The sequence below is a fragment of the Columba livia genome (genome assembly GCF_036013475.1).
Source record: "Columba livia isolate bColLiv1 breed racing homer chromosome W unlocalized genomic scaffold, bColLiv1.pat.W.v2 SUPER_W_unloc_4, whole genome shotgun sequence".
NCBI lineage: Eukaryota > Metazoa > Chordata > Aves > Columbiformes > Columbidae > Columba > Columba livia.
In genome coordinates, this window is record NW_027042999.1 from 1,371,473 (window position 1) to 1,443,561 (window position 72,089).

Consider the following 72,089-nt stretch of genomic DNA (forward strand, 5'->3'; position numbering starts at 1 on the left):
CTTCTGTTTGTTTTTCTGTTTGTTTTTCAAGGTTCGTCAAAAGGTCTGCATTTAGCTTCACCAATGCAAGAACTGATTGGTACAGCTAAATCTTATGTAGGTTGGTCAATTATTTTAGTTACAAAACATGTTTCTATTAAAATTCATTAGAAATATTTAATTTATTGAAAACACAGAGGCACTGTTTATCTGGCAAACAATGCAGCAATGAAAACCTGTGGGACCCAGCCACATCACTGATGTATTTGCTGTAGGGATACAAACTCCTCATGAGCATTCACATACTTGAAATAAAATGTTGAAAGCAGATATTTGTTGAGAACGGGTTTTTATTTAGAACATATATTTTGTCAGAACACAGAATATAACTGTCAAATTCACTGTTTTATTGAACAATCCACTCTGTGAGCTATGTAGAAAATTTAACATAGCAGGCATATAACAAGTCATAGCACCTAATACTGCATTTCAATCATCCAGCCCAGCTTAGAATTTTTCATGTAGTGTCAATACCCTTATAAAGCACAAACAGGCAGGAATCCAGCAAAAAGAGCTTGATTCTCATCTTACGACTAATATGTTAAGAATCAAAGCTTATTAGCAGATAACAAGAAAATACTGATCACACTGTTAGAACAAACACTACTAACTACAAAATTTAAACTTTGCCATAGAACGGAACCCTGATTCCCTGCAATACCTGATGAAGCCAAAGGACTAAGCGCCCTGTCAGAAGGGATGAACCAGTCCTGAAGACTTACATTACAGGTAAGCATAAAACAGGACTAACTGCATGACACGTACATAAAATACATCCATGATTCTTGGAAGAAGAAAGAAAAACAAAACAAACCCAAACTTTATAAAGCAAAGTTTTTTCTGTAGCAGTCCATGAATGCTCCTTGGTGGGTTTCAACCAGGAAGTCACCCAAGCGATTGCTGGGATTTGTCATCTTTACCCACAGTGTAGCTTAGTTTTCTAGATACCCTATAGAAAAGAATGGTTAAGATTATAAAGTAAATTACACAAAAATACTATGCCTGCCAAAACCCTGATGAACAGAATGAAATTGAAACAAATCATCAAAGCAAGATATCTGAACATCTTGACTGTAAACAGCAGCAGGACTCCTTGTCCACATTCCTATGTGCTCTCAGCTAGAGAGAAAACTTTTCATCCTATGTCATTTTAATGTCTCCGTAATGCTACTCTCTTAACCTAAATTATATAAGTATCTCTTAAACTTCCCGATGTAAGCTCGGAATGTATTCACCAATAGCTAAAAAGGAAAGATACAAGTGAGAATGTAATTATTTCCTTGCATATTACTTAAGAAATGGCATATTTTGAACCATTTTGGTTTACATCTGACAATTCAGTATAGCACTATAGCTGTACAACAGCAGTCACACAGAGCTCAAGAAAAGTTTTAGTTATGAACATTTCTTTTTCTGAAATAAGTCTTTCATAATCACCTTCTCCAGAAAGGCTATCAAGTTTGAGACAGGAAGACAATACAGGTTTCTTTCCACCACCATTCATTACAAATGCAGCATTTTGCCATGTGGCTTAAGCATAAAACTTCTGAGGGCTCTGTAGCCATTAAACAAGAGCTTCACTCCTTGGAACCATATACAAGAACGACACACTACAGGCCCAAGGAAGCTTGTCAGCTGACAGTCCATCTGAGTTATATCTAAAATAATAAATGCGTCTACAAGGAACAGAAAGAAGGACTAGAGTAGCTATTCAGTCAAGCCATCTTACTACCTTAAGTTCACTGGCCAGCCATGCTGAAGTCTGGCTAGTTTTGTCCAGACACTTACCTCCCAGTGTTTGAGTCTGCAGGTCTGATTAGCTTGGGCTTTCCCAAGCATCCGATCTGATTTTCATTCTAGAAGGACACATGTAAGCAACAGCCTCCACACCTTTAATATAGATGTGAAGCACCAAGAATTTCTTTTGGATTTTCTTTTTGAGGAAGAACTTACCTTTTGTGACAGTACTGTGCATTTCTGGGACTGCTGTAATTCTTCACTGCACTAGGCCAACCAGAGTTGGTACCTGCAATCCCAGATTCTGGTGGTAGAAAACAGTAGTATGAAAAGGGTAAGAACAATGCTGAGTAGCATGGACACTACTGTATGTTGTTAAAATGTTAGCCTGTTAAGACATGGGTAATACTTCACTGGCATACTTCAATGAGCAAGTTTCCTTACAAAAATATTCTAATGCAAAAGGTGCTGGCAAAACTTAATTTCCAATACATTTTGCACACTGTACTTAAGTATAAGCTATATTTCTTCAAAAATGCTTATGCCATTAGAAAAACGTAGAAGGAACTGCTGATACCAGAAAAAAAAAAAAAACATAATACATAAAGTATTAGTTAAAATTTGAGGAAGGCAAAATAAACAGATGTCCACCTCAAATAAACAAATGATTTACAATTAACCATCAATGAAAATGCAACAAGGCAAGAAACATGCAAAGAAGTACATTTCTTTTGCTATTTTCTTCTTGTATACCAGTTGACAATATTTCAAGGCATCTTCTTCAGTATTTTCCTTTACATGTTAGTTGTTATCTTGATGACAAGGTTCATAAAAATAAAACAAACATTTTACTTAGTAGGAAAAAAAGTTCATGTCATGTTACAGACATGCTTTAAACCAAAATTAGATTTTAAAAAGAAAATCAGAAGATTAGCATTTTTGAATCTTAAACTAAGCTAGTTTTGGTGGTGTGTTTTTAAAATTCTAAAATTCTACTGTCCTGAATTAGCAAAAGCCTTTTTATCCAGGCTAACAATCTAATTCACCTAAGCAAGTGACAGTAGCATGCAACAACTCAATTGCAAGTTTTTGTAAAGATGAAGAATCCAAACAAAAGCATGTGGTTACTCAAGTGTAGGATTAATAAAGTATGCATTTCCTGCTGAACAGGTAGATATGTAAAGTAAAAGCAACAGCAAATTTTAAATAAAATAGAAAAAAGGAAGGGAGAAAACCAATGGGTATAAGCAACACTTTAGTAGGAAAAGTCCCAGTTAACCTAAGGAAAAGCTTCTTAAATTGCTGTTTACATGTGATTCAGAAAACCCTTTTCTGTATAGATTCCTTAAAGGAACACTTGAACATACCCAACTGTTACTGAGGAAGAAGAGCTGTCACCTAGACAGCGGTCTATTGAGATTTGTAGATCTACCCTTGAAGAAGTGCTTGTGATTGCTAAAGCAGTAATTCATAAAGTCTCTGAAACTAACCTTGCAAGGAAGTACCAGGAACACCAAGAAAAGTTTTATCTGACGCAGCATGCAATCCAGAGCCCTGAGAATAAAGCATTAACAGATTACATCGATGGAAAAACTCATGTATTATGTCACAGCTTGCCTCAGAAGAAATGACTGGGAACCTGGAAATAAGGGCTGGATTTAATATTTAAATCCACAAGTCTAATGATTTCAGTAGAACCCGGTAAAGTTTAATTGGTTCGCCTCAATTCGTTCACCTACAAAGTGTTATCATTTCAGAAGGACACCACCTTAATTAACAGGCTCACTGTCTGAGATTATTTAAACCAGTGACACAGTCCATTAAAACACAATCTATTATTGAGCATTGTATAACCACTTTCAAGGTTATTAAATATAGTGAACTTCCTCACATGATCCAGGAGACCTGATACGACTTATATTTTAGCAAATTAAAATCCCCCAAACCCCAAAGTTGTAAAACAACTCTACTGACCAAATAGCACAAGAAGTAAGCTGCCACTTGTTTAAAAAGCTTCCAGCTCTAATCTATTTTTAAGCCCTTTTCCAAATATCAAAGACTGCACAATATTATAGTTTTACAAGGTCCTTTAGTACCTGACTCTGGCAGTTGTGACTGTCAAAAATGCTGGAGTTACTGACAATGTATGGGTTCAAAAACCTCATGCCGTCGGTCTGAAGTTCAGCGTTTCTTCTGTGAGCAATCTGTTCACATTTTGTTGAAGATAGATAACGTTCCAGTATACCTCTCAGTCGCTTTACTGGTAAACAAAGAGGATCGTTTTGGAAATTCCCCAGTCTTTTAACTCTGGGAGATACAGATAAAGTTTGAACAGGCGAGTTAACCAGAGCATTTACAGTTTCAGACATCTGTACTCCTCCATACTTCTTTAAATTTGAAGCTCTCTGAAACCCAGGAAGTTTTGGAACACCCCCACTACACAATTGCTCATAGATCCTGTCAAATTCTCTATCACACTGTGTATGGGACCTCACAGAATGACTTAAATTACTCTTCACTAATCTTCCTTTATCTTCAAGGTTCTGTGAATTTGCAAGAGATCTTGTCAATGTCAAAGGCTTTTGGATTTCTTGGGGACACAGCTTGTAGTAGAGCTTTTCAAATGCATCATTGTATTTCTGGGGCATCTTTGAAGGACTCTGCTTTGTAGACAACAAGGAAAATAAGTGCTTGTGCTCGAAAGGAATTTGTCTTTCAGAGGTTATTTTTTCAGGATTTATGAGTAAAGTATTTGATGCTCTTGCAAGAGAACAGTTTGCAGCAGGTGTAAAAGCATGACTATTGCCATAGGAACTGCAAGTAGATGAACACAACTCTGAGGTATCACCACAAGAAAAGTAATTTTTTTGAGTTTTACTCTCTTTTACCGGATGAAGTCCTGTTGACCCTGAACTGGCAGCAGACGTTACAAAACAATATTCTGAAGGACACTCGTAAGCAAATTTTTCACTTTCTTTGCATTTTGGATTAAGTAAGACAGTAGTCTGTAACTCATCTTCAACTAGAAACGTCTCTCCCATTGTAGTTATAACATCAGGAAAAACAGTCCGTTTGGAGAATTTTGGGCCTTCTCTAGGTACTAAACTTGAGTCAGAGCAGTCCATTTTGATTTCATTTGTATCAATGTAAGAATAAGGTACCACACCAGACAACTTATTAATGGACCTCTTGTCATCACGAAGTTCTCTATTCTCATTTCCAAAAGTTTGATTCTGGATGTCTTCATGTCTACTGCTGCATATGCTAGGCTGTGCTCGCTTCAATTTAGGAGGTCTGAACCCTCTTATTTTGACTAAGGTGACATTGAGCTTTGGTCTTCCAGAAGGGTGTCTTCTGTGCCTTAATTGTCCAAACATGTATTTTGACTCTTTTCTCCAAGTCTGCTTTGTCATGAGCCTTGTAAGTAACTCTAACATCCCTGGATACAAGTCTGCAAGAGTTACATTGCTCCAGGAGCATCCCTCATCTGCAGACTGGTATTCTTCCAAGATACTATCACACCAAGTTTTATTCAGTTCTGGGGAAGTCTGATGCCTGGGTATGGTGACTGTCTTTGTTGATATGGGAACATCAGAAAATCCTAACTGTGGAGGTCTGGATGAAGAACATTCATTTGACAATTCTACTTTCCTTCTGCAAACAGCAGCTTGGTTGCCTATTAAAAAAACCCAACCAAATTAATGACAAAACAAAACAAGAAGAAGAAAAAAAGCCCCAAATCTATTAGGGCACTTCCACTAATGTATATGACTTAGAAACAAGCCTTACTGTAATAGCATATTTCATTAAGCTTTTTTGCCAGGCTAAATGGATTATTAACATACAATCTATTAGGAAGAAAAAAATAAAAGGTTTTTCCTAACCATATTGATTTCACAGACTACAGAAGACAGAAAAAAAGAGATGTGTTGGAGCCCCTCCCCCCATCTTAAAATAGCTTGATAGATAGACAGACAGAGATCTAAAATGTTTTCATTGTAGAGGAAGACTGCTTTGCTCTTCGTGATTTCTGATCAGAAGGAACAGCCTTATCCAACAGGTTTTGTTACTCTATTTTTATATTACTTTAAAGCATTGTAGTTGGCTAGTACCAGCGCAGCTTTGCTTGCCATAAAGCATGATGAACATAATGCTTTTTGTAGTTGTTAGGCTTGAAGTATTTACACCTAAATTCTATTTTAGGTTTGCATCAAGTCTGGAGAACTTCTGAAAAAAGGAAGTTTACTAGTAAAGTACCACTTTGAGTACCAGTTACCAGCCAACCCAAAGCCATTCATGACATTCCAGAAACAAAAAACTACGCTTTCATTTAATGGAGCGTAATGCTTCTGAATTTTGTAACTATGCATTTTCTTTTTTCCTGGGGCTATTTAAGAAAAGCTGCTTTTATGTATACAAGTTATTTATTTTCTATTTTTTCAAACACATTTTGCCATAAGCAAAATCATGTCTGTCTTCTCTTCAAGAATCCAGTCCGTTGAACTGTACTGTTGGATAAACAGTGCCTCTGTGTTTTCAATACATTAAATATTTCTAATAAATTTTAATAGAAACATGTTTTTTAACTAAAATATTTGACCAACCTCCAAAAGATTTAGCTGTACCAATCAGTTCTTGCACTGGTGAAGCTAAATGCAGACCTTTTGACGAACCTTGACATTCTCACTGAAAAACAAACAGAAGACACAATCTAATATCCTCAATTTTTTGCACATTAGAAGTAACAACCAAACCTTATGTGTGACTTCTCCTACTCTCTCCTTACTATAATAGGTCCTGTATAGTTATGGTCCTAAGGGCCTTCGTAAGTTTCAGACAAGGAAGAAAATGTCTAGTCAGACTTCAGTAACAATTTTTAAGAGTTAGCAGTTTAATCTTGGAAAGGCTATTTATTTTATCAACTTCTACGTTATGTGTCATAGTTTAATCCCTTTCCCAAATATGAGAATCCATACATGGAGATATATACATATATGTATATATACACCTGGATAATTTATACATCCCTGGCAACTTGAGTAGGAAACAGAAGCCATACCATGTAACAGAATCCTTCGTGCCCCTAATCTCCCTTATCCCCAAACCCAAAATAAAGCTAAAACTCTCTTTTTCTCTACAACCTTCAAATTTAGGCTTTTCAGAAAACTTACTGAAGTGAGGATCAACTCACACCTCAGGCTTCAAAGAACAAAGTAGAAAAAAAAGAAAAAAAAATGGATATAGTCTGCACTGTTTCTTACAAGTCATTGCTGTCAGAGACCTGAGATGCTGTGATATTTATGTAAGTAGCAAGCATGAGAGGAACAATGATAGAACAGCAGAGAAGTTGTATTAGAATTCATGGTGCTGCACAGTTAGAGAGCTCTTACTTTATTCTACTTAGCTAATAACTTAGAACAGGTGAAATATGTTACCATAACCCATCCGGGAATTTTTCTAACATTGTCTTGAACTATCACATCCACTTTTACTTTCTCTTGTATTTTCCCATCACGTACATACAGATTCTTAGTGGGGGAGGAGAAAAAACAAAAAAGTTAAATTCAAAACACAGAAGATACTGACACTGACAAACCCAAACAACATTACTTAGATTTGTTTCAAACTACTATTATTCAGATGAGGATACCCAACCTGCATAAACTTATTTTTAATGAAGACATTTTATGCTAAAAATATCCCAAGAGGGAACCGTATGTGAAGACATATGAAAAAAAAAAAGAGATAAATAGCTAGTTTCTTGATGCAGCAAAAAGCACACACTGCCTCAGAAGACCTACCGATAAATACAAACCCCCAAAACCCCAAACAACAAAGAAAAAAAAAAGAGTCCTAGTGTTAGGTTACAAATCACTGGTAATTACAGCTGCAAATCTTTATGTATATATTATTAATATTCCCTGAGTTCATATACAAATTAAGGCCTACTCTGTAATTCACCTCTATGTAAAATCTAAAAGCATTTGGTGATAAACGGCAAATGTTTTCCATTAGTGAAACTCTTGCTTTCTGAAGTGGTTTGTATTAGTTGTTGTCAGAGACATGACAATGCCTAGCACTATGCTGAACAAGCAAGGACAGTAAATTCAGTTTTCGTAATTGGTATTTGAGCAAGCAGAACACAGGATTAGTATGGCTGCACACACACAATGTGTACTGTACTTTTCCGCATCAGTGTAACTACTCTGGGTAGCCCATAGTCTAGTTTGGGAAACAACAGCAGGATATTCCAGTCTGCTTTTGTTATGGTAGCCATTATCTCAGGTTTATTTATTTATTTTTAAAACAAAACACCATGTTACCTGTTTATGTTAGGCTCTCAGGTGAATGACCATATTTTTATAAGTTTTTTCATTTTGTGATTCATCTGGTTATTCTTTTTCCATACCTATCGTAGCCTTTCTCAGAGTTGCCTGTTCTATGCAATACATTGTATTGCGTTCTCTGGTATACTAATAATACCAAGACAAAATATTACTTCATATTGGCCTTCATGACATTATTTATTGAACCTCTCTCTTGTTATACTTGCTGAAAATACGCATTAAAATGCAGGCTACATGGAGTCTTCTGCTGACTGCATCAACACCACAGGCATATGTAAGCTATTCAAATAATTCAATCATGTCTATTGAACATAAAATTATTCCGTTGCGTTAGACATCAGAAATTTTTACCTGTAAGTGAATGTCTTGAAATTTTCTTCTTACTGAAACTGTATCGGTATCACTTTCTTCACCTACAATTTGAAAAGAAATACTAAATAAAACCTAGTTGAACTCAAAACCAAACCAGAAATGCTTTTAAACACACCCTGTATGACTCATTTGCTAACAGGTTTCATTTTAGAAAACTCTTTTCTACACTAAAACTGTTTATCTGTATTACCTTTCCATTTCAAGTCAATTTTAAAAGCATGGCTTACAGAGTCCTAAGTGGTATGAGTGGAACAAAGAGTGGAGATAACTTGTTTGCAACCAGTTCTTCAAGATTTACGCTAACAATTTCAGATGGGAAATATTTTCTAAGTACTGAACTGCAAGATTCACTATTAATTAAGGTATCGTTCCCACTTATTTCCTACTACATTCCTAAATTTCCCAACAAAGACAGTGAGGACCTTCTACTATGCTTCCTTTTCCTAGTTGCTTCTTGTCAAGACTGCCTTAGAACTGCCAAGGCAAGAAATAAGACAGACTTAATAATATTAAAAAGCAAGTCCAAATCTTCCAACTTAATTTTTAGGTATTCTATGTGGTATGTTTGTGAATGAAACACAATAAAGCATTTCTTTGCTAGGTGTATCAGACCTTCCAATTCATCACTAGCTAAAGCCTTAGTCTTTCATGATCAGAAAACATGTAGCTGCATTCTAAGTTCTCATTTCTGAAATTCCCTGGCTGTTATATCGTTATCCCATGATCGTGTTCATCACAGGGAGGGAAAGAGGAAAGGAGAATACCCCTGAAAATGGAAAAAAAGAGTGAAAGATCTGGTTATGATACCTACGACATCGCTGCCTCTTGACACTATCCCTAAATTATTAAAAAGCGAATGAAAATATATTCCAACTTATCCCATCTTCCGTTTTTGTCCCCTGTCACTGCAGTTGTCACCTAAAGCTTTGTGGACACCTGCTGCCATAGAGCTAAAATAAAGACACATATGAAAGAAACTGTATCTTTGTGGGAAACAACACAATTTCACATCATCTGGTGAAAATGTTGAGCAAACGGAGGGTCGTCTTTGACAGTTTACCTGACCCCAGCAGAATTGTTTTATTAGAACTGAAACCCATACTTGTCAGATTATCAAAGTTTCTTCCCACATGACTAAAAGAAAAAAAAGTTATCACTTTATCCACAGGAAACCAGTTACCAAGCATCAATAGTGGAGGAAGCAGTGAAAATGTTAATGTTATCATCTGGAAAAGTTTCAGCCTCCGATTGCTGCTCTAACAGCTGATACTCGCTTTCTGCCATTCAGTATTCTTTATCCAGTAGAACTGGGCACACATCTGGCACACTGCTCCCTAAACGGTCAGAAATTACTAGACTGCTATAGAAATGAGAGGTTCTTGTATAAAGGTAACTCAAGTGTCCAAGAATGGTTGACTCCATCATGTCAATTACAAGTTCTTAGAAATAGGTTGTATCATACAACAAGTTGATCTGCATACAAACTGAATATCCTTCTAGGTGTGAAACATCACAAAAGTGTAATTTTAAATATGTTTTCAATGTATTGTCAATCATACTTCAAATCACTAGAACGTTATTAGCAGAGGATCACGGCACGGCACAAAACAGAAAAAAAAATCAAGTATCTGCTCCAGGGATCCCTGAAGTGTTTTTAAGGGCCAAAAGGGAAATTCAGGAACACCTTTGTTGCTCAAGTGCAGGAGAGAGAGAAAAAATGAAAACTTCCACCTTTCTCTCTGAAAAATTTGACCAATAATACAGGAAGTTATTTCACTGGAAATGCACTCAATACAATGTTATCTAAAAGAGATATCACTACCTAAAAGAGATATCTTACAGAAGAGTTGAACATATTAGTAGGGAGGTAACTGTAATTATTAAGTTTTGACTTTGATACAATCTTCTGAACTTAAATACACTTAGATAAATATACAACGCAGATTGAACTTTCCCCTTTCTCTCCAAATTAATTATTCTGTGATACTACTCTAACAGATACAGGGAATTGTTCAGATATCACTATAATTTGCTGTGCTACTTCCTGTGAAACCAAAGGAGGTAGACCTAATAATTTTCCCAATTAAGGGAAGACCAATACTTTCATGTACAGGTGAGAGCTGTTTGGTTTATTTGTACCTGCTGTTGATAGGCTTTGCATACTTTCAGAACAAAAGTACTGTATAAAACCTGGAAGAAACACTGCCTTCGCTAAGAAGTGTCTCTGAATGAATACTAAAGAAGGAAAAAACCTGCTAAAACTAAAATTTTAGCTAAAGCAGCTAGAAATACTCCTTTTTCTTAAGAGTTGGCATGTCCTATTGCTAACCTTTTGTATATTAAAAAAACCCAAACACACACACACAAAAATAAATCCTCTCCAGTCTCTTCATAGAACATTTACAAGAGGAGGAGGAGGAGGAGGAGTGGATAATCATATTATCGCACACTGCTATGAAGCTACCAGAGTCTGAACTGCATCACTCATTTATCCCATGAGTGCAAAAGACGCAAAGGACACTTAAAGAAGCTAAGCTACAGACGCCTCTGAAATTCGTTTCCTGTATTTCACTACATGGGTTGAGAAAACACAAGGTTACATTTTCTAACTTTGCAGAAATTATTTTATCATTCAAATACATATTTGAAATTACACTCTCAAATGACAGGAGGACAAATTTCAGATGATTGCTATTTTCTGTTTTCCCTCAAGAAGGAAGCAATCATCTGCCTTGGTGACAGCTATGCGTGTGAAGCACCTAATATATACCAGAGTATGAGTATACCAGATCATGAGTAATAAAAGTTTCAAAAAGCAAAAAAAAATATCTAAAAAGTAAATGAAAACACCCACCTGTATCAGATGTATTCACACCAGAGGTCTCAGGAGATTCCTTAAAAGAACATTAAAGGAATTTTAAGACCTGGTAGCATAAGCTATATTAACCAGTCTGTTGTATTCAGCGCTGGTGAGGCCCCACCTTGAATACTGTGCTCAGTTTTGGGCCCCTCACTACAAGAAAAACATTGAGGTGCTAGAGAGAGTGCAGAGGAGGGTGACGAAGCTGGCGAGGGGTCTGGAGCACAAGTCTGATGAGGAGCGGCTGAGGGAACTGGGGCTGTTTAGCCTGGAGAAAAGGAGGCTGAGGGGAGACCTTATCGCTCTCTACAACCCTGAAAGGAGGCTGTTGCATGGAGTGTGTTGGTCTCTTCTCCCAGGTAACAAGTGATAGGACAAGAGGAAATGGCCTCAAGTTGTCCCAGGGGAGGTTTAGGTTGGATATTAGGAAAAAATTCTTCACAGAAAGGGTTGTCAGGCTGCCCAGGGAAGTGGTGGAGTCACCATTCCCGGAAGCATTCAAAAGATGTGTAGATGAACTTCTTAAGGACATGGTTTAGTGACAGAGTTAGGTTAATGGTTGGACACAATGATCTCGAGGGCCTTTTCCAACCAAAATGATTCTATGATTCTGCGCACCTAGCAAGTAAAGACACATTTTTCCTAAAATAATGCAACTACATGCGGGGAACTACAAAACAATTGTTTAATAAGGTATCTAAAAATTTGAAGAGCTGCAGTGGAACTGCAGCAAAATACTTTAAGGCCTCATTTTTTTTATTTTTTTTTTTCAGAAGTTCTTACTTAAGGAGAACAAAGTGATTCAATTTAGCAATGAGTAGGCCTTTAAAAATCTGTAGGTATAGTACAGGATCACCTGTTCATGATTATTTTCTCAACTTTTGAGTACATAAATACTTTTCCTAAAGAGGCTTTGTAACAGTAGACGGAATGTGGTGCCCATACCTGATGTCCCGTTGAATGTCTATCCTCAAAATCACTGTTATGTTGCTTTGACATTTCTTAGCATGCACAGGAGGAACAAAATAATTCTATTTCAATTTGATAAGTCACAGACCAATATTATACCCGAACTCATTAATTGATCATTTGTATATACTCTTACTTGGAAAAATATTTAACATTGACATTTTGCAAATGGAGAACTTACATAGGACTGATACAAAAAGCAGATAAGTGACAGAACAATGTTCTAGTCAAATACAGCATGATTGAATGCATGTGACTTAAATAATAAAAATAGTACATGTGCTTAAGCAGCTATGTTTACGCCTTTAATATTCAGTTAAATATATCTTCCCTAGCATAACTTAAAACATAACTAAATAATAAAGACTTTGCTCAAATTATATTCAAAGTTGGAAAAAATAAGACAGACATCAGGTTTTTTTGCTTTTCTACCTTATTTGTGATGCAGTACATTTAAAATTAATTAGATCAAGTCTTCATAGCATTAAATAAACTCCAAGTCAATTCCTTCAATAAGAACTTCTAAGGTGTTCAGACCTTAGGTCAACACACAAAGATTCACAAAAACTTACTTCTGAAAGACTTCCAACACTGTATCTTTTAAAAAACCTAACTGCTGGATGCTTAATTTCCGAGTTTTACCACAGATTGTAACCAGTCATTTTTTGTAGTTTTCAGACCCTTCGGCATATATTTTCAAAAAGCTGGAGGCAAAGGTCTGGACCATCAGAATCTTTTTATATCAGACCCTTCCCAGCTCAACGTTTTAATTATACGCTGATTCAAAGTATACCTGAAGCCTGTGTGGAAAACCTTTTTGGTAGGATTATAGAGAGACAGAGACACTAGATTGTGTTTTGTCCTCAGATGTTCAGCTAAGGGTTTCTTAGATGAATGTCATGAAATAAGCAACACCAAAAAAAAGAAAAAAAAAGACTGCAAAGCCTTAAGAAAATAAAGCCCAACATATCTGTGCTGTACTACACGTTAGCTTTCCCCCCCAATCATTTATTCCAGTAAAAACTTGTATTTTATTGGAACATACAGGACCTTTTCAGAACAATGAGAAAATCTTCATATGGCATACATCACCCTAAGTAGTATCAGAATTACACTTAGTCAGGAAATAGTAAAAGAAGTAACTGCTTGTTTAATGTAAGTACTCAGAATAAAAAAATACAGATCACACAACATTAATGGCTTTAGTCTGGCAAAGACAGCAAGTGCTGAGACTGCAAAGATACTTTAATTACTGTAGCATTATTTTGCAGGGAAAAAAAACAAAAAAATCTAATGATGAAACCAGTAAAACCTCTGGAATTGAAGAGCTGATTACCTGAACCAAGATAAATTGATTCAATACTTGTTAACTTCAATGACAATGTTCTGATGAGATCCAAAAGTACACATTCCCATCAGCCAGGAGGTAAAAAAAAAAAAAAACATATTTATTTTTTCCAGGTTTACTAGTGGTGCTTAGCACTGGTAAATGGTCATCTATTTTAGTCTGTCTCATCTGACAGTCTTAACCATTTTATCCTAAACCCCTGTTTTAAGGCAGATGTTGAATTAATTGATTAATACCTCTTGCAAATATAATATGGCACAGCAAGATTTGAATTTATTCCTATAGATATTATATATGAAGGAAAAAGAAACATTACTACAAACTGCATAGTAGGACTACATTAATAGCTACCTCAACTACTTCCTCCTGCCATTTTCTAAGGTCCTCGGTTGACACATCCTCCCATGATTTTGGTCCTAGAAATAACAAGAGACATCAGTATAAACACAGCTTTTCTTATAGCACTATATATACCCAGTATCATTCTAACAAACATAAACATTTAGGAAGAACATATTACATAGTAACAACACATTATCAAATCTGAACACCCTCCAAAAAAATTGTAGAAGCAAAAACTCGCAGGTAAACAAGCCAAGAGAAAATTGTAATTCTAAGTTAATTGAGAAGTCAGGCAAAACAAAACAACAACAAAATCACATGCTAAGTCTAACAACACTAAGCTAAAATCCAAGGAGCATTACAGCCGCACATGCCATGAAGAGGGGAAAAAAAAGCAAAATATTTTACGCTTATAATTTTATTGAATGCATGCTGACTACATGGTTTCTGACATTAGTTAAAGCCATAGTTAAGGCTTGACAGGACTGAGATCCATATTAATTCCATACTGAATAGAGGTTAGTAAACCAAAAGTATAAGCCAGCCTTTACAAATCAATGGTTGTGAATTACAGTGCTGCTGTATGCCACCCTCTCCTTCTCTTGATGGACAACGTATACAAAATGCTATAAAATGCAAGTTTCCCAGTCTATAAAAGCCTTTAAAAGGTAAATCATATTTGGTGCAATGATTAGATAAGGCTTGGTACTGTGGTAGTACATCACGTGTAGGTGTGGTAAGTTCTGCTTTACAAGAATTGATAAAGTGACTTACGAAACATAATTATCACTTCAGTGATAACAAAAACTGGTAGAACATTTCATTTCCCTGTAAAGCCACCAAGACGCTAAGTCATAAGTCCTACTAAAACCCCAAGCAAAGTATTTTAGAACAACAGGGTTTTTTTTTTCCCCAATAAACTCTCCATAAGCCTTGTCAACTCTATAACGGATCAACGTTTATAATGAAACACTGGAAAAATATGACATAGCACAATGTGGTACAGATTTATGCTAACCACTGAAACATTCAATGAAAAGTGAAAGAGACTATCCACCCAGTTCCCCCTGGCATTTGACATAAGAGAAACTTATCAGAGCAGCTTTCAGAATACTAAGCGGAAAGGAAATTACACAGTCCATTCATGTGTATCAACTTCCTGCCAATACCTCCATTCACAGAATCACAGAATATTAGGGATTGGAAAGAACCTCAAAAGATCATCTAGTCCAATCCCCCTGCCGGAGCAGGAACACCTAGATGAGGTTACACAGGAAGGTGTCATTCCTTTGTTTCCTCTCAGTCTTCCTCACTTTGATTCTTCTTCTTACAAGTATCTAAATATTAACCATTGTTATCCTGAACTTCCCTAATAACTCTTTTCTGTTGTCTAAAACAGAGCACGCAATAGACCAAAATGGTGCATATAAAGAAAATCTCCAGGTATTACATGCATGCCTCAAAGTTTACATATGAAAGGCCACACCAAAGTGTACAAAATTCAGCATCTTCTGCCATCAAATGTTATATAACTTCCACCAGTTGCATGCTTGACTAAGTATAAATACACAGCACGTAAATATTGAAGCTTTACGAAGTTCTTACCGTCAGGCGTACTGTAAGTGAGAGTTTCCATGGAGATAAGTAAATCATCTTCAAAAGGATGATTATACTAAATAAAAAGGACCATTAAAGATTAGAATAAATGCTTGCAGTGATGTTTTTAACATGCATTTTAAGTATTGTTTTTACACAATTTTGTTTTGACCAAAACATGAAATTATCCACATGCTGCTCCATTGGCTGAAGTTAGCAATCTCAAGACTTTAATTCCTAGAAAAAACACACATATTTTAAGCATATGTATGAGTTGTTTAATCTCAAGGCATAAGCCAGCTGCTGACAAAATGAGGCTTCAGCAAGTTTTCAAAAATGGTTAAGTTACTTAATTACAGAGCTTCTAAACTCCCTCTGTCGTAACTGGAAGCAGCCACTTACCAGAGACCTACAGGTGATGACATATGAAAATGTCATCCAGTCTAATGCGAGATGAGGAAAACATTCTAGAAACAGAGTCTTGTGGCTTTTTTTTAAGTTGTTGGAAACCATTGCTGAGGTACTAACAGGCTAACTCCTGTTCTTACCTCTGCTGTCAGAGTGGTTCCAAAGAATGTTTATTGATATGGTAATAGGTGCTTTGTATATAAATATGGCCTTATATATAAATATATATATATATAGCCTTATGCCAGCACCTAGACATTAACACAAACCATTTATCTGAACTGCAAAGCTGACATCCCTGAATAAATACGTGCATCTCTGGATGGAGGTGTATGGTTCTCACATCTTTAGCAGAAAATAGCTCTGAAGTAAGGAGGATTTGTGGAGGGAGTTTCACTTCTGTCTGTAATTTTTTTGAAAATACCTCATCTAATGCTAGCTAAAATGGATTAAGGGCACTACAAAGACAACTCGGACTTCTAAGTTCAAAAATAAAAACTGGCAATCCCTGATCTAAGTGTTACTCACGCCAAAGCTCAGCACAAACTGCGAAGCTGCGTGAGGCCCCGGGTGACTGCTGCTTTCAGCAGCCAGGAAAAACGGGAGCTTGTGACACCAGAAGTAACTAATTGACAAAGAGAGTTCAGTGCCAGTTACTGCAAATCAGCACACGGAAAGAAAAATGAACGTGTCGGCACTAATAGAACAGGACTTAAGAGGTGGCCAGGGAGGATCGGAGTGGAGAGCCCGGCCACCGCGCCAGGTGAGGCGGGCAGGGAGGGCCGCGCTGCCCGGCAGCCTGCCAGAGGCGGACAGAGGGACGCACAAGGGCGGCCAGGCCCCGCCGCACACCATTTCGGCAAAAGGGACCATAAAAGCGCACGGCGCTCCTCAGACAGGCAGGGGCGAGGCCGGGCGGCAGCAGCCTGAAGGTCGCGCCGCTGACAGAGTGTCCCCGCCAAGCCCGCCTCAGGACGGCGACGGAAACAAAAAGCCGCTGCCAACGGCTCCCGCCATCCAACGTCTGCGGCGTCGCGCGCGGCCCTCACCCTCTCCAAGATGCTGTTGATGGTGGCCATGAAGCGGGCGTTGCTCCGACGCAGGGACTCCTCCAGGGACATGGCACATGGGCTGGGCTCCTCCGCGGCGCTGCGGGAATGACAGCGGCCGCTCCGCACATGCACCCAGCCGTGCGCGTTTGCTCACCTCGACCCCAACCCGACTTCCACCGCCGTCAGACACTCCCACCCCGCCCCACGCCAATTAAAATTGCGCACCGACTCGCCCCCTCCGCCTCTACCCCACCTCTGACTGGGTCTCGCACAGGCGCCGCAGCCCATCCGAGTACGCGGCCAGGAGCGCTTCTTATTCTGATTGGCTGCTAGAGCTCCTATTGGCCGCGGGGTCAGGCGCAGGCGCAGCTCGCCGAACTCTGTGCTTGGGTTGGGGGGCGGTGGCGGCCCCGGCCTTGTGGCTGTTTCCCGACTGCTGGCTCCTCCTGTCGGGTGGGTCCTGGAGCCGTGGCCCGCCTGCGGGCTGTAGCCGCTGCTTAGTGGTCGTGGGCCATGTGGGGTTGGGTGCTCTGAGGAGAGCTCTGCCAGCGGGAACGCTGCTGGGGTGAACGTGGCGGCCCAGGGGCCCCGCGGGTGGCCGCTGTGAAAGCGTGAAAGAGTGCCGAGACCAGGAAATTCTGCTTTGCCTGCAAGGTGGTGCCCTGCCATTGGCAAAAGGCCAATATTTAAAAAAGAAGACCATGAGCCACTTCATGTAAAACTGTTTGTTTGTTTGTTTGTTTGTTTGTTTGTTTGTTTGTTTTGAGTTTGTTTTGTTTTTTGTTTGTTTGTTTTAAGCAAGGCTTAGCCGGGGCTCCCTGGATCTGCAGGCTGTGCTGCCCCCCAGCTGGGGAGCAGTATGGACCGGGCAATCACAGAATCACAGAATGTCCTGTGATCCACAAGGATCATAGAGTGCAATTCCTATTGAAATAAATAACTTACGCTTTTTCTATGGATAAAAAAAACCCATTTAATCCAATTCCTTGTATTCCTTAAACACGTGTTCATTAGAGCATAAGCAAAACAGCGCTGGGTGCACGGGGGATTCGCTCCGCCCAACACGCACACCTTTAAACAATAAGAAGTGTGCTTAAATACAGTAAGGTATTACATATTCATAATGACCCCAGGAACGCCTATACATATTCATAACCTTTCCCTGCTTCTGATTAAAATGAGTCTCAGATAACCATTTTCATAGACCCTCCCCTGTTGCGCCTGCGCAGTACCACTTGGTGAATTTGAGGAGGGGTCTTTGGGGGTCTTTGGATGAAGGCTCCTTCAGCTTCATCACAGTGAACTTTTTACCTTTGGCTCATTATGTTAAATTGACTGGGACCCAAGCTGCCAAGTTGAATGAAACCAGACTGGCGCCCCCTTTTGCTGTAAATCTTCGTTATCTTGTCTCCTCAAGTTTACAGCTAGGTGCAGTAAAACTTCTTGGCATTCGATGGGGTTCTGTTCTTCTTAACATAAAGCTCTAAACTAAGCATTTATTGTGTGACTAAGCCTTAAAGTGTTAGCTCGTTAGTAGGCACCCATTATAAGTTTAGTTAACCCTTCAAATGTTAGTTCCCTCTGTCAATATAACTTCATAAGCAAGTTTCATAACTTTTTACATAGAACTTAACCACCTTTTTCCAGGTTCAGAGCCCGTGCCTCATTTGGTTATATCTGTAAATATTAAACATCTTAGCATGAATCACAACTGCATTTTTCACACTGTCCCTGCATATGACGACCCCACAGTTCACACCATGTGTCTGAGGGCCTTGCCCAGTCTCTTCTTGAACACTGTCAGGCTTGGGGCCATGACACCTCCCTGGGGAGCCTGTTCCAGTGCTCCACCACCCTCTGGGGGAAGAACATTTTCCTAATGTCCAACTTAAACCTCCCCTGGCACATCTTCCTGCCATTCCCTCGGGTTCTGTCATTGGTCACCAGAGAGAAGAGATCAGCGCCTGCCCCTCCTCTTCCCCTTGTGAGGAAGCTGTAGCCCCATGAGGTCTCCTCTCAGTCTCCTCCAGGCTGAACAAACCAAGTGACTTTAGCCACTCCTCATACAGCTTCCCCTCCAAACCCTTCACAACCTTGCAGCCCTCTTCTGGACAGTCTCTAGTGGCTTAATATCAATTCTATAAATAAAGATTTAATTTTTAAAAGTTGCTATCAGTACATCAAGTTGCCTGGGACCTCCCATTCCAAAAACCTTTGCTATTTCACCAATATAAAGGCTTAGATGCATCTTTTCAGAATGGCATCTTCATAATGGCATCTTGTCTAAAGCTGACTTTTACTTATCTACTTACTTTTTATGTGTTCAGTTGTAATAAATGTTATTTTTTAAAATTACACAACTAAAGAAAAATACTTTTTTTCATCCATTTTTAAGCATTCTTACTATTATGTGGTTGTGAAATTTCCACAGTGTCGAGGTTTTGATTGCGGGGTGACAATAAAACTCCCCCCACTTCCCCCTTCAGCCCCTCCCTCTCCCCCTTCCCACTGAGGCCTCAGTTCCCAGGGACAACTAGCAAGGTCCTCTCCTAATGTCAGCCATAAGGAAAAAGGGACGAGATCCTTGTGATCTCCCACTTTTATATGAAGTATTCACGTGAATGGGATGTTATACTCTGTTGGTCAGTTTCTGGTCACCTGTTTCTCGTTGCCCCTCTTGTGAGATGTACATCCATCCATCCTCATCCATGACCTCACATTCCATTGCTGTGTCTACCAAAACATGTATCTGGCTTTTTGGGAAAGCAGCTAATATGAAAGCTTTAGCTGACAGGCAAATTCACTAAAAGAGAAACTTGTTTTTTAACAAAATCAAGAGACACAGTTGACAAGTTTTGCATTAAGGCCTCACCCTGTTTTTAGCAGGTCTTACCCTTTTTCTGGTTCTGCATTAAGGACTTACTGTTTTTCAAGGTACGATTTTTCTGCCACCACTGCATGGGCCCCTGTGGTCAGTGGTTAAATCACATTTGCGAGAGTAGCAAAGTGTTGATTTCAGCTAGCAGGATGAGAAAAGACGAGTGTGGTAATTCAAATCTTGATGAACTAGATCACACTCCTGCATTTGTCACTCTTCTCCCACTGGGATGAATGCAAGACAAATAATCTAAAAACCAGAACATCACTGAGGATCACCTAACTGCATGTTTTTTATTTTCTTGATATCGACCTGGGAGGAGATTTGCAGAAGCTCTCAGCACTTTCTCTTGCTATTCACTTTAATGGAAGATAGACTTTGAATATATAAAAGCATATATAAACTTTCTATGGCAAAAAAAAAAAATTCTAAATGCCCTGAATAAATCAGATTCTGTGCAGCTCAGATTGACTTGACAAAATTAGTGTGCATGTAGTAGTTTGAATCAAGTCCCTGTAATCTTTCCCATGGGCAAAAGAGGGATACTACTACTACTACTTTTACTCCCCTGAATACTGGAAAAATAAATTCTGTGATACTTTCAACATGGTCAAATATTGGGATAGGTCAGAATAGTAGTAGGAAGTTTATTAGTAAACAAGTAATTCTGTACCTGTTCAGGGCAAAGTTTACATGATCTGTAATAAATAAAACTTGAGGTGCCATACTTAAAGAAGTGTAAAAAGAAGTATTGGATAATGAACTATGCAGTTCTTTCAACAAAGTGCTATTCCCATGGGAAAAAATGTATCATAAAGTCACTTGTGGGGGAAAAAAAAAAAAAAAAAAGCATAATAAAGTCTCTGTCGTTTTGACTCTAGAGTTTAGGGTCATCATGGCGTTTGTTATAGTGGTTTGTGATCGCCTTTCAGTGCTTTGGTAATTAAATATCAAAATACAGTGCACACACAGGATGAGATTAATTACTTTCTTTTGACATTCCCTAGCTTAGGAGTCACTCAGTTTACAACCATCTTCTAATTTCTTAATATGTAATTTTAAACTAGATATAGAAGTAGCCTCAGACATTTTGTATTTGAGGTAATCACTAACCTGGGAAAATAAGGGTGTGTTCCTGTTATTTCAGTTTCATCGGGAGATGATCAGTCTTTCAGCCAGTCTACCCAGTAGTTACTTTTGGCTGTTTGGAATTCCTGCAACACTTCACTAGACTGACAGGAGCCCTCAATTGCAAATAATTTCTTACACCACCCCTGTGAGAAAATGAGTGGCATTCAGCAGCTGCACATGAAAACTATCCTATAGCAGCAGTAACTGGTATATTTGATAGGGTATAACCAAAAATTTCAAACTCCATGACCTTAGGAATCACAAAGTCAATGAACGTTAGCTAATGCTTTTGCCCAGAGTATGCATTTATGCAGACTGCAAAGCAAGATAGTGCATCAAACTGTAAACAAGCAAAAGAAATGAAACAAGGAAAAACTATAATGTTAAAATGTTGATGTTAAGGAAACAGCAGCTGTCATTTGTCTTGTGTGACCTGAGACTGGCCTGTCTTTTCTGAGTGCTGCTCTGTACTTCTTTTTGCATCTGCTGCTTGCCATCCCTTGCTTACTTGAGTTGTAAATTAACAGGGACTACCCATTTGTCTTGTCTTTATGTAGCACCTAGTGTAACAAAGTCACACAGAATCACAGAATGTTAGGGGTTGGAAGGGACCTTGTCTTATGTTCTACTCCTGTTAGCAATCAGGACACATAACCACGGGAGTAGTTATATGCGGTGCTTTATTTCAGCGCTGGGAAACCAGGGGTTCGCACCCAAAGCTGGCTTCGCTGGTCAGTTTAAGTTACACAGTATTTATGCAGTCCATTCACATACATATTCATATATTCATTAAGATACGTAACGGTTACTCAACATTGATTGCAACATCGATTGCAACATCTTGGAACTATTTTGATCATGTGCAGTGTCCTCTGGTCATCTTTCAGGGGGTCTTCAGGATGAAGTAAGTAGTCTTCATCACTTTTGTCCCTTTCACCTTTGCGTACTGCACAGGCGTACTACTTCTATAGCTAGATAACTGCTGACTTGCTCAACCTCCCGAGATACTGCATGTACTTCTCCTCACTCTATGCGTATTTAGGCTAAGATAAAAGCTAGGTTGTTAAGATAAGAGTATACTCAAACACGATATGCTTGAACATCCTTTCAGGGACAGTTTACAAAACTGATTCATCCTTTCAGGAACATTTTGTAAAACTGGTTCTGTTACTAACACTCCCATAAAGATACTCAATAAATCATTAAAACTACTTCTGGAGTCACGAGTAAACTGAGTACTGGGAGGAGTGGTTTGCAGTCCTCATGTGAGTGGGGGTGGCTGGGTTGTAAAGCTGTAACTGCGCAGTCTGCGGCATGAGGAAATGTGGGTTTTGGACGGTACCAGCAGAGAGATGAAGATGTCCTGGTCCCACCATCAGTGCACAGCCAGACTTCTGAGGCTTTGCTTTTAAATCGGTTCTCACTCTTGCTCTGCCACTGGGAAAGGCCATACTGACATCAGCAGGAAATTTCTTAGGGTGTGAAGACAGCCAGCATCCTTTTAATTTTATGATTAAGTAAACGATGAACATTATGCCACTTTTTGGCTATAAAAGATGATATTGTTAATTAATATGATGCAGAAACACAGGCATTTCAAGAAGAAAACTCCTTTGGTGCCTGTGTAATGCTAGAAGCTTGTCCTCTGTTCTGTCCAAGCTCCACATTTTCTGCAATTCTGTTGAGTAGGTCTGCACAGAAGTGATTGACAGAAGATTTAACCTCAGCTTCTCTTGGATTAATTTGGCTTACAGAAGAATAATTTGTGTGACTGAGTTCTGTGTGCCATTGCTTACCCCATGGTATGCTGCCATATGTACTTGTTTTATTTATGGTCTTTATTCATATCTGCAGAGGGCTGTGCCCACTCTAGCTCATCAGATGGTCCAGCCCCAAGCTGTATTTTATCTCTTTAATCATTTAATCACTTTTTTAAAAAACATCTGCACTAAGGGATCATTTTTACTACTCTACTCTGTACTCTTTACAGTCAATATCTTTGAGTATGTAGGCATCTGGAATAGTAAATAATCTCTATATTTCCAAACATAGGGTGCAGGCCTACTGGAAGGGAATCGGAGCAGGCTCTAAGGCTGCCCTTCCTGGGCTGCTCATTCTTTGAAGGTTGTTTACTGAACTCAGTTGTTCAAGAGCATGTTTAATTTTGTGAAGAAGTAATTTAATCAGTTCCAGTCTAATCAGTCCTCTGCCAGAATGGGACTTTGCTGTTTAGTTTCCTGGTGTACTGGGTGTGGCTGGGATGGAGCTAACTTTCTTCATAGCAGCTGTGTGGTGCTGTGTTTTGGGTCTGAGGTTAAAACAGTGTTGGCAAGATATTAATTATGTGACTATTGCTGAACAGTGCTTGCAAACATGAGGCTTTCTCTTTTTCCCCACTCTGCTCTCTCCCCCTCTACCCCCCCACACACCCCCACCTCCGCAGTGAGTATGAGTAGGCTGGGGCTGTTCAAGAAGTTGGGAGGGGACACAGCAGGACAGCTGATCCAAATTGACCAAAAGGATATTCCATGCCATATAATGTCATGCTCAGCAGTAAAAACTTAGGCAGAAGAAGAAGATGAGGTTTTTTTTCTTCCTTCCATGTTGACCATTGCTCAGCAAGCTCTGCTTATAGGAGGTAGGGAGTCATTGCCTTTGCAGTGTTCTTGTAGAGTTTGTTGTTGTTGTTCCCCTTTTTCCTTCACTTTCTCAGCTGTCTTTATCTTGACTCACAAGTTTTCTTGCATTTGTTCTTCCTGTTCTGTCCCCTTTCCCACGGGGGTGTGTATACTATATCCTGTATACTATTTAACTGCCAGTGTTCAACTATTTCCTCTAAGCGTTAGCAGCTCTCTTAAAGAGTGAGCTGTGTTTTAAATCTGAAGTGTTTTGAAATCCTCCAGGATAGAAGCAGTTTGTAATTTAAAAAAAAAGATGAGGAAACATGCAAACTCTTCCCATATTGTCCAGAACCATTAAAGTTGTGTGCCAAAGGTATGCTGCCAGTGTAAAAAATCCCCACATATTTCTATTTGGTACCAAAAGAATTTTGTTTGGGGAGATAATTACAAAATGGGAACCGGTTCCACTGCTAAAATTCCACCTTGCTCCCCCTTAGGATGCATCCTTACACATTAAAGTAATTGCTTATATTGTTATCTAGTAATTTTGAGACCAGAAAAGAACTTAAATAGTTAAACTCTGCTTTGCATTTAAAAAGATAAAAAAACAAAACACAAAAAAAAAACCCAAAAAAAACCCAAAAACCCAAAAAAAACAAATGAAAAAACAACCACCAACCAACCAAACACCTAAATGCTCTGATGAATGTGAACTTGGTATTGTATGAGGTTGTATTTAAAAGCTGCTAGAATATGAACTGATTTGGATTTAGGAAAATGGAATAATGGATTGATGCTTAATATACTGTTTTTTGACATCTGTGAATTGTAAAAGGTAAATGGAGCTGAGGAGTGTGGCAGCTCTTGAGCTGGTTGGAATTGTGTATGAAGTGTGTTATGGTTGGAGTGAAATGGGAGAACAAAAAAGCAACATATCCCAGGCCTGTGCCTGAACATGGATTTTGGGCCTGTGTGAAGCTGCAAGATAAACTCAGCTCATTGCAATCGAGGAGTTTGCCAGAGACTCCCACTTCGTACCAGCGATTACGCCAGCTGCGTGGCCTTGGTTATATCTGAACTGCGGCAAGAAGAGAAAGAAGAAAAAAAAATGGAAAAACCTGTTTGCCCGCTGCTAAGTGGAGAAAGGGGGGCTTTACTTCCCCCGCTCTGTCTCTTTTCTTTTTTTTTTTTTCCTGGAGTATTGTCATCCATCCTTGTTGTGGCACCGTGTTGCTTCTCGACTTTGAATCAGGGGTTGTTGGTGTTGTTTCTTTTTGCTTCTGTCTTTTTTCTTAGATTTTGACACATCTGGAGAGAGAGCTCATCATTTTACCTCCTTGCTGAGGTCGGTCTTTTCACACTGGTCAGCTTTTGGGGGTCAGAGTGCTCAGTGCTTCTCTGGGTCAGACTGGTACTGATTTGGGTGTGGAGTGGAGCCAGGTTGGTTTGATGTGGAGTTCAAACTGATCTGTTTTCATGCTGGGCTGGAGATCCTGCCATCTCAGATGGGGGCAAGAGGGAGGTTTTATTCCCCCCTCCCCAGCGATGTTACTGCTAGGCAACTGTCATACTGCATGAAGGAGAATGAGGGTTGAATTTTAAAGGCATTGCCAGTGGATCCATAGTTCTAATGAAGCTGGAAAATTAAACCAAATTTTTTTTTTGAATAGACTTATTCTGTGGTAACTAGTTGTAAGAGACTTCTCAGTAAATTCACCGTACTAGTTTTTGAGGCCATGGGAGAGAATGAAAGAAAGGCTGTTTTTTGGGACCAATAGAATGCCAAATTTGGAACAAAGTTTTGATACATGAATTCTTGTAGTTGCCAGAAAGTCCTATACCTCTCTTGGGTCAAGATTTGTTAAGTAAATTGTAAGCTCAAATAATGCTTTCTGAGAATTGTGTTTAGTTGCATGGCCTACCATAAGCTGCTTGGATGGTGCAGATCTGCTTGCTGCAAGTGAGAAATCCCCAAGGAAATTTCGAATGCTGTATTTCCACTAGTATTAACAGCCAATGTTTCGATAAAGCCAATACTACACTGATAGAACTGAAACAGAACTACGATCCGGTAAGGGAAAACAATATCCGATATATATATGACAGCCAAAATGGTTTTAGGAACTTTGAGGAATAAATTTATGGCAACCATAATAGCTAACTGTATTTAATTGGATGTGCAGATTTGTCTGTTTATAGCTACAACATAGAAACAACCTGTGGCTATTGTGGGACAGTATGATGAGATTGCTAACAGACTGATATACTGATTGTTACTCTGATCAAGAAATGCAGGGAATTAATTTAAGTCTTAATAGGCTGTGATCCTTTTGTCATACATGTACCATTTGTGAAATTTAATTTTGATTTTTTTATTTGCAATCTACATCCTTGTAAATTACACTAGCTGATTTTTTTTAACAGTACAGCTTTAGCATGGCTAACTGTAAATTGCTGCAGAACCTGCAAGTCTTTAACATCAGGTCACAGACCATACTTGTAGTTGGTCTGATCCTACATACTTGCACAGTTTTTGTTGATGGTTCTGGGAAGTCTCATAAAGCTGTAGTGGTCTGGCATGAAGATAACAATTGGCATCATTCTGTAAAAATTATTGAAGGTTCAACCCAATTAGCAGAACTTGGCGCAGCTTTACATTACTTAGAGCTTTTTAAGGAGGAACCTCTCAATTTGATTTGTGATTCTGAGTACGTAGTCAAGGTCCAACACACACATCTGATTTTGAACTGTTTTGGATTTTTTTTTAAACAAAAAGGGGGGAGACGTAGGGAAAACACCAAAAACCCAATTGGGAAAAGCATCGTATGTGATGAATCACTTATATCTAAGTGGTGCAGCCTAAATTTGCCCTGTGATGAAACACTTTGCAAGTATGGCCCAAAACCATGCTAAATCAGAAAGAACCTACATTACTTATGGCCAAATCACTAGTTAATGGTAAATGGAAAAGGCCACATCAATTGATAACCTGGGGAAAAGGTTATGTTTGTGTCATTACAGGCCAAGGATCAAAGTGGATTCCTGCGAAATGGGTTAAGCCATGGCTGAATAAAGACAACACAGACTTGACGGATACAGACGGACAGGAGGGAGCTTAGTTGTGAGGACTGTTTCAGATGTAAACCATGGATCCTAATTCAGTGTTATAGATGCTCACAGACCTGGTGGTCCAGAAGCCTATTAGCAAGCAGGTAGTGTACCTTCTGTGGAGAATGGCAATTTGAACAAACAGCGGGAGAGCCAAAAGGGTGATATTACACTTAGATAGTCAATGCAAAAATGAGGTAAAATTATGAGACATTCCTACCATAGTATCTACTGCACTCCTCCTCCCTAGTCTAGCAGCTGGTAAAGCTTTAGGAGACATATCAAAGTTAAGCTATTGGTCTTTTAAACAGGCTAATCTATCTTCTGAGATACTAACTCAATTAAGAGTAGATGTTGATGGTATTAAACATGTTACACTTCAAAATCGTGTTGCTAGAGATTTTTGTTGTTTTCATAAGGACATGGTTGTGATGAATTTAAGAGCAAGATGTTGTATTAAGTTGTTTAATCATTCTGGATCTATTCATAGTACTTTAGACAAACTAAACCAGCACGTTAATAAGATTGTCATAGTAGAATTAGGGTTTGACAAATGGTGGGTAGTTGTTTGATCTTATTATGTAAGGCTTAGCTACATTATATGTAACTGTAATCATTCTTGTTAATCATATGTTGTATGCTGCAGTGTATTTTAAAGATGATTCCGCGCATTGTAAACAAGGCCTGGCTGGTTCAGAAACAAAAAGGGGAAATAGTGGGAGATTTGAGGAATTTTCTTGAGGTTGTTGTGTGGATGGGTTTCTATTAGATGGAGATTTATTTCTGAACTAGCCAAAGGAATCTCAAGGGCAGCTCGAAGGCTGAAGAACAGCACCTGCTGTGGGAGTGAGGCCTCAGGGCCTCAAAAAGATGTAAATCAACAGACCTATTAGCAGTGAGACTCGGGCGCGTGGACAGCTCGTGAACATGGACAATATTCAATCAGCTAATGCATGCTTGGAGCATGGACGTGTGATCAGGAAAGAACTGCATATATAAGGAGGCTTGTTTCTGTAATAAATGGCTTCACTTGAATTCATATTGAATTGTGTGGAGTCCATGAGTTTTTGCCCTCGCAAGTCTCGACGTGGTTGACGTGGCAGCCCAAAGGGTCGGGGCCAAACGGGGGAGTGGCCAAGGTAAATAAGCGGGAGATGGGATTGGCTGCGAGCAAGCTGCGCTTTCGTTGCTATTCGAGGAGGGTTCGTGGGTCAGAGCTCGGGGAGGAGCAGCCAATGGACGGCGCGGTGGGGTGGAAAGCAGCCAATCAGAGCGCACCGGCTCCTTCCAGTGTCAACAGCTGCATCCTGCGTGTCCGTGGGGTCTCGAAGGTACCGGGGATGGGCGGGGAGGCTGCGGAGCCTCCGACGGCCCCTGGGGAAGGAGCAGGCTCAGGCAGGGGTGAGCTATGGTGCTGATGGCTGCTGCTGCTTCTCTCCCTCTTCCAGAGGCCAGGCTGAGGATGTGGCCGTTCGCTCCCACCCCGGGGATGCCGTCGGCTGCACCTGCCTCAGGTGCAGAGAAACAGAGAAAAGGGAAACCATCTAGATGGAGGCAACAAAGGAAAGCCGAGGCATTATTGACGTTTGCTAGACAGAGACGGATTCGCTGCGCTGACATTTCTCAGTTACACGAGAAGAAAGCTGAGCAGTAGATCGACCGGAGACATGTTCCCGAAGAGGGCACTTTGCGAATGAACAGCAGTGTGCGCGGCTTTCAGGAGCGTGCCTGAAAGGTGCCCAAACCAGCACAGCCTGTCTTCAAAAGCTAGTGCCTATGTGACTGCATTGATGCTCGTTCCTGTGTCTGCAAGTGTATAGACGACTGTTACGTGTTCACACAAAGGCAAATGGTCCGGTTCTTCTTCTGTGCGTGCACACGCGACTACGTTCTTTCTTCCCGACAGAGGTAGGTCTGTGCATGCAAAACTCCATGGTAAAACGCGTCTGCATATGTTTTGGTAAACAGGCGAGTGTGCGCATTCTGGCAGCGGCATCTACGCCGACGTCTCCACAGCTCCAGTTCTGAAAGCCCCGCACCCCAGGACTTGAATGTATAAAGAACCAATTGCACCGGTGCGCGCAATCACATATTCAGAGGGATGTCTTTAATCTCACAGAAGCACGAACGTTTTTACGTTCAAGCGTATATCAGAAACAATGTGTGAACAGAGGAGCTGCTGGTATTTTCGCTGTTCGGCATGCTTCCTTGTAGCTCTCTTGAAGATCGCAGGCTTATGGGCTTGCTTTGCACGACTAGCTATAGGGAGAGAAAGAGAGAGCATCGGAAAACTTGCCTTTTGCCTTCTTCAGCACTGGAACCTAGTTGCTACGCCTTCTGTTTGTCCACGTGCACACAGACTATTCCTCACCGAAAACCACGCAGAAACCTATCCACAAGCACCCAGGTATGTGCAGCCACCACCACGGGCACGCACACACAGCTAGAGAAAAGCACCCACCTTTTCACACACTGATGCGTAAGCAAATGCGTGGCCGCCAACGTGCACACATACGCAAGCACGCCCACTCCCATCTATGGCCAGAAAGACGTAGGGGAAACGTGCTGACATGCCTGAGGGTAAACACATCCGTTGATGTAACGCGCACTGCACAAACGTATACGCGGCTGCACGAGAATACACATATGGAGGGTACCTGCAGATATGTGCTTGTTCTTGGACGACCCTCTGCGTGAAATCATTTGTGCCTACCAACGTTTGTCTGTCCACATGCGTGTGCCTTGATGCTGGCTCCATTCATGCTTAAGCTGGCGTGAGTGAGTGCACAGCTGCGCTGTTTTTTGGCGAGGTTCTGCGTGTTGCACACTGTTGCCCAGTCTGGCATATCTCATGCGGACTGATGCAAGGGAGCTCTGCTAGTAAGGGAACAAAGACAGTCGCATGCAGTACTGAACGCTGCTCCGTGGTGCTGCTCTCCTACGATAAATGCTTCACAGTCGCCCGAGGAAAGACGCTTGGCAATCGATCTCCAAAAGAAACGAAACAGAGCATGCCATAACGCGAAAGAAGAGCACGGCATCTCTTCACAAGCTTATTCCCGATCCTTAGCTGAGGGCAAACACTTGTGTGCTTGTGGGAGAGCATGTGTCTTTCCTGTAAGCGTTTGAGAGCTTTGCGCAGGTCCATGTGGTGGGTTCGATAATCAACATCTAGGATACCTGCAGACCGGTCCCTGTTTGTGTGGAGACAGTGTGCCTGAAAGTCTGTGTTCGTTGGCGCCTTCTGTATTTATGCGTTGCTCCACACGCGTGTGAGTCCATGTCTTTCTCTCCACGAGCATTTGGGTTGATTTCATCACACAAGTGCGTCTGCGCTAGTATTGAGCTCAGCGGAGTGTGTCTGTTGACACTTGGTGTGCGTTGGCTGTGCCTGTGTGTAACACAGCACAGTCATGACTGCTCAAGCGAACAGTGAAAAGGGAAACCATCTAGGTGGAGGCAACAAAGGAAAGGCGAGGCATTATTGACGTTTGCTAGACAGAGACGGATTCACTGCGCTGACATTTCTCAGTTACATGAGAAGAAAGCTGAGCGGTAGATCGACCGGAGACATGTTCCTGAAGAGGGCACTTTGCGAATGAACAGCAGTGTGCGCGGCTTTCAGGAGCGTGCCGGAAAGGTGCCCAAACCAGCACAGCCTGTCTTCAAAAGCTAGTGCCTATGTGACTGCACTGATGCATGTTCCCGTGTCTGCGAGTATATAGACGGCTGTTACGTGTTCACACAAAGGCAAATGGTCCGGTTCTCCTTCTGTGAGTGCACACGCGACTACGTTCTCGCTTCCCGACAGAGGTAGGTCTGTGCATGCAAAACTCCGTGGTAAAACGCGTCTGCATATGTTTTGGTAAACAGGCGAGTGTGCGCGTTCAGGCAGCGGCATCTACGCCGACGTCTCCACAGCTCCAGTTCTGAAAGCCCCGCACCCCAGGACTTGAATCTATAAACAACCAATTGCACCGGTGTGCGCAATCACATATTCAGAGGGACGTCTTTAATCTCACAGAAGCACGAACGTATTTGCCTTCAAGTATATATTGTAATAAATTTTGACTCGAACTTAACTTGATGGATTTCAACGCAATAAGCAAAGACAGCGCAGGGCGGCCGAGGAGTCCCCGATGCTCCAGTGGCGCGCGCGGGAAAAACTTCTTCCGGAATTTTTATAAGGCCGGGTTCTTTGCTCAGGGTGCCATGTCACTCGTTCTTTCTGCGCATGTATCCTCTGTTGCCAGGCAGTTAATCTCCTATCTTCTCACCTACCCCTGCCCCCCCACCTTTAGAGGATCGAACATTTAAGGCAATTGCATAACAAAGGGCAGGGGCTTCCCGTGTTGCACAATAACCCCTGAGCGTTTCCTTTTAAGAAGCTTTAATGAACAAACATCTCTAACTCTTAGAATTGTTTATTACAACTCCCGCCTTTTCTTTTTCTACTTATTTTGTTCATTAAAGCGTTGTAATTCTTGACTACTTAATACAAATAACTCAGTATCATCTTGATTGGGTAACTGCTCATACTTTCCTTTAACTAATAATAAATGTGCTGCTTCTAGCCTGCTTCTCACAATATCTATTACTTTATTAAAAATACATGGTCCAAACATCAACACTAGCATTAAGAGAATCAATGGCCCTGCTATAGTAGAGAGGAGGGTTGTAAGCCAAGGTGATTGTCTAAACCAGGTTTCGTACCAACTCTGCCGAGATTCATATTCCCTTTTACGTTTTTCTATATTTTCTCGTAGCTTATTCATGGTGTTTCTTACTAGACCTGTGTGGTCTGCATATACACAGCATTCCTCCTTTAAAGCTGTGCAAAGGCCTCCTTCTTTGAAGAACAATAGATCTAATCCTCGCCGGTTTTACAAGACCACTTCTGACAAGGATCTGACTGATTTTTCTAGTGCAGTAATAGATTGCTCTATTCTTAGCAGATCCTCATCGACAGCTACTCTCAATGCTGCGAATTCTTGGTTTTGGTTGACTTTTGAGGCAATTCCTCTTCCTGGACTTGCTACACTGAGGGCCATTATCATACCTAAGGTCAGAGCAGTGATCTGTTCCCTTTTCGTTAATCAGTGTGTAAAGACAGTTTCTAGCTGATATTCATATTCTTTCGGGTGATAAGTAATTTTAGGGATTACGACCACTTGTATACAAAATTCCTTCATGGTTTTTAGGTAATTCATAGAAACACAAGGTGTAAGTCCGGTTTTTTAACATATCCACTTAGAATTATTGGCGGGTATTACCCAATCACCAGGCCTATTAGCTTTAAGGGTGCCATTTATACATAGATACCGTTTTCCAGGGGGTATTTGACCTATACATATTCCTTGCCCCTGGACTTGTTGTAACGATATTCCTTGAGTATTTTTTTCCCACCTACAAGACCCAGGATTTGATCCATTAGCGAGCTTTGGCATATTTCTTAGTCCAATAGCTTCGAAATATGGTGGTTTGGTGTTTAAGCATAACCAGCATTCTGCTGTTAAATTTGGGTGTGTTTTGTTAATCACCTGATACCTCGCATTTATTAGAGTCCAAAGTGGGTTTACTTCTTCCGGTTGTGTAAATGCATCTATATCAGAGCTATCTGTCATTGTTATATTAAGTATCTTAGAAGTTTTATTTATCTCTAATTTCCCCGTTATTATCCCATTAGGGCCTATTGATTGGGATTTCCCTTCTGGGGCAGGTTCTTTTTGTATCTTTATAAGTGTCCCTTGATCAGTCCTAGTCTCCCAGATCCTTACACCCCAAGTTTTGCCAATTGACCACCCCTGGTCTTGCAGTTGCAAGACTGTAATTTCTAATGTTCTGCAATTCCCTGGGTCAGAAATACCATAAAACGATGGGAGAGATTGTCGACAATCTCTAGGCCACCAGTTGACTTGGAGGTATTTATCCGGATTGGCAATGCTCCACGCTGTGGCTATTGTCTCACAACCCCAATAAGCACAATAATATTGATTAGGATAGTTGCAATATCCCTTTGCTGGATTGGAGCTAGGGCACCAATAAGTTGATACTGCACTTCCCCTTTTATGTGGAGGTTTGCAGTGATCAAAATTCCAGTCTTCCCCAGAACCTAAATGTCCTAATAAATCACAAATGGTTACGTTAAATGAGGATGCACCTACGGTTACATTTTCTTCAATCACACAACTTTCCTCTGCTTGAATTAAAGTCCACTTATACGGTCTATGTGCTGTTTCTCCATAGCTCAGCAATAATAGCAACAATAACATGGTGTACCAGATTGGGCTGCATTGACTCTGGCTCATGCCTCTTTGCTTTTTAGTTAGTGCTTGGGTGTGCCGCTTAACATTGGGGTAGCTCGGCCAATATTTTGGCATAGTTCCACTCAGGCTCTTGTTTCCACTGTTTCTTATTCCTCCGCCTCGCCTGTCGACTCGGTTGCTTCGAGCCACGGGGTAAACCATCTTCTCGGCAGCAAGAATATTTTTCAGGAAACCCTGAATGCTTTTGCTCTCCATGCCTTTGTTTATACGCTTCCCAATTACAGTCTTTGACTATAGGAGAGTGGCACAGTATTTTCTTTATGGTAGTTCTACGGCACACCCTTGTTATTTGTATTTTAGAGGGGTTGGTTCATAAGGGTGAGGAGCAAAACCGCTCAGGCTATATTTCGTAGGTGTATATACACCATCAGTCAGGACTGTCGGGTTGGATCTCTTTTTCATGTGACTTTTTATTTCAATGCCAAATCTGTAATTTCTAATTCTATATTATAACATTGATTGCATATTCCTCTAGGGGAATACCGTCTATACAAAGCAACCACCAATTGTTTCGGCACACTATGCACCTAAAGCATATAAAAAGGTGTCCTGATTTTCTTAAAAACAAGATTCTCTTTCAGTGAATTTTGCCTGTCAGCTAAAGCCTTCATATTAACTGCATTTTCCTGGAGAACCAGACACATGTTTTGGTAAACCTAGCAGTGGAATGCAAACTTATTGATAAGCATGGATGGACATCTCACGAGAGGGGCAACGAGAAACCGGTGACCAAGAAACTGACCAACTGTGTATAACATTCCATTCACGTGAATACTTCATATAAAAGTGGGAGAACACGAGGATCTTGTCCCTTTTGCCTTTGCTTTTTCCCTTCTGCTTATGGCCGACATTAGGAGAGGACCTTGCTAGTTGTCCCTGTGAACTGAGGCCTAGTGAGAGACTGAATCCAGCTCCGGTTGGCTGCAGAGTCTAATCCAGGACATTGGTTGACGGCTCTGCAGTTGCTGAGACTTTCAAGATTGGTTTTGTATATTTTGTATTATTTTCTCTATTCTTATTAGTAGCATTAGTAAAACATTGTTAATTTTTCCAACTCTCTTCTCTCTGTCCTTCTTTGCCTCCCGATCGCCTGTCCTGAGTGGGAAGGGGGGAGAGGGAGGGGCAAAAAAGGGGGAAGTGGAGGGGGGAAGAGGGGGTTAACAATACATCTGCCAGGGTTTTATTGTCACCCTGCAATCTTAACCCTCGACAGATAATTGGCACCCAACGTGGGGCAAAGAGAAAGGGGTAAATTTGAAGATTTTTGGTTTTCTACTGCTCTGACGTACCTTTCAAGTTTCTTGGCACGGTGCCAACTCATAGAGTTGTGATACTCGCACGTCTGTTTGCTTTGGATATTATTTAGTTGTATTAAGGCAAAGTGAATTACACTGACTTAAAGATGTTATGGCATAAGCTGTATCAGTTATTTTCTACATTGTGCTCACTGATTCCATATCTGTGTTGGGCCTTCTTTTTAAATCGAAGTATTCATTATATAACAACAAGGAACTGGACAATGGTCATGATGATACTGTTTGGTTTGGCACTGTTTTTTTTCATTATACTGCAGCTGCTAATGAATTTCTACTTGCCTCTGCTTTACCTTGAAAAGCCTCCAGGAGAGATTAAAGAGCAGTATGGCTCTGTGTTTGCTAATTGGTCGAGCGAATCTTTAGAAAGGCTGACTAACAATACTTTCGTTTTTTTGCTAGGACAGTTCGCAAATGTTTTAGAGAGTTTTGAATATCCTTGGAGTTTTGATAGAGCTGTGATGGTGTTATCTGGTTTGCTGAATGTGTGTCAGTTTGTGCTTCTGTTAAGAGAAATGGCGTTCAACAGGAGGTTTGCGTCTCTTTTTTGTCCTGAGATTTGCGGTGCATCTTTGGAAGCTTTAGCAGAAAGCACTCCTGGCCGCTCGAGAAAGAGCAAAACACAGAAAGCTGCCGCTGCAGCCACTGCCCCCCCAATCGCGGCTTTACAGGCTGAAGCTACAGCTCCTCCGCAGAGTTCCTCTGCCAAGGTCGCTGCAGATAACGTTACTTCTCCAGCCAAAAGCTGTGCTATTAAGAAAACCAGCTAGTGCAATTTACAAAGACACAGATTACAAATAAAATAAAAAAATCAGAATTAAATTTCACAAATGTTACATATATGACAAAAGGATCATGGCCTATTAAGACTTAAATTCATTCCCTGCATTTTCTTGATCAGAGTGACAATTGATACATAACAGTCGGTATATCAGTCTTTTGGCAATGTCATCATACTGTCCCACAATAGCCACAGGTTCTTTCATAGACAAATCTGCAAGTCCAGTCGAATGCAGTCAGCCTATAAGGTTGTCATAAATTTATTCCTCAAAATTTCTAACTCCATTTTGGCTGCCATATTTATTGGATATTGTTTTCCCTTACCGGATCGAAGTCCTGTTTCAGATCTATCAGTGCAGTATTGGCTTTATCAAAACATTGGCTGTTAATACTAGTGGAAATACAGCATTCGAAATTTCCTTGGAGATTTCTCACTTGCAGCAAGCAGATCTGCACCATCCAAGCAGCTTATGGTAGGCCATGCAACTAAACAGAATTCTCAGAAAGCATTATTTGAGCTTACAATTTACTTAACAAACCTTGACCCAAGAGAGGTATAGGACTTTCTGGCAACTACAAGAATTCATGTATCAAAACTTTGTTCCAAATTTGGCATGCTATTGGTCCCAAAAAACAGCCTTTCTTTCATTCTCTCCCATGGCCTCAAAAACTAGTACAGTGAATTTACTGAGAAGTCTCTTACAACTAGTTACCACAGAATAAGCCTATTAAAAAAAAAATTTTGGTTTAATTTCCCAGCTTCATTAGAACTATGGATCCACTGGCAATGCCTTTAAAATTCAACCCTCAGACTCCTTCATGCAGTATGACAGTTGCCTAGCAGTAACATCGCTGGGGAGGGGGGAATAAAACCTCCCTCTTGCCCCCATCTGAGATGGCAGGATCTCCAGCCCAGCATGAAAACGGATCAGTTTGAACTCCACATCAAACCAACCTGGCTCCACTCCACACCCAAATCAGTACCAGTCTGACCCAGAGAAGCACTGAGCACTCTGACCCCCAAAAGCTGACCAGTGTGAAAAGACCGACCTCAGCAAGGGGGTAAAATGATGAGCTCTCTCCCCAGATGTGTCAAAACCTAGGAAAAAAAGACAGAAGCAAAAAGAAACAACACCAACAACCCCTGATTCAAAGTCGAGAAGCAACACGGTGCCACAACAAGGATGGATGACAATGCTCTAGGGAAAAAAAAAAGAAAAGACACAGAGCGGGGGGAGTAAAGCCCCCCTTTCTCCACTTAGCAGCAGGCAAACAGGTTTTTCCATTTTTTTTTTTCTTCTTTCTCTTCTTGCCGCAGTTCAGATGTAGCCAAGGCCACGCAGCTGGCGTAATCGCTGGTAAGAAGTGGGAGGCTCTGGCAAACTCCTCGATTGCAATGAGCTGAGTTTATCTTGCAGCTTCACACAGGCCCGAAATCCATGTTCAGGCACAGGCCTGGGATATGTTGCTTTTTTGTTCTCCCATTTCACTCCAACCATAACACACTTCATACACAATTCCAACCAGCTCAAGAGTTGCCACACACCTCAGCCCCATTTACCTTTTACGATTCGCAGATGTCAAAAAACAGTATATTAAGCATCAATCCATTATTCCATTTTCCTAAATACAAATCAGTTCATATTCTAGCAGCTTTTAAATACAACCTCATACAATACCAAGTTCACATCATAGCATTTAGGTGTTTGTTTGCTTGGTGGTTGTTTGTTTGTTTGTTTTTCTTTTTTGGGTTTTTTTTGGTAGTGTTTTTTTTTTTTTTGTTTTAATGTTTTTTTGTTTTTTTTTTTTTTTTTTTTATGCAAAGGTGAGTTTAACAATTTAAGTTCTTTTCTGGTCTCAAAATTACTAGATAACAATATAAGTAATTACTTTAATGTGTAAGGATGCATCCTAAGGGGGAGCAAGGTGGAATTTTAGCAGTGGAACTGATTCCCATTTTGTAATTATCTCCCCAAACAAAATTCTTTTGGTACCAAATAGAAATATGTGGGGATTTTTTTAAACTGGCAGCATACCTCTGGCACATAACTTTAATGGTTCTGGACAATAAGGGAAGAATTTGCATGTTTCCTCATCTTTTTATTTAAATTACAAATATTTGACAAACTGCTTCTATCCTGGAGGATTTCAAAACACTTCAGATTTAAAATACAGCTCACTCTTTAAGAGAGCTTCTAACGCTTAGAGGAAATAGTTGAACATTGGTAGTTAAATAGTATACAGGATATAGTATACACACCCCCGTGGGAAAGGGGACAGAACAGGAAGAACAAATGCAAGAAAACTTGTGAGTCAAGATAAAGACAGCTGAGAAGGTGAAGGAAAGAGGGGAACAACAACAACAACAAACTCTACAAGAACACTGCAAAGGCAATGACTCCCTACCTCCTATAAGCAGAGCTTGCTGAGCAATGGTCAACATGGAAGGAAAAAAAAACCCTCATCTTCTTCTTCTGATATTTAATTATCAAAGCACTGAAAGGGGATCACAAACCACTATAACAAACACCATGATGACCCTAAACTCTAGAGTCAAAACAACAGAGACTTTATCATGACAAATGCAGGAGTGTGATCTAGTTCATCAAGATTTGAATTACCACACTCGTCTTTTCTCATCCTGCTAGCTGAAATCAACACTTTGCTACTCTCGCAAATGTGATTTAACCACTGACCACAGGGGCCCATGCAGTGGTGGCAGAAAAATCGTACCTTGAAAAACAGTAAGTCCTTAATGCAGAACCAGAAAAAGGGTAAGACCTGCTAAAAACAGGGTGAGGCCTTAATGCAAAACTTGTCAACTGTGTCTCTTGATTTTGTTAAAAAACAAGTTTCTCTTTTAGTGAATTTGCCTGTCAGCTAAAGCTTTCATATTAGCTGCTTTCCCAAAAAGCCAGATACATGTTTTGGTAGACACAGCAATGGAATGTGAGGTCATGGATGAGGATGGATGGATGTACATCTCACAAGAGGGGCAACGAGAAACAGGTGACCAGAAACTGACCAACAGAGTATAACATCCCATTCACGTGAATACTTCATATAAAAGTGGGAGATCACAAGGATCTCGTCCCTTTTTCCTTATGGCTGACATTAGGAGAGGACCTTGCTAGTTGTCCCTGGGAACTGAGGCCTCAGTGGGAAGGGGGAGAGGGAGGGGCTGAAGGGGGAAGTGGGGGGAGTTCTATTGTCACCCCGCAATCAAAACCTCGACACTGTGGAAATTTCACAACCACATAATAGTAAGAATGCTTAAAAATGGATGAAAAAAAGTATTTTTCTTTAGTTGTGTAATTTTAAAAAATAACATTTATTACAACTGAACACATAAAAAGTAAGTAGATAAGTAAAAGTCAGCTTTAGACAAGATGCCATTATGAAGATGCCATTCTGAAAAGATGCATCTAAGCCTTTATATTGGTGAAACAGAAAAGGTTTTTGGAATGGGAGTTTCCAGGCAACTTGATGTACTGATAGCAATTTTTAAAAACTAAATCTTTATTTATAGAAAACGGTTGGTTTAGGAATATTGGGAGAGGAATGGGATGATATCAAAAATACCAGTGCCAGCAGACTGGTAATGCTTTCGGTGGTGCCAGTTCCAGCCCTTCTCCTCAGTGGCCTCAGGCCTGCAACCCTCCAGGACCCAATGGAGAACAACCAGAAAGGGCATGAGTCGTGGTGGCCACTTAGAGTCCAGTTTTCCAGCCCTTGTTCCTCTGGCCATTTCTGCGGAACACAACAGGAAGGTTACATTCTGTATTGCTTTGCCCAGAGCTCCCCACTGGGAGCCACAGTTTGATATTAAGCCACTAGAGACTGTCCAGAAGAGGGCTGCAAAGTTGTGAAGGGTTTGGAGGGGAAGCTGTATGAGGAGTGGCTAAAGTCACTTGGTTTGTTCAGCCTGGAGGAGACTGATAGGAGACCTCATGGGGCTACAGCTTCCTGTGGGAAACTGCAGCGGGTCTGTGGAATCCTTGACAGAAAATATGAGAGTAGAGATCAGCCTTGAGATATTAAGATTTACCCTTGAGAAGGATGGGAGTAAAGGAGTATCCGGAGAGAGGAGAGATGTACCCGTGAGAGAGAAGGGGATAGAACATGGATAACATGGATGATAGAAAAATTAACCAATGAGATGTTAGTGCTGTAACTTGTAACCAATAGTGAAAAGACACATGAACTGGTAGAATTGTATAAAAATGCACTTGTAGCAATAAACGGCATCTATTACTTTCATCTTGAAAGAACTTGGTCCATGTCGTTTGTCCGTCTCAGTCGCGACATATGGTGACCCCGGCGTGTTCCTGCCTGAAGAGGATCTTGCATGACAAGGTGACAGCGTGAAGCTGTGAACAGCCAAAGAAGAGCTGTGGAGACGGAGCCCGGTACAGCTGATAAGAGCAGCCGAGGAGAGCTGCCGAAGATCCGGATCGATTGAAAAGACACCTCGCTAAGGAGCAGGTGAGCTACCGGGAACAGGGAGGGTGAAACTTATCTAAAGAAGAGGGTACTGTATTATCCACATGGAAGCTGCTTCTGAAGAAGCAGGGTGTTAGCCTTCCGGAACTGACTTTAAGAAAAATGTTACTATGGGGCAAAGCACAAGGTTTAGAGGTTAATCCTGTGACCGCATTTAGTGTGTCACAATGGATGGACTTGGGGGATAAACTGTTTGACAGTGCTACCCAAGGGTCCAAGGAAGCAACTGAACTGTTAACAACGTGGCGCTTGTTATTAGATACTCTGAAAGAGTTAAAACAGCAACAGGATAAGGCAGAGGAGGGGGATGGTCTTCTTGGCTCTCCTGGGCCAGATTCGGAGAAAAAAGCAAGATTAAGTACTGCTCCGACCCCCCCTGTTACTAAGGATTCGTCAAAACCGCCCAAGTCCATATTATCTGACACGGATAAGGATCCACGGCACTTTCTTGGAAAGTTAAAAGGAGTAAAGGAGGAGCGTACGTATGTGTGGCCCCGAGATCAGAAAAAAGTTATGAAAGACTCGTATACATATGTGTGGCCCCGAGATCAGATAAAAGCTATGAAAGACTCACATGAAAAAACAGCATTGGGTTATGTGCGATCTCGGGAAGGGGCCCTCAAAACACCGGTCGGAGCGGTGCGTTCGGCCGACTGCTCCGCTGTCATTAATCACGGCTCGAACCTCTCCTCTACCATCATCAACCGCAGTTCCGCCGTCTGCGTCACCGCCATTGATCACAGTTCAACCCTCTGCCCTGCTGCTATCAGTCGGAGAAGAAAAAAAATGGACATTTTTTTTTTCCTATCCCCCCTTGCCTGGAGATTTAGGTGGGGAGGACCCCCCCGTGGTGAGCCAGACCAAGCCAAATAACGTAATTCCTACAGATTTGGGTCCCCCCAACCTGCCCCCGCCTCCCTCCCACACTGCTGAAAAGCGAATTCCTGAGGGTGGGGGTAGAGTTTCAGAGCGTAAACTGGACTTACCAAAAAGCTGGGATTTACCCCCAGTTTCGATTACAGTTTAACCACGGGACCCTGTGCATTTCTGGAAGAGACACTAATTGACACACCACAACTACAGGCACGATAACTTTCTGAAATCCTGAGGCAGTCAACAGACCTCGCATATCAAGCTATGATAAAGGTGCCTGAAACCGACAAAACAGCCAAATCATTTGCAACTATTAATCAGGGTCCCAGTGAGAATTACATGCAATTTATTGACCATCTTCAAGAGGCCATCAATAAGCAGGTTGAAAACTTAGAAGCTAAGGAAGCATTGCTGTTGAAATTAGCAGTAGAGAATGCTAATGTTTGCTATCAACATGTTATCTGCAAGTTTTACAGTACATATTATGTGTTTCTGTGTATTGCCTCTCTGAAAATCAAGCAGCTTCTTAGGAATGTGAGTTACTTGCTTTACTAGTTGTGTTTCAGTGCGCCGTAAAACTCTCTCCCCATTTTTCCCAGTCGTGCTGCAAGCAGCCTGTGTTTTCTACCCCTCCCTCCCCCTTCTCAAGGTTTTTACTTGCAAGATGGGGTCAGGAATAATTGTTTTCAGTTGTGTTCCTGAAAAACCAGTATTGGGAGGTGTTTTAAAACTTAGGAAAGCACTCTGAATTATGAGGAAGGAAGACCTTATAAATATTGACATCAGTGTTGGCTGCTGTTTAAGTTAGATGAATGGGAAAAGTGGCCGGAGGATAGAATCTTGAAGCATACTGCTTTGTTGCAATTAATGTTGTTTTTAAGGTGAGAAGAGCAGGACAAAATAAATCTCTACAAGAGATCATTAGATCATTACAGACAGTTTTATAGCTGGAACAGTTTGAACGTCAACAAGCTGAGAGAGAGTTAACTGATAACACACAGGTCACAGTAAACTTGCTGAAGTCTGCAAGATGCTTTCCTCATTAACCTGTTTTCTTTGTGGGTGCATTTTGTGATAATACAGAAGATCATAAGTAATTTAGTTCTTTACTGCGTGAATGCCATGGTAAAATTTTGTGTGTAGTAGCTGTTATTTTTTTTTCTTTTCTCTAGCATGCTACCTTTATCCCAGCATTCAGACTTGCGCAACTCTGTGACAGGCTGTGTCTCATCTCGGTGTGCTGGATTTGGTTTTTCCGTATGCACATCATGTAAAGAATCCTGGTTTTGGAATAACAGCTGTAGCGCACCATATGAGACACTTAAAAAAAAAACCAAAAAAAAACCACCAAACAAAACAAAACAAAAAGGCCTTGCCCAGTCCAGCTCGCTGCGGCGGCAGGTGCTGATGGGGGTCCAGCGCGCACTGACTTTTTTTGCCCGGGAGACCCAGAGGTACCTCCACCTGGCTGAGCAGTAAGCAGCCCCATGGTGCAATGCAAAAATTGAGATATTGTCTTTAATTGGTGTAACTATGATCCATCTGCTTATTTGAACTTGGTAGATGGTTTTCACATCTGAGCTCAGTATTTTAGTTTGCATATTCATGTTTGGTACCAAAAGAATCTTGTTTGGGGAGATAATTACAAAATGGCAACCGGTTCCACTGCTAAAATTCCACCTTGCCTCCCCTTAGGATGCATCCTTACACATTAGAATGATTGCTTATATTGTTAGAAAAGCATTTAAATTGTTAAAATGCTACGATAGCTGTGAATTTGGAAGAGGTTGTATTTAAAAGTTGCTAGAATATTAACTGATTTGGATCTAGGAAAATAGACTAATGGATTTATGTTTATTATACTGGTTTATACTGTTTTTTGACATCTCTAAATTGTAAAAGGTAAATGGAGCTAAGGAATGTAACTATTTCTGAGCTACTCGAAATTGCATATAAAGTGTAGTTGGAATGAAATGGGAAAACAAAACAGCAAAACATCCCAGGCCTGTGTGCAGCTCATTGTAACTGAGAAGTTTCCCAGAGCCTCCTACTTTGTACCAGCCATTATGCCAGCTGCGTGACCTTGGTTATATCTACACTGCAAAGAAAGAAAAAACAACTGGAAAAACCTGGCTGCCTGCTTTTAAAGCAGTGAAAGGAGGGTTCCCTCTCCCCACCACTGCAGCGATGTAATACTGAATGGAGCAGTCCGAGGGTGAAATTTAAAGGCATCACCAGTGGATCCATAGTTCTAATGAAACTGGAAAATTAAACCAAAAATTTGTTAATAGACTTATTCTGTGGTAATTAGTTGTAACTGACTTCTTAGTAAATTCACCATGCTGGTTTTTGAGGTCATGAGAGAGAACAAAAGAAAGGCCGTTCTTTGAGACCAATGGAATGCCAAATTTGGAACAAAGTTTAAATACATGAACTCTTATAGTTGTTAGAAACTCCTATACCTCTCCTAGGTTAAGATTTGTTAAGTAAATTGTAAGCTCAAATAACGTTTTCTGATAATTCTGTTTAGTTGCGTAGCCTACAAGAAGCTGCTTGGATGGTGCAGATCTGCTTGTGCAAGTGAGAAATCTCCAAGGAAATTTCGAATGCTGTATTTCCACTAGTATTAACAGCCAGTGTTTCCATAAAGCAAATACTACACTGATTGATCTGAAACAGGACTTCGATCTGGTAAGGGAAAACAATATCCAATAAATATGACAGCCAAAATGGAGTTGGAAACTTTGAGGAATAAATTTATGACAACCTTACAGGTTGAGTGTATTCGATTGGACTTGCAGATTTGTCTATTTATAGCTACAACATAGAAACAACCTGTGGCTATTGTGGAACAGTATAATGAGATTGCTAGCAGACTGATATACTGCTTGTTACTCTGATCAAGAAAAGCAGGGAATGAATTTAAGTTTCAATAGGCCATGATCCTTTTGTCATGTATGTACCATTTGTGAAATTTAATTCTGATTTTTTTATTTTAGTTGTAATCTATGTCTTTGTAAATTGCACTAGCTGGTTTTCTTAACAGCACAGCTTTTGGCATGCATAAATGTAAAATGTAAATTGCTGCAGAGCCTGCAAGTCTTTAACATCAGGCCATAGGCCATACTTGTATTTGATCTGATTCTACATACTTGCACAATTTTTGTCGATGGTTCTGGGAAGTCTCATAAAGCTGTAGTGGTTTGGTGTGAAGATAACAATTGGCATCATTCTGTAAAAATTATTGAAGGTTCAACCCAATTAGCAGAACTTGGCACAGATTTACATTACTTAGAGCTTTTTAAGGAGGAACCTCTAAATTTGATTTGTGATTCTGAGTACGTAGTCAAGGTCCAATGCACGTATCTGCTTCTGAACTGTGTTTTTTGTTTTGGTTCTGTTCTTTTCTAAAACAAAAAGGGGGGAGAAGTAGGGAAAACACCACAAAACCAATTGTCAAAAGCATTGTATGTGATGAAATACTTTGCAAGTGTGACCCAAAACCATGCTAAATCAGAAAGAACCTACATTAATTATGGCCAAATCACTAGTTAATGGTCAATGGAAAAGGCCACATCAATTGATAACCTGGGGGAGAGGTTATGCTTATGTCTTTACAGATCAAGGGCAAAAATGGTTGCCAGCACAAAACGTGAAACCTGTGTTATCTTCCTGACAATGATTGTTGCAGCTGCTGTGTTTTGGATGCCCGCACAGACAAAGACTAACATGTGGAGTACTTTAGCCAACATGAATGACCAGGACTCCATATGCCTAGCTATGGCATCTCCGGAAAACCCGTTCCACACGTGCTTGGTTGGCATGCCCCTTGATGACTACAGCAGCATCACACAACTGTTTCAAAATAGTGGTCAATGCAAAGGCATTGCATCAAACTGTAATAATACTACCATGGCACCTTGGATTAATTGCCTCCCCGAAGCAGATCTTGAACCATAGGAACTGGAATTGCTGGAATCTATGGTCATGGACACTTGTATCCAGTCGGTTTGTGAAAAGTGCCAGGACAATATGCTAAAGCATGAATGGATAAAACTGCAAAATATTAATGCTACCCTTGGTGACTATAGAAATGAAACTCGTTGGTGCAGTGCCTCGCAGAAGAATCCAAGGGATGTCATTGATAATGTGGGAACAGCGACCCCAAAACCTCCTGTATGGTGTATTTTTGATCTGTGGAGATAGAGCCTGAGCAGGAATTCCTTCTAATACTGTTGAAGGACTGTGTATTTTGGAACTATTAACTCTCTTAACGCCCAATGTATCTATGATAATAGATCCTAGAAGAGCAAGACAAGAAAAACACTTTTTTGTGTGTATATGAGTTAAAATGTGATGATAATGTAGATTTTTGGGGATCAAGGTTAAGGGTTTTAGGATCTCTTGTATCTGGTGTTGGCACAGCTAAAAGCTTTAAATATTTTAGAAAATTAGGATGCTGGCTAGTTAAGCAAACTAACAGAACTTAAAAGGCTTTAAGTGGACTTTTTTTAGATGTAGATTCTGTAAGACATGCCACATGGCAGAGTAGGGCCGCGATAGATTTTTTGTTATTAGCTCAAGGACATGGGTGTGAAGATTTTGATGGGATTTGTTAAATAAATTGTTTAGTAGCTGGGGGCTTTCAGGATGGTTGTTATCAGTAATGAAAACAGGACTGATCGTTTTGATGATTGTTGTGGTTGTCTTACTAATGTTGCCATGCATGATTTCTCTGCTGCAAAGGGCCCTGCAGTGGACAATAAGGGCAGCACTTTTAGCAAAAATAAAAAAAGGGGGAATTGTGGGAAACTGCAGCAGGTCTGTGGAATCCTTGACAGAAAATATGAGAGTAGAGATCAGCCTTGAGATATTAAGATTTACCCTTGAGAAGGATGGGAGTAAAGGAGTATCCGGAGAGAGGAGAGATGTACCCGTGAGAGAGAAGGGGATAGAAGAATAACATGGATGATAGAAAAATTAACCAATGAGATGTTAGTGCTGTAACTTGTAACCAATAGTGAAAAGACACATGAACTGGTAGAATTGTATAAAAATGCACTTGTAGCAATAAATGGCATCTATTACTTTCATCTTGAAAGAACTTGGTCCATGTCGTTTGTCCGTCTCAACCGTGACACTTCCTCACAAGGGGAGGAGGAGGGGCAGGCGCTGATCTCTTCTCTCTGGTGACCAGTGACAGAACCTGAGGGAATGGCAGGAGGATGTGCCCGGGGAGGTTTAAGTTGGACATTAGGAAAATGTTCTTCCCCCAAAGGGTGGTGGAGCACTGGTACAGGATCCCCAGGGAGGTGTCATGGCTCCAAGCCTGACAGCGTTCAAGAAGAGACTGGGCAAGGCCCTGAGACACATGGTGTGAACTGTGGGGTCGTCATATGCAGGGACAGGAATTGCACTCTATGATCCTTGTGGATCACAGGACATTCTGTGATTCTGTGATTGCCCGGTCCATACCGCTCCCCAGCTGGGGGGCAGCACAGCCTGCAGACCCAGGGAGCCCTGGCTAAGCCTTGCTTAGAACAAACAAACAAAAACCAAAACAAAGTCAAAACAAACAAACAAACAAACAGTTTTACATGAAGTGGCTCATGGTCTTTTTTTTAAATACTGGCCTTTTGCCGACGGCAGTGCACCACCTTGCAGGCAAAGCAGAATTTCCTGGTCTCGGCACCTGCTTTCACAGCAGCCACCCCGCGGGGCCCCTGGGCCGCCACGTTCACCCCAGCAGCGTTCCCGCTGGCAGAGCTCTCCTCAGAGCACCCAACCCCACACGGCCCACGACCGCTAAGCAGCGGCTACAGCCCGCAGGCGGGCCACGGCTCCAGGACCCACCCGACAGGAGGAGCCCGCGGTCGGGAAACAGCCACAAGACCGGGGCCGCCACCGTCCCCAACCCAAGCACAGAGTTCGGCGGGCTGCGCTTACGGCTGACCCCGCGGCCAATGAGAGCTCACGGTGGGACAGTGATGCTTAGTAGAACAGAGACTTCGTGCCGCGTCCAACCCCCGATTCGCTGCGAGCCCCGTAGCCAATGGGAGGACCTTGAGGCGAGCTGGCGGTGAGGAGGGGGTGGGCGCTCGGCATCTCTAGAAGCCAATCAGAATAAGAAGCGCTCCTGGCCGCGTACTCGGCCTTCAGGCTGCTGCCGCCCGGCCTCGCCCCTGCCTGTCTGAGGAGCACCGTGCGCTTTTACGGTCCCTCTTGCCGAAATGGTGTGCGGCGGGGCCTGGCTGCCCTTGTGCGTCCCTCTGTCTGCCTCTGGCAGGCTGCCAGGCAGCACGGCCCTCCCTGCCCGCCTCGCCTGGTGCGGTGGCCGGGCTCTCCACTCCGATCCTCCCTGGCCACCTCTTAAGTCCTGCTCTGTTAGTGCCGACACGTTCATTTTTCTTTCCGTGTGCTGATTTGCAGTAACTGGCACTGAATTCCCTTTGTCAGTTAATTACTTCTGGTGTCACAAGCTCCTGTTTTTCCTGACTGATGAAAGCTTTGCAGTTCAGATAAATGGTTTGTGTTAATGTCTAGGTGCTGGCATAAGGCTATATCTATATATATAAATATATATATATATTTATATATAAGGCCATATTTATATACAAAGCACCTATTACCATATCAATAAACATTCTTTGGAACCACTCTGACAGCAGAGGTAAGAACAGGATTTAGCCTGTTAGTACCTCAGCAATGGTTTCCAACAACTTAAAAAAAAGCCACAAGACTCTGTTTCTAGAATGTTTTCCTCATCTCGCATTAGACTGGATGACATTTTCATATGTCATCACCTGTAGGTCTCTGGTAAGTGGCTGCTTCCAGTTACGACAGAGGGAGTTTAGAAGCTCTGTAATTAAGTAACTTAACCATTTTTGAAAACTTGCTGAAGCCTCATTTTGTCAGCAGCTGGCTTATGCCTTGAGATTAAACAACTCATACATATGCTTAAAATATGTGTGTTTTTTCTAGGAATTAAAGTCTTGAGATTGCTAACTTCAGCCAATGGAGCAGCATGTGGATAATTTCATGTTTTGGTCAAAACAAAATTGTGTAAAAACAATACTTAAAATGCATGTTAAAAACATCACTGTAAGCATTTATTCTAATCTTTAATGGTCCTTTTTATTTAGTATAATCATCCTTTTGAAGATGATTTACTTATCTCCATGGAAACTCTCACTTACAGTACGCCTGACGGTAAGAACTTCGTAAAGCTTCAATATTTACGTGCTGTGTATTTATACTTAGTCAAGCATGCAACTGGTGGAAGTTATATAACATTTGATGGCAGAAGATGCTGAATTTTGTACACTTTGGTGTGGCCTTTCATATGTAAACTTTGAGGCATGCATGTAATACCTGGAGATTTTCTTTATATGCACCATTTTGGTCTATTGCGTGCTCTGTTTTAGACAACAGAAAAGAGTTATTAGTGAAGTTCAGGATAACAATGGTTAATATTTAGATGACTTGTAAGAAGAAGGATCAAAGTGAAGAAGACTGAGAGGAAACAAAGGAATGACACCTTCCTGTGTAACCTCATCTAGGTGTTCCTGCTCCGGCAGGTGGACTGGACTAGATGATCATTCAGTCAGCTGATCGGAGCCAGCCGAGAGAGAGCCGGAGCCGGTGGGGTTCAGCCGACCACGAGGTTCAGCCGAGATTAGGAAGCTCAGAGGGAAACGTACAGGGACAGCGTGATTCCCGGCGAGTCCCGATCCCTGCAGCCCCAGCAGCCATTGCGAGAGAGCGGCTGACGTGGCAGGGGGCGTTCCCACGGTGACGGCGGGAGGTTTAAAAGCGGCTGAAACTCGATACTATCATTCAGTCAGCTGATCTGAGCCAGCCGAGCGAGAGCCGGAGCCGGCGGGGTTCAGCCGACCACGAGGTTCAGCCAAGATCAGGAAGCTCAGAGGGAAACGTACAGGGACAGCGTGATTCCCGGCGAGTCCCGATCCCTGCAGCCCCGGCAGCCATTGCGAGAGAGCGGCTGACGTGGCGGGGGACGTTCCCACGGTGACGGCGACCACACCCCCTCCTCTTGCCTTGAAAAATCCTTTGGGAGGGCAGCGACTAGTCGCTGTCCACCAGGTGTAGGGAAGAGCAACAAGCTTGTGTAGCGGGTGAGTCCCACCCACACTGTGCTGCAGCAGCAGGTGTGATAGCTTGTGTAGCAGGGTGCAGAGAGCACTTGTCGCTTGTCAGCCCCTCTAACTTATTGCAAGCATCCCAGACTGCTGACGACCATGGTCGCCTCCAGGAGGAGAGCTTGTCTCAAACAGACTGTGGCTACGCAGACTGAGGAGCTTCTGTCCCAAACGGTGGCTGTTCAGGTCTCTGGCTGCAGGGAGTGCCAGAGCCTGCTGCTGCCGGGGGAGGGAGGCCAGCAGTCCACCTGTGTGGGGTGTGAGCAGGTGCAAGATCTGCTTGACATCGTTGTGAAACTTAAGGAGGAGGTTGAGACGCTGAGGACCATCAGGGAGTGCGAAAGGGAGATCGACTGGTGGAGTAACACCCTGACGTGCCAGTCGGAAAGGTCCCAGGGAGGTACCCCCCAAAAGGAGATGGACCTCCTGCCCTCTCGGACAGAGGCGGAAGTCCTGGGACGGCCCCTCCCTTGTTGCTGTCGGGCAGAGGTAGGGGACCTAAAAGACGACGAGGGTTGGAAGTGTATTCCGGTTCGGCGTCACAGGCAGACCCCTCCCTGCCTGCTTTGTCTCCCCAGGTGCCCCTCCGTAATAGGTTTGAGGCCCTGGATCTTGAAGAAGAGGTAGGTGAGGAGGTGGTGCCAAACCTGCCTACAAGATCACATAGGAAGAAGCGGTTGACTTCACAACTTACGACTGCCTCTGATAAGAAAGAAAGAAGGGTGATTTTAATAGGAAATTCCCTTCTGAAAGGAACAGAGGGCCCAATATGCAGAGTTGACCCTCATCTTAGGGAAGTTTGTAGTCTACCTGGAGCTCGGATCAAGGATATTGTTAGAGAGCTCCCCAAACTGGTGCACCCGACAGACTACTACCCGCTGCTGGTCTTCCAGACAGATGGGGAGGAAGCTGCTTCCCGTAGTCTGAGGGGAATGAAGAACGATTTCAAGGTCTTGGGAAGGATGGTGAAAGACTCAGGGGCTCAAGTGATCTTCTCTTCACTCCTTCCATCTTCAAGTGACGATGTAGGATGGAATAAGAAAATTCAGTCTCATAATGGTTGGCTCGAAGACTGGTGCTACAGGCAGGGCTTTGGATTTTTTGATAATGGTTGGTTTTATAAGACACCAGTCCGGACAGTGTCACACGGGAAAGGTTTATCTCGCAGGGGCAAAAGGATGCTGGGGCAGGAATTAGCTGGGCTCATTTGGAGAGCTTTAAACTAGGCTCGAAGGGAGATGGGGTTGTAGCTGGGCTTGTCCCAGTGGGGCAGCATTCTAAAACTGATGAGGACCGGGTGGCCTCCTATGCCCCTAGGGAGAAATTGGTGTGCTCTGCTCGCTCCCTGAAATGCCTGTACACCAATGCGTGCAGCATGGGGAATAAGCAGGAGGAGTTAGAATCCTGTGTTCGGTCGGGAGATTATGATCTGGTGGCAATTACGGAAACATGGTGGGACAGTTCACATGACTGGAATGTGGTCATGGATGGCTATGCCCTTTTCAGGAAAGTCAGGCCAGCCAGGCGTGGTGGTGGAGTTGCTCTCTATGTGAGAGAGCAACTACAATGTACTAAATTCTGCCCAGGAGTGGATGACGAGCGAGTTGAGAGTGTATGGGTCAGGATCAAGGGACAGGCTGGCAGGGGTGACACTGTTGTGGGCGTCTGCTACAGGCCACCAGATCAGGATGAGGAAGTTGATGAGGCCTTCTATGGGCAGTTGAGAGTGGCCTCACAGTCACAGGCCCTGGTTGTTGTGGGGGATTTTAACTTCCCTGATGTTTGCAGGAAGGACCATTCAGCCAGCCAGCCACAGTCCAGAAGGTTCCTCCAGTGCATTGATGATAACTTCCTCATGCAGATGGTGGAGGAGCCGACTAGGAGAGGTGCACTGCTGGATCTCATCCTCACTAACAAGGAGGGTCTGGTCGAAGCAGTAAAGGTTGAGGGCTGCCTGGGTTGCAGTGACCATGAGATGGTGGAGTTCAGCATCTTGTGTGGCAGGAACAGAATAGCAAGTAGAATTGCAACCCTGGACTTTAGCAGGGATAACTTTGGCCTTTTCAAGCAATTGCTGGGGGAAATCCCATGGGCAAGACTGCTTGAAGGAAAAGGGGCCCAAGATAGCTGGATTGCATTCAGAGATTGCTTCTTCCACGCTCAGGATCAGAGCATCCCCACATGAAGGAAGTCAAGGAAGGGAGCCAGGAGGCCTGTGTGGTTGAATAGGGATCTGTTGGGTATGCTCAAGCAGAAAAGGAGAGTTTACATATCATGGAAGCAGGGGCTGGCCACTTGGGAAGAATATAAGGCTGCTGTTAGAGGATGTAGGAAGGCAGCTAGGATAGCCAAGGCCTCCTTAGAATTACAGCTGGCGAGAGGGGTCAAGGACAGCAAAAAGAACTTTTTCAAATACATAGCAGATACAACTAATACCAGAGGCAATGTAGGCCCACTGATGAACGGGGTGGGTGCCCTAGTGGCAGAAGATACAGAGAAGGCAGAATTACTGAATGCCTTCTTTGTCTTTGTCTACTCTGCCAGAGGCTGTCCTGGGGAGCCCTGTACCCCTGAGACCCCGGATGAAGCCAGGTCAATGGAGGAGTTTGCTTTACTCGATGAGGACTGGGTTAGGAAGCAATTAAATAGTCTGGACATCCATAAATCCATGGGTCCAGATGGGATGCATCCGTGGGTGCTGAGGGAGCTGGCTGAAGTCATTGCTGGACCGCTCTCCATCATCTTTGCCAAGTCTTGGGAAACGGGAGAGGTGACCGAGGATTGGAGGAAAGCAAATGTCACTCCAGTCTTCAAAAAGGGCAAGAAGGAGGACCCGGGTAATTATAGACCGGTCAGCCTCACCTCTGTCCCTGGGAAAGTAATGGAACAGCTTATCCTTGGTGCCATCTCAAGGCATATCAAGGATAAGAGGGTTATTAGGGGCAGTCAGCATGGCTTTACCAAGGGTAAGTCATGCTTGACCAACCTCATAGCCTTTTATGAGAATTTAACAAGGTGGATGGATGATGGCAGAGTGGTGGATGTGGTCTACCTTGACTTCAGTAAAGACTTTGACACAGCCTCCCACAGCATCCTCACAGCTAAGTTGAGGAGGTGTGGTCTAGACAATAGAGTAGTGAGGTGGGTTGCAAACTGGCTTAAGGAGAGAAGCCAGAGAGTGGTAGTCAATGGTGCAGAGTCTAGTTGGAGGCCAGTATCTAGTGGAGTGCCTCAGGGGTCAGTACTGGGGCCAATATTATTCAATATATTCATTAACGATTTAGAAAAGGGAATAGAGTGTACTATCAGCAAGTTTGCTGATGACAATAAGCTGGGAGGGGTGGCTGACACGCCAGAAGGCTGTGCTGCCATCTAGCGGGACCTGGACAGGCTGGAGAGTTGGGCGGGGAATAACCTAATGAAATTTAACAAGGGCAAGTGTACAGTCCTGCATCTGGGCAGGAACAACGCCAGGTTCCAGTATAGGTTGGGAAATTACATATTAGAGAGCAGTGTAGGGGAAAGGGACCTGGGGGTCCTGGTGGACAGCAGGATGACCATGAGCCAGCACTGTGCCCTTGTGGCCAGGAAGGCCAATGGCATCCTGGGGTGTATTAGAAGGGGGGTGGTTAGTAGATCGAGAGAGGTCCTCCTTCCCCTCTACTCCACCCTGGCGAGACCCCATCTGGAATATTGTGTCCAGTTCTGGGCCCCTCAGTTCCAGAAGGACAGGGAACTGCTGGAGAGGGTCCAGCGTACGGCAACGAAGATGATTAAGGGAGTGGAGCACCTCCCTTATGAAGAAAGGCTGAGGGAGCTGGGTCTCTTTAGTTTGGAGAAGAGGAGACTAAGGGGGGACCTTATTAATGTTTATAAATATATAAAGGGTGAGTGCCATGAGGATGGAGCCAGGCTCTTCTCGGTGGCAAACAATGATAGGACAAGGGGTAATGGGATCAAGCTGGAACACAAGAGGTTCTGCTTAAATTTGAGAAAATACTTCTTCTCAGTGAGGGTGACAGAGCAGTGGAACAGGCTGCCCAGGGAGGTTGTGGAGTCTTCTTCTCTGGAGACATTCAAAACGCGCCTGGACATGTTCCTGTGCGACCTCACCTAGGTGTTCCTGCTCCAGCAGGGGGATTGGACTAGATGATCTTTTGAGGTCCCTTCCAATCCCAAACATACTGTGATACTGTGATACTGTGATCTTTTGAGGTTCTTTCCAATCCCTAACATTCTGTGATTCTGTGAATGGAGGTATTAGCAGGAAGTTGTTACACATGAATGGACTGTGTAATTTCCTTTCTGCTTAGTATTCTGAAAGCTGCTCTGATAAGTTTCTCTTATGTCAAATGCCAGGGGGAACTGGGTGGATAGTGTCTTTAACTTTTCATTGAATGTTTCAGTGGTTAGCATAAATCTGTACCACATTGTGCTATGTCATGTTTTTCCAGTGTTTCATTATAAATGTTGATCCATTATAGAGTTGACAATGCTTATGCAGAGTTTATTGGGGAAAAAAAAAAAACTGTTGTTCTAAAATACTTTGGGGTTTTAGTAGGACTTATGACTTAGCGTCTTCGTGGCTTTACAGGGAAATGAAATGTTCTACCAGTTTTATTATCACTGAAGTGATGATTACGTTTCGTAAGTTACTTTATCAATTCTTGTAAAGTAGAACTTAGCACACATACACGTGATGTACTACCACAGTACCAAGCCTTATCTAATCATTGCACCAAATATGATTTACCTTTTAAAGGCTTTTACAGACTGGGAAAATTGCATTTCATAGCATTTTGTATACATTGTCCATCAAGAGAAGGAGAGGGTGGCATACAGCACTGTAATTCACAACCACTGATTTGTAAAGGCTGGCTTATACTTCTGGTATACTAACCTCTATTCAGTATGGAATTAACATGGATCTCAGTCCTGTCAAGCCTTAACTATGGCTTTAACTAACGTCAGATACCATGTAGTCAGTATGCATTCAATAATATTTTAAGAGTAAAATAATTTGCCTTTTTTCCCCTCTTCATGGCATGTGCGGCTGTAATGCTCCTTGGATTTTAGCTTAGTGTTGCTAGACTTAGCATGTGATTTAGTTGTTGCTTTGTTTTTCTTTTGTTTTGCCTCACTTCTCAATTAACTTAGAATTACAATTTTCTCTTGGCTTGTTTACTTATGAGTTTTTGCTTCTACAATTGTATTGGAGGCTGTTCAGATTTGATAATGTGTTGTTACTATGTAATATGTTCTTCCTAAATGTTTACGTTTGTTAGACTGATACTGGGTATATATAGTGCTATAAGAAAAGCTGTGTTTATACTGATGTCTCTTGTTATTTCTAGGACCAAAATCATGGGAGGATGTGTCAACCGAGGACCTTAGAAAATGGCAGGAGGAAGTAGTTGAGGTAGCTATTAATGTAGTCCTACTATGCAGTTTGTAGTAATGTTTCTTTTTCCTTCATATATAATATCTATAGGAATAAATTCAAATCTTGCTGTGCCATATCATATTTGCAAGAGGTATTAATCAATTAATTCAACATCTGCCTTAAAACAGGGGTTTAGGATAAAATGGTTAAGACTGTCAGATGAGACAGACTAAAATAGATGACCATTTACCAGTGCTAAGCACCTGTCTTTGCCAGGCTAAAGCCATTACTGTTGTGTGATCTGTATTTTTTTATTCTGAGTACTTACATTAAACAAGCAGTTACTTCTTTTTCTGTTTCCTGAACTCCCTCGTAAGAACTCAACAGTGAATTTATTCTAAATCTCAGTGTTTCTGCCATAACTGCCAAAAGTCACCTTGTTGCTACATTCCTAATATCTGCCTAAAAAGCTAAGTTATGTGGTGTGCCTTGGTAGTTAACACAGAAGCTGTTTCGAACCCCACAGAGTGAGGGGACAAGGGGTAAAATTCAGTCTTGGGAAACAAGAGAGTATCTAATGGAGAGAGCAAAGGGGCTGTATTTCCTTTTCCACTCCTGGGTAATACCTTGTGCATCCTCTACTAATCCTTGCTGCACAACTTTACAGACTAAATACATTAAGGACTGTAAGAGGAATTATCTGTCTTAGCCTGGGCCAAGGTAGCTAAAGCTTACATCGTTGTAGCGATTTTAACAGCAATAGTATGACAAGAAGTAAGTGATCAGGTAACTTTTAACATGTATAGCATTTGTGGCTTTTCTGATCAGGCCGTGGGAAACCTGATGGAAACGGAATTATTATTTAGGAAGTGCCTAGTTGTGAGATGTACCAAAGTAAACAAAGGCATCCATTAATTACTATTCTAATATTCTTCTGATGTTTCTTCTTTTCCTGTTTCTAATTGCAGTGTAACAGAGGAAGTGAAAGGAATGCAGGTAAAGTGTTTAAGAAAATAAGTGCCATAGATTATCTTATCCAAAGAGTCTCGACTTAATAGAAGACATCCTGCTTTTATGCCAAACTCTCTAGGATACTCACTGTTTTAGTGGGGGGAACCACACAAAACCAATAATGTTCATAATTAAAAGCTTGAATAAATACATTATTGGTGTCATCACAAGTTGTTTAAAATAATCTCACCTGATCAATTAAACAGATAGCTTGTTGTTGTATATGTCAGTTTCAGCAGATGTTCATTGAATCTGAAAATTCCAGCATATTATTGTGTATACTGAATGAATCAGGCTGCCTGCAGGAAAAGGTTCATTAGAGACCAAGTATCACGATGAAAGTCAAATCAAGACTGAACACCTAAGTGTAATTCTGATACTACTTAGGGAGATGTATGCCATATGAAGATTTTCTCATTGTTCTGAAAAGGTCCTGTATGTTCCAGAAAAATACAAGTTTTTACTGGAATAAATGATTGGGGAGAAAAGCTGATGTGTAGTACAGCACAGATATGCTGGGCTTTATTTTCTTAAGGCTTTGCAGTCTTTTTTTCTTTTTTTTTTGGTGTTGCTTATTTCATGACATTCATCTAAGAAACCCTTAGCTGAACATCGGAGGACAAAACACAATCTAGTGTCTCTGTCTCTCTATGAAGAATTGATCTAATTAATTTTAAATGTACTGCATCACAGATAAGGTAGAAAAGCAAAAAAACCCGATGTCTGTCTCATTTTTTCCAGCTTTGAGTATAACTTGAGCAAAGTCTTTATTATTTAGTTATGTTTTAAGTTATGCTAGGGAAGATATATTTAACTGATTATTGAAGGCGTTAACAGCTTTTGTTATGAGGAAAAACCTACTTTTACAGATTAGTATTTATACCTGTGTATTTATATATGCTATAAAAGATGGAATCTCATAGATTGTGTTTAATTTAAGAAAATCATATATTGTATTGACTTTTTTTATTTGAAATGCAAAAGTAAATGGAGTGAGCACTTGAACTGCCTAATTATGATTGGTGTAACCCTTTAAAAAAAATAAAGGCTCTGGCTATGGATTATTAAGGCTACTGTGCACATTTTACCTGTCTTCTATATTCTTAAGTGGGCCTGATATGTCTTTTCAGTTAGGATACATAAAGTTCTATGCTATTAAGTGTGAACATTTAAAATATCTTTATGAGATCCAAATACTTATTAGTTAACCCTTTGTTTAGTGACAGTCTTGAGTCGGGTAAACATAGCTGCTTAAGCACATGTACTATTTTTATTATTTAAGTCACATGCATTCAATCATGAGAAGTCCTGCTACAGCTTTAATACCAGCAGAGTCATATGTTTGGGGATACAGATCTTCTCTTTTGGGAAAGATTAAGTTTCTGTAATTTATGCAGCATTAGCAATAGATTTAAGCAATATTTTGTTTTTTATACACACCTTATCATATTCACTCTATACAGACTTGAGAGGTTGTGGCTTGCTATAGGTAAGTTTTTACATCTAACAAGGCAGTGGTTAGAAATGTAACATTTTTCTGCAATATCAAAACATTTTTCAGTCGGATTAATTTTTATAGCAACAGTATTTGTCTTAGAGGTTCATTATGAAATAAACTTGTGTGGAAGTCACATTTATTTGAAGATGGCTGCTTCTCTGTGGATGTCTTGTCGGTTTTATTTAAATCCATTTGAGTTGCGGTAGCAAATGTAAAAAATAGAGATCTCTGCTGAAATAGGCAGCTCTTATAGTCTTCATATTTCTTCTGCTGCTTCTGAGATAAATGGAGGGGGAACAACCCAAAAAGATTGTGAGTGGGTCTATCTGTGCAGGAAGACAGGCACAGCACTTTTGGAATGTCCCCTTGCCAAAAATCATTAAAAAGATGCAATAGAGGTTTGGGGCTCCATCCTCAGGCTTCAGGAGTAGTTCATCTTTTTCTTATCCTTTTCAACACACGTCAAGAAAAATGCAGAAAAAGTCTGCAGTTGTCTTCCTTTTCTACAAGTGATACCAACCGATAAAAGGGTAAATTATATTTTCTGTAGTGCTTCATGGGTTAAGAAGAAAACAATATGGTAGATGTGCATCTCTGATCAGAATTAGTCTGCTGTATTTGACTAGAACGTTGTTCTGTCACTTATCTGCTCTTTGTATCAGTCCTATGTAAGTTCTCCATTTGCAAAATGTCAATGTTAAATATTTTTCCAAGTAAAAGTATATACAAATGATGAATTAATGAGTTTGGGTATAATATTGGTCTGTGACTTATCAAACTGAAACAGAATTATTTTGTTACTGTTACAAAGCCTCTTTAGGAAAAAGTATTTATGTACTCAAATGTTGAGAAAATAATCATGAACAGGTGATCCTGTACCATACCTATAAAGTTAGATTTTTAAAGGCCTACTCATTGCTAAATTGAATCACTTTGTTCTCCTTAAGTAAGAACTTCTGAAAAAAAAAATAAAAAAAAATGAGGTCTTAAAGTATTTTGCTGCAGTTCTACTGCAGCTCTTCAAATTTTTAGATACCTTATTAAACAATTGTGCGCAGAATCATAGAATCATTTTGGTTGGAGAAGACCCTCAAGATCATTGTGTCCAACCATTAACCTAACTCTGTCACTAAACCATGTCCTTAAGAATTTCATCTACACATCTTTTGAATGCTTCGGGGAATGGTGACTCCACCACTTCCCTGGGCAGCCTGACAACACTTCCTGTGAAGAATTTTTTCCTAATATCCTATCTAAACTGTCGCGGTTGAGACGGACAAATGACATGGACCAAGTTCTTTCAAGATGAAAGTAATAGATGCCGTTTATTGCTACAAGTGCATTTTTATACAATTCTACCAGTTCATGTGTCTTTTCACTATTGGTTACAAGTTACAGCACTAACATCTCATTGGTTAATTTTTCTATCATCCATGTTATCCATGTTCTATCCCCTTCTCTCTCACGGGTACATCTCTCCTCTCTCCGGATACTCCTTTACTCCCATCCTTCTCAAGGGTAAATCTTAATATCTCAAGGCTGATCTCTACTCTCATATTTTCTGTCAAGGATTCCACAGACCTGCTGCAGTTTCCCACAATTCCCCCTTTTTTTATTTTTGCTAAAAGTGCTGCCCTCATTGTCCACTGCAGGGCCCTTTGCAGCAGAGAAATCATGCATGGCAACATTAGTAAGACAACCACAACAATCATCAAAACGATCAGTCCTGTTTTCATTACTGATAACAACCATCCTGAAAGCCCCCAGCTACTAAACAATTTATTTAACAAATCCCATCAAAATCTTCACACCCATGTCCTTGAGCTAATAACAAAAAATCTATCGCGGCCCTACTCTGCCATGTGGCATGTCTTACAGAATCTACATCTAAAAAAAGTCCACTTAAAGCCTTTTAAGTTCTGTTAGTTTGCTTAACTAGCCAGCATCCTAATTTTCTAAAATATTTAAAGCTTTTAGCTGTGCCAACACCAGATACAAGAGATCCTAAAACCCTTAACCTTGATCCCCAAAAATCTACATTATCATCACATTTTAACTCATATACACACAAAAAAGTGTTTTTCTTGTCTTGCTCTTCTAGGATCTATTATCATAGATACATTGGGCGTTAAGAGAGTTAATAGTTCCAAAATACACAGTCCTTCAACAGTATTAGAAGGAATTCCTGCTCAGGCTCTATCTCCACAGATCAAAAATACACCATACAGGAGGTTTTGGGGTCGCTGTTCCCACATTATCAATGACATCCCTTGGATTCTTCTGCGAGGCACTGCACCAACGAGTTTCATTTCTATAGTCACCAAGGGTAGCATTAATATTTTGCAGTTTTATCCATTCATGCTTTAGCATATTGTCCTGGCACTTTTCACAAACCGACTGGATACAAGTGTCCATGACCATAGATTCCAGCAATTCCAGTTCCTATGGTTCAAGATCTGCTTCGGGGAGGCAATTAATCCAAGGTGCCATGGTAGTATTATTACAGTTTGATGCAATGCCTTTGCATTGACCACTATTTTGAAACAGTTGTGTGATGCTGCTGTAGTCATCAAGGGGCATGCCAACCAAGCACGTGTGGAACGGGTTTTCCAGAGATGCCATAGCTAGGCATATGGAGTCCTGGTCATTCATGTTGGCTAAAGTACTCCACATGTTAGTCTTTGTCTGTGCGGGCATCCAAAACACAGCAGCTGCAACAATCATTGTCAGGAAGATAACACAGGTTTCACGTTTTGTGCTGGCAACCATTTTTGCCCTTGATCTGTAAAGACATAAGCATAACCTCTCCCCCAGGTTATCAATTGATGTGGCCTTTTCCATTGACCATTAACTAGTGATTTGGCCATAACTAATTTAGGTTCTTTCTGATTTAGCATGGTTTTGGGTCACACTTGCAAAGTATTTCATCACATACAATGCTTTTGACAATTGGTTTTGTGGTGTTTTCCCTACTTCTCCCCCCTTTTTGTTTTAGAAAAGAACAGAACCAAAACAAAAAACACAGTTCAGAAGCAGATACGTGCATTGGACCTTGACTACGTACTCAGAATCACAAATCAAATTTAGAGGTTCCTCCTTAAAAAGCTCTAAGTAATGTAAATCTGTGCCAAGTTCTGCTAATTGGGTTGAACCTTCAATAATTTTTACAGAATGATGCCAATTGTTATCTTCACACCAAACCACTACAGCTTTATGAGACTTCCCAGAACCATCGACAAAAATTGTGCAAGTATGTAGAATCAGATCAAATACAAGTATGGCCTATGGCCTGATGTTAAAGACTTGCAGGCTCTGCAGCAATTTACATTTTACATTTATGCATGCCAAAAGCTGTGCTGTTAAGAAAACCAGCTAGTGCAATTTACAAAGACATAGATTACAACTAAAATAAAAAAATCAGAATTAAATTTCACAAATGGTACATACATGACAAAAGGATCATGGCCTATTGAAACTTAAATTCATTCCCTGCTTTTCTTGATCAGAGTAACAAGCAGTATATCAGTCTGCTAGCAATCTCATTATACTGTTCCACAATAGCCACAGGTTGTTTCTATGTTGTAGCTATAAATAGACAAATCTGCAAGTCCAATCGAATACACTCAACCTGTAAGGTTGTCATAAATTTATTCCTCAAAGTTTCCAACTCCATTTTGGCTGTCATATTTATTGGATATTGTTTTCCCTTACCAGATCGAAGTCCTGTTTCAGATCAATCAGTGTAGTATTTGCTTTATGGAAACACTGGCTGTTAATACTAGTGGAAATACAGCATTCGAAATTTCCTTGGAGATTTCTCACTTGCACAAGCAGATCTGCACCATCCAAGCAGCTTCTTGTAGGCTACGCAACTAAACAGAATTATCAGAAAACGTTATTTGAGCTTACAATTTACTTAACAAATCTTAACCTAGGAGAGGTATAGGAGTTTCTAACAACTATAAGAGTTCATGTATTTAAACTTTGTTCCAAATTTGGCATTCCATTGGTCTCAAAGAACGGCCTTTCTTTTGTTCTCTCTCATGACCTCAAAAACCAGCATGGTGAATTTACTAAGAAGTCAGTTACAACTAATTACCACAGAATAAGTCTATTAACAAATTTTTGGTTTAATTTTCCAGTTTCATTAGAACTATGGATCCACTGGTGATGCCTTTAAATTTCACCCTCGGACTGCTCCATTCAGTATTACATCGCTGCAGTGGTGGGGAGAGGGAACCCTCCTTTCACTGCTTTAAAAGCAGGCAGCCAGGTTTTTCCAGTTGTTTTTTCTTTCTTTGCAGTGTAGATATAACCAAGGTCACGCAGCTGGCATAATGGCTGGTACAAAGTAGGAGGCTCTGGGAAACTTCTCAGTTACAATGAGCTGCACACAGGCCTGGGATGTTTTGCTGTTTTGTTTTCCCATTTCATTCCAACTACACTTTATATGCAATTTCGAGTAGCTCAGAAATAGTTACATTCCTTAGCTCCATTTACCTTTTACAATTTAGAGATGTCAAAAAACAGTATAAACCAGTATAATAAACATAAATCCATTAGTCTATTTTCCTAGATCCAAATCAGTTAATATTCTAGCAACTTTTAAATACAACCTCTTCCAAATTCACAGCTATCGTAGCATTTTAACAATTTAAATGCTTTTCTAACAATATAAGCAATCATTCTAATGTGTAAGGATGCATCCTAAGGGGAGGCAAGGTGGAATTTTAGCAGTGGAACCGGTTGCCATTTTGTAATTATCTCCCCAAACAAGATTCTTTTGGTACCAAACATGAATATGCAAACTAAAATACTGAGCTCAGATGTGAAAACCATCTACCAAGTTCAAATAAGCAGATGGATCATAGTTACACCAATTAAAGACAATATCTCAATTTTTGCATTGCACCATGGGGCTGCTTACTGCTCAGCCAGGTGGAGGTACCTCTGGGTCTCCCGGGCAAAAAAAGTCAGTGCGCGCTGGACCCCCATCAGCACCTGCCGCCGCAGCGAGCTGGACTGGGCAAGGCCTTTTTGTTTTGTTTTGTTTGGTGGTTTTTTTTTGGTTTTTTTTTTAAGTGTCTCATATGGTGCGCTACAGCTGTTATTCCAAAACCAGGATTCTTTACATGATGTGCATACGGAAAAACCAAATCCAGCACACCGAGATGAGACACAGCCTGTCACAGAGTTGCGCAAGTCTGAATGCTGGGATAAAGGTAGCATGCTAGAGAAAAGAAAAAAAAATAACAGCTACTACACACAAAATTTTACCATGGCATTCACGCAGTAAAGAACTAAATTACTTATGATCTTCTGTATTATCACAAAATGCACCCACAAAGAAAACAGGTTAATGAGGAAAGCATCTTGCAGACTTCAGCAAGTTTACTGTGACCTGTGTGTTATCAGTTAACTCTCTCTCAGCTTGTTGACGTTCAAACTGTTCCAGCTATAAAACTGTCTGTAATGATCTAATGATCTCTTGTAGAGATTTATTTTGTCCTGCTCTTCTCACCTTAAAAACAACATTAATTGCAACAAAGCAGTATGCTTCAAGATTCTATCCTCCGGCCACTTTTCCCATTCATCTAACTTAAACAGCAGCCAACACTGATGTCAATATTTATAAGGTCTTCCTTCCTCATAATTCAGAGTGCTTTCCTAAGTTTTAAAACACCTCCCAATACTGGTTTTTCAGGAACACAACTGAAAACAATTATTCCTGACCCCATCTTGCAAGTAAAAACCTTGAGAAGGGGGAGGGAGGGGTAGAAAACACAGGCTGCTTGCAGCACGACTGGGAAAAATGGGGAGAGAGTTTTACGGCGCACTGAAACACAACTAGTAAAGCAAGTAACTCACATTCCTAAGAAGCTGCTTGATTTTCAGAGAGGCAATACACAGAAACACATAATATGTACTGTAAAACTTGCAGATAACATGTTGATAGCAAACATTAGCATTCTCTACTGCTAATTTCAACAGCAATGCTTCCTTAGCTTCTAAGTTTTCAACCTGCTTATTGATGGCCTCTTGAAGATGGTCAATAAATTGCATGTAATTCTCACTGGGACCCTGATTAATAGTTGCAAATGATTTGGCTGTTTTGTCGGTTTCAGGCACCTTTATCATAGCTTGATATGCGAGGTCTGTTGACTGCCTCAGGATTTCAGAAAGTTATCGTGCCTGTAGTTGTGGTGTGTCAATTAGTGTCTCTTCCAGAAATGCACAGGGTCCCGTGGTTAAACTGTAATCGAAACTGGGGGTAAATCCCAGCTTTTTGGTAAGTCCAGTTTACGCTCTGAAACTCTACCCCCACCCTCAGGAATTCGCTTTTCAGCAGTGTGGGAGGGAGGCGGGGGCAGGTTGGGGGGACCCAAATCTGTAGGAATTACGTTATTTGGCTTGGTCTGGCTCACCACGGGGGGGTCCTCCCCACCTAAATCTCCAGGCAAGGGGGGATAGGAAAAAAAAAATGTCCATTTTTTTTCTTCTCCGACTGATAGCAGCAGGGCAGAGGGTTGAACTGTGATCAATGGCGGTGACGCAGACGGCGGAACTGCGGTTGATGATGGTAGAGGAGAGGTTCGAGCCGTGATTAATGACAGCGGAGCAGTCGGCCGAACGCACCGCTCCGACCGGTGTTTTGAGGGCCCCTTCCCGAGATCGCACATAACCCAATGCTGTTTTTTCATGTGAGTCTTTCATAGCTTTTATCTGATCTCGGGGCCACACATATGTATACGAGTCTTTCATAACTTTTTTCTGATCTCGGGGCCACACATACGTACGCTCCTCCTTTACTCCTTTTAACTTTCCAAGAAAGTGCCGTGGATCCTTATCCGTGTCAGATAATATGGACTTGGGCGGTTTTGACGAATCCTTAGTAACAGGGGGGGTCGGAGCAGTACTTAATCTTGCTTTTTTCTCCTAATCTGGCCCAGGAGAGCCAAGAAGACCATCCCCCTCCTCCGCCTTATCCTGTTGCTGTTTTAACTCTTTCAGAGTATCTAATAACAAGCGCCACGTTGTTAACAGTTCAGTTGCTTCCTTGGACCCTTGGGTAGCACTGTCAAACAGTTTATCCCCCAAGTCCATCCATTGTGACACACTAAATGCGGTCACAGGATTAACCTCTAAACCTTGTGCTTTGCCCCATAGTAACATTTTTCTTAAAGTCAGTTCCGGAAGGCTAACACCCTGCTTCTTCAGAAGCAGCTTCCATGTGGATAATACAGTACCCTCTTCTTTAGATAAGTTTCACCCTCCCTGTTCCCGGTAGCTCACCTGCTCCTTAGCGAGGTGTCTTTTCAATCGATCCGGATCTTCGGCAGCTCTCCTTGGCTGCTCTTATCAGCTGTACCGGGCTCCGTCTCCACAGCTCTTCTTTGGCTGTTCACAGCTTCACGCTGTCACCTTGTCATGCAAGATCCTCTTCAGGCAGGAACACGCCGGGGTCACCATATGTCGCGACTGAGACGGACAAACGACATGGACCAAGTTCTTTCAAGATGAAAGTAATAGATGCCGTTTATTGCTACAAGTGCATTTTTATACAATTCTACCAGTTCATGTGTCTTTTCACTATTGGTTACAAGTTACAGCACTAACATCTCATTGGTTAATTTTTCTATCATCCATGTTATCCATGTTCTATCCCCTTCTCTCTCACGGGTACATCTCTCCTCTCTCCGGATACTCCTTTACTCCCATCCTTCTCAAGGGTAAATCTTAATATCTCAAGGCTGATCTCTACTCTCATATTTTCTGTCAAGGATTCCACAGACCTGCTGCAGTTTCCCACAATTCCCCCTTTTTTTATTTTTGCTAAAAGTGCTGCCCTCATTGTCCACTGCAGGGCCCTTTGCAGCAGAGAAATCATGCATGGCAACATTAGTAAGACAACCACAACAATCATCAAAACGATCAGTCCTGTTTTCATTACTGATAACAACCATCCTGAAAGCCCCCAGCTACTAAACAATTTATTTAACAAATCCCATCAAAATCTTCACACCCATGTCCTTGAGCTAATAACAAAAAATCTATCGCGGCCCTACTCTGCCATGTGGCATGTCTTACAGAATCTACATCTAAAAAAAGTCCACTTAAAGCCTTTTAAGTTCTGTTAGTTTGCTTAACTAGCCAGCATCCTAATTTTCTAAAATATTTAAAGCTTTTAGCTGTGCCAACACCAGATACAAGAGATCCTAAAACCCTTAACCTTGATCCCCAAAAATCTACATTATCATCACATTTTAACTCATATACACACAAAAAAGTGTTTTTCTTGTCTTGCTCTTCTAGGATCTATTATCATAGATACATTGGGCGTTAAGAGAGTTAATAGTTCCAAAATACACAGTCCTTCAACAGTATTAGAAGGAATTCCTGCTCAGGCTCTATCTCCACAGATCAAAAATACACCATACAGGAGGTTTTGGGGTCGCTGTTCCCACATTATCAATGACATCCCTTGGATTCTTCTGCGAGGCACTGCACCAACGAGTTTCATTTCTATAGTCACCAAGGGTAGCATTAATATTTTGCAGTTTTATCCATTCATGCTTTAGCATATTGTCCTGGCACTTTTCACAAACCGACTGGATACAAGTGTCCATGACCATAGATTCCAGCAATTCCAGTTCCTATGGTTCAAGATCTGCTTCGGGGAGGCAATTAATCCAAGGTGCCATGGTAGTATTATTACAGTTTGATGCAATGCCTTTGCATTGACCACTATTTTGAAACAGTTGTGTGATGCTGCTGTAGTCATCAAGGGGCATGCCAACCAAGCACGTGTGGAACGGGTTTTCCGGAGATGCCATAGCTAGGCATATGGAGTCCTGGTCATTCATGTTGGCTAAAGTACTCCACATGTTAGTCTTTGTCTGTGCGGGCATCCAAAACACAGCAGCTGCAACAATCATTGTCAGGAAGATAACACAGGTTTCACGTTTTGTGCTGGCAACCATTTTTGCCCTTGATCTGTAAAGACATAAGCATAACCTCTCCCCCAGGTTATCAATTGATGTGGCCTTTTCCATTGACCATTAACTAGTGATTTGGCCATAACTAATTTAGGTTCTTTCTGATTTAGCATGGTTTTGGGTCACACTTGCAAAGTATTTCATCACATACAATGCTTTTGACAATTGGTTTTGTGGTGTTTTCCCTACTTCTCCCCCCTTTTTGTTTTAGAAAAGAACAGAACCAAAACAAAAAACACAGTTCAGAAGCAGATACGTGCATTGGACCTTGACTACGTACTCAGAATCACAAATCAAATTTAGAGGTTCCTCCTTAAAAAGCTCTAAGTAATGTAAATCTGTGCCAAGTTCTGCTAATTGGGTTGAACCTTCAATAATTTTTACAGAATGATGCCAATTGTTATCTTCACACCAAACCACTACAGCTTTATGAGACTTCCCAGAACCATCGACAAAAATTGTGCAAGTATGTAGAATCAGATCAAATACAAGTATGGCCTATGGCCTGATGTTAAAGACTTGCAGGCTCTGCAGCAATTTACATTTTACATTTATGCATGCCAAAAGCTGTGCTGTTAAGAAAACCAGCTAGTGCAATTTACAAAGACATAGATTACAACTAAAATAAAAAAATCAGAATTAAATTTCACAAATGGTACATACATGACAAAAGGATCATGGCCTATTGAAACTTAAATTCATTCCCTGCTTTTCTTGATCAGAGTAACAAGCAGTATATCAGTCTGCTAGCAATCTCATTATACTGTTCCACAATAGCCACAGGTTGTTTCTATGTTGTAGCTATAAATAGACAAATCTGCAAGTCCAATCGAATACACTCAACCTGTAAGGTTGTCATAAATTTATTCCTCAAAGTTTCCAACTCCATTTTGGCTGTCATATTTATTGGATATTGTTTTCCCTTACCAGATCGAAGTCCTGTTTCAGATCAATCAGTGTAGTATTTGCTTTATGGAAACACTGGCTGTTAATACTAGTGGAAATACAGCATTCGAAATTTCCTTGGAGATTTCTCACTTGCACAAGCAGATCTGCACCATCCAAGCAGCTTCTTGTAGGCTACGCAACTAAACAGAATTATCAGAAAACGTTATTTGAGCTTACAATTTACTTAACAAATCTTAACCTAGGAGAGGTATAGGAGTTTCTAACAACTATAAGAGTTCATGTATTTAAACTTTGTTCCAAATTTGGCATTCCATTGGTCTCAAAGAACGGCCTTTCTTTTGTTCTCTCTCATGACCTCAAAAACCAGCATGGTGAATTTACTAAGAAGTCAGTTACAACTAATTACCACAGAATAAGTCTATTAACAAATTTTTGGTTTAATTTTCCAGTTTCATTAGAACTATGGATCCACTGGTGATGCCTTTAAATTTCACCCTCGGACTGCTCCATTCAGTATTACATCGCTGCAGTGGTGGGGAGAGGGAACCCTCCTTTCACTGCTTTAAAAGCAGGCAGCCAGGTTTTTCCAGTTGTTTTTTCTTTCTTTGCAGTGTAGATATAACCAAGGTCACGCAGCTGGCATAATGGCTGGTACAAAGTAGGAGGCTCTGGGAAACTTCTCAGTTACAATGAGCTGCACACAGGCCTGGGATGTTTTGCTGTTTTGTTTTCCCATTTCATTCCAACTACACTTTATATGCAATTTCGAGTAGCTCAGAAATAGTTACATTCCTTAGCTCCATTTACCTTTTACAATTTAGAGATGTCAAAAAACAGTATAAACCAGTATAATAAACATAAATCCATTAGTCTATTTTCCTAGATCCAAATCAGTTAATATTCTAGCAACTTTTAAATACAACCTCTTCCAAATTCACAGCTATCGTAGCATTTTAACAATTTAAATGCTTTTCTAACAATATAAGCAATCATTCTAATGTGTAAGGATGCATCCTAAGGGGAGGCAAGGTGGAATTTTAGCAGTGGAACCGGTTGCCATTTTGTAATTATCTCCCCAAACAAGATTCTTTTGGTACCAAACATGAATATGCAAACTAAAATACTGAGCTCAGATGTGAAAACCATCTACCAAGTTCAAATAAGCAGATGGATCATAGTTACACCAATTAAAGACAATATCTCAATTTTTGCATTGCACCATGGGGCTGCTTACTGCTCAGCCAGGTGGAGGTACCTCTGGGTCTCCCGGGCAAAAAAAGTCAGTGCGCGCTGGACCCCCATCAGCACCTGCCGCCGCAGCGAGCTGGACTGGGCAAGGCCTTTTTGTTTTGTTTTGTTTGGTGGTTTTTTTTTGGTTTTTTTTTTAAGTGTCTCATATGGTGCGCTACAGCTGTTATTCCAAAACCAGGATTCTTTACATGATGTGCATACGGAAAAACCAAATCCAGCACACCGAGATGAGACACAGCCTGTCACAGAGTTGCGCAAGTCTGAATGCTGGGATAAAGGTAGCATGCTAGAGAAAAGAAAAAAAAATAACAGCTACTACACACAAAATTTTACCATGGCATTCACGCAGTAAAGAACTAAATTACTTATGATCTTCTGTATTATCACAAAATGCACCCACAAAGAAAACAGGTTAATGAGGAAAGCATCTTGCAGACTTCAGCAAGTTTACTGTGACCTGTGTGTTATCAGTTAACTCTCTCTCAGCTTGTTGACGTTCAAACTGTTCCAGCTATAAAACTGTCTGTAATGATCTAATGATCTCTTGTAGAGATTTATTTTGTCCTGCTCTTCTCACCTTAAAAACAACATTAATTGCAACAAAGCAGTATGCTTCAAGATTCTATCCTCCGGCCACTTTTCCCATTCATCTAACTTAAACAGCAGCCAACACTGATGTCAATATTTATAAGGTCTTCCTTCCTCATAATTCAGAGTGCTTTCCTAAGTTTTAAAACACCTCCCAATACTGGTTTTTCAGGAACACAACTGAAAACAATTATTCCTGACCCCATCTTGCAAGTAAAAACCTTGAGAAGGGGGAGGGAGGGGTAGAAAACACAGGCTGCTTGCAGCACGACTGGGAAAAATGGGGAGAGAGTTTTACGGCGCACTGAAACACAACTAGTAAAGCAAGTAACTCACATTCCTAAGAAGCTGCTTGATTTTCAGAGAGGCAATACACAGAAACACATAATATGTACTGTAAAACTTGCAGATAACATGTTGATAGCAAACATTAGCATTCTCTACTGCTAATTTCAACAGCAATGCTTCCTTAGCTTCTAAGTTTTCAACCTGCTTATTGATGGCCTCTTGAAGATGGTCAATAAATTGCATGTAATTCTCACTGGGACCCTGATTAATAGTTGCAAATGATTTGGCTGTTTTGTCGGTTTCAGGCACCTTTATCATAGCTTGATATGCGAGGTCTGTTGACTGCCTCAGGATTTCAGAAAGTTATCGTGCCTGTAGTTGTGGTGTGTCAATTAGTGTCTCTTCCAGAAATGCACAGGGTCCCGTGGTTAAACTGTAATCGAAACTGGGGGTAAATCCCAGCTTTTTGGTAAGTCCAGTTTACGCTCTGAAACTCTACCCCCACCCTCAGGAATTCGCTTTTCAGCAGTGTGGGAGGGAGGCGGGGGCAGGTTGGGGGGACCCAAATCTGTAGGAATTACGTTATTTGGCTTGGTCTGGCTCACCACGGGGGGGTCCTCCCCACCTAAATCTCCAGGCAAGGGGGGATAGGAAAAAAAAAATGTCCATTTTTTTTCTTCTCCGACTGATAGCAGCAGGGCAGAGGGTTGAACTGTGATCAATGGCGGTGACGCAGACGGCGGAACTGCGGTTGATGATGGTAGAGGAGAGGTTCGAGCCGTGATTAATGACAGCGGAGCAGTCGGCCGAACGCACCGCTCCGACCGGTGTTTTGAGGGCCCCTTCCCGAGATCGCACATAACCCAATGCTGTTTTTTCATGTGAGTCTTTCATAGCTTTTATCTGATCTCGGGGCCACACATATGTATACGAGTCTTTCATAACTTTTTTCTGATCTCGGGGCCACACATACGTACGCTCCTCCTTTACTCCTTTTAACTTTCCAAGAAAGTGCCGTGGATCCTTATCCGTGTCAGATAATATGGACTTGGGCGGTTTTGACGAATCCTTAGTAACAGGGGGGGTCGGAGCAGTACTTAATCTTGCTTTTTTCTCCGAATCTGGCCCAGGAGAGCCAAGAAGACCATCCCCCTCCTCTGCCTTATCCTGTTGCTGTTTTAACTCTTTCAGAGTATCTAATAACAAGCGCCACGTTGTTAACAGTTCAGTTGCTTCCTTGGACCCTTGGGTAGCACTGTCAAACAGTTTATCCCCCAAGTCCATCCATTGTGACACACTAAATGCGGTCACAGGATTAACCTCTAAACCTTGTGCTTTGCCCCATAGTAACATTTTTCTTAAAGTCAGTTCCGGAAGGCTAACACCCTGCTTCTTCAGAAGCAGCTTCCATGTGGATAATACAGTACCCTCTTCTTTAGATAAGTTTCACCCTCCCTGTTCCCGGTAGCTCACCTACTCCTTAGCGAGGTGTCTTTTCAATCGATCCGGATCTTCGGCAGCTCTCCTCGGCTGCTCTTATCAGCTGTACCGGGCTCCGTCTCCACAGCTCTTCTTTGGCTGTTCACAGCTTCACGCTGTCACCTTGTCATGCAAGATCCTCTTCAGGCAGGAACACGCCGGGGTCACCATATGTCGCGACTGAGACGGACAAACGACATGGACCAAGTTCTTTCAAGATGAAAGTAATAGATGCCGTTTATTGCTACAAGTGCATTTTTATACAATTCTACCAGTTCATGTGTCTTTTCACTATTGGTTACAAGTTACAGCACTAACATCTCATTGGTTAATTTTTCTATCATCCATGTTATCCATGTTCTATCCCCTTCTCTCTCACGGGTACATCTCTCCTCTCTCCGGATACTCCTTTACTCCCATCCTTCTCAAGGGTAAATCTTAATATCTCAAGGCTGATCTCTACTCTCATATTTTCTGTCAAGGATTCCACAGACCCGCTGCAGTTTCCCACAGGAAGCTGTAGCCCCATGAGGTCTCCTATCAGTCTCCTCCAGGCTGAACAAACCAAGTGACTTTAGCCACTCCTCATACAGCTTCCCCTCCAAACCCTTCACAACTTTGCAGCCCTCTTCTGGACAGTCTCTAGTGGCTTAATATCAAACTGTGGCTCCCAGTGGGGAGCTCTGGGCAAAGCAATACAGAATGTAACCTTCCTGTTGTGTTCCGCAGAAATGGCCAGAGGAACAAGGGCTGGAAAACTGGACTCTAAGTGGCCACCACGACTCATGCCCTTTCTGGTTGTTCTCCATTGGGTCCTGGAGGGTTGCAGGCCTGAGGCCACTGAGGAGAAGGGCTGGAACTGGCACCACCGAAAGCATTACCAGTCTGCTGGCACTGGTATTTTTGATATCATCCCATTCCTCTCCCAATATTCCTAAACCAACCGTTTTCTATAAATAAAGATTTAGTTTTTAAAAATTGCTATCAGTACATCAAGTTGCCTGGAAACTCCCATTCCAAAAACCTTTTCTGTTTCACCAATATAAAGGCTTAGATGCATCTTTTCAGAATGGCATCTTCATAATGGCATCTTGTCTAAAGCTGACTTTTACTTATCTACTTACTTTTTATGTGTTCAGTTGTAATAAATGTTATTTTTTAAAATTACACAACTAAAGAAAAATACTTTTTTTCATCCATTTTTAAGCATTCTTACTATTATATGGTTGTGAAATTTCCACAGTGTCGAGGTTTTGATTGCGGGATGACAATAAAACTGGCAGATGTATTGTTTACCCCCTCTCCCCCCACTTCCCCCTTCAGCCCCTCCCTCTCCCCCTTCCCACTGAGGACAGGCGATCGGGAGGGAAGGAAGGACAGAGAGAAGAGAGCTGGAAAAATTAAAAATGTTTTACTAATGCTACTGATAAAATAGAGGAAAAGAATACCAAATATACAAAACTAATCTTGCAAGTCCAGGCAACTGCTCTGGCAGATGTTGGGCTGGCACCCGAAGTCCTGGACTGGACTCTGCGGCCAACCGGAACTGGGTTCAGTCTGTCACTAGGCCTCAGTTCCCAGGGACGACTAGCAAGGTCCTCTCCTAATGTCAGCCATAAGGAAAAAGGGACGAGATCCTTGTGATCTCCCACTTTTATATGAAGTATTCACGTGAATGGGATGTTATACTCTGTTGGTCAGTTTCTGGTCACCTGTTTCTCGTTGCCCCTCTTGTGAGATGTACATCCATCCATCCTCATCCATGACCTCACATTCCATTGCTGTGTCTATCTGGCTTTTCGGTAAAGCAGCTAATATGAAAGCTTTAGCTGACAGGCAAATTCACTAAAAGAGAAACTTGGTTTTTAACAAAATCAGGAGACACAGTTGACAAGTTTTGCATTAAGGCCTCACCCTGTTTTTA

The 72,089-nt window shown here is 41.4% G+C and overlaps 1 protein-coding gene across 1 annotated transcript; it reads right to left on the reverse strand.

Moving 5' to 3' along the window:
- Positions 1–509: 509 nt before the first annotated feature.
- On the reverse strand, positions 510–17,232 carry LOC135577484 (uncharacterized). Its single transcript, XM_065047625.1, is given in 12 exon segments — positions 510–950; positions 952–988; positions 1,993–2,080; positions 3,267–3,330; positions 3,873–5,452; positions 6,402–6,425; positions 6,948–6,969; positions 7,218–7,304; positions 8,475–8,567; positions 14,030–14,088; positions 15,620–15,686; positions 17,068–17,232. Coding segments are annotated over 12 exon segments (2,283 nt in total). The 5' UTR covers positions 17,140–17,232; the 3' UTR covers positions 510–860.
- Between the last annotated feature and the right edge of the window lie 54,857 nt (positions 17,233–72,089).